The following is a 72,089-nucleotide window of genomic DNA, read 5'->3' as shown; positions in this document are numbered from 1 at the left end:
TCATTACAATATGTGGGTGAGTCATCTCCAGATGCAGTTCGTATGCTCCTCTCTCTTTGTAGTGCATGATCAACACACAAGTTATGGCCAGGGGCTCTCTCGAGTTGCACTGTACTGGGGGTTTCTCTTTAGTTGTGATCTGGTGGCTCCTTCAAGTTGTTGCAGTCATTATTCTAGTTGATCTGTGCAAGGGGAAGATCTCTAGTTGTGGTGGGGTTTCCAATTTAGTTTTATCCAAAAGGTTCCTCTCTAGTTGCAGTGGGGTTCAACTCTTGAGTTGTGGTAGGTAGTCAAATTTCTAACTGTTGTGGGGGTCTCCTCTCTAGGTGCATTGGGTAGGGCTTTTCCTCAATAGCTGAAATGTGCTGTGGAGATCTTCAGATGTGGTGTGTGGGCTCCTCTCTAGTTGTGGCGAGCTGCACTTCACTAATTGTGCCATTGGTTTCTCCTCTCACATAGTGATGTGTGCCTGGGCTCCTCTCTTGTGGTGGCATGGTGCTCCTCTCTAGTTGTCCTGAGGTCTTATCTTGATTTGCCAAGCAAGCTCCCCTTGAGTTGAGGCAGGGGACTCAGAGCTCCTCTTGAGTTCTGGTGGTGCCTCCTCTCAAGTTGCAGCAGGTGTCTTGGGATCCTTTCAAGTTGTGGCGGGGAACTTGGGGTCCCTCTCAAGTTGCAACAGAGGACTCGGGGCTCCTTTCAATTTGTGGCAGGAACTCAGTGTTCCTCTTGAGTATAGCACACAACTCTGAGTTCCTCTCAAGTTGCTGTGGAAGGCTCCTCTACAGTTGAGGCAGTGGACTCAGAGCACCTCTCGAATTGGGGTGATGCCTCCCATGGTGGGTTGTCTTAGTGAGGTGGGGCATCCTCTTTACTTTTGGCACTGGGACCTCCTCACTAGTTTTTTGTGAGATTGCTCCACTCTAATTTTGAGGCACTCCTCTCGAGTTCACCTCATCTTGAGTTGAGGTGGGAAACTCAGGGTTCTTCTCCAATTGTGACTGTTATCTCAGGGTTCCTCTTGAGTTGTGATGGGGATCTCAGGGAACCATTCGGGTTGCCTCAGGGGAGTCAGGCCTCCTTTTGAGTTGAGAGGGGCACCTCGGGATTCCTCTCAAGTCACTGCACGGGAATAGGGCCTCATCTTGAATTGAGGCGGGAAATTCGGGGTTCCTCTCGAGTTTCAAGAGGGAAGGTAAGCCTCATCTTAAGTTGAGGCATGGGACTCCACTTTCCTCTCGAGTGGTAAAAGGGATGTCAGTCCTACTGTTGAGCCAAGGCGAGGAATTCAGGATTTTTCTCAAGTTGCAACAGGGGAGTCAGACTACCTGTTGTGTTGTGAGGGGAAACTCGGGGTTCCATTTGAGTTGTGGCAGAGGAAACAGGCCTTATCTCGAGTTGAAGGGGAACTCGGTGTCCTTTCCACTTATTGTAGGAAACTCAGGGTTCCTCTCGAGTTGTGACGGGGATCTCAGGGAACAGCTCATGTTGCCTCAGGGGAGTCAGGAATCCTTTCGAGTTGTGAGGGGAACCATAGGATTCTTCTCAAGTCAATGCTGGGGAATATGGCCTCATCTTGAGTTGAGACGGGAAACTCGAGGATCCTCTCCAGTTGTGACAGGGATTATGGGTTCCTCTTGAGTTGCAACAGGGGAGTCAGGCGTCGTCTCCTGTTGAGGCATGGAACTCCGCTTTCCTCTCGAGCAGTAAAAGGGGTGTCAGGCCTCCTATGGAGTTGAGGCGGGGAACTCGGGATTTTTCTCGAGTTGCAACAGGGGAGTCAGACCTCACTTTGTACTGTGAGGAGACACTCGGGGTTCCATTTGTATTGCTGCAGGAGAATCAGGCCACATCTCAAATTGAGGTGGAGATCACACGGTTCTTCTCGAGGTGTGGCAGGAAACTCAGAGTCTCTCTCGAGTTGTGATGGGGAACTTGGAGATCCTCTGGAGTTGCAATAGGAGGGAGAAGCCTACTCTTTAGGTGTGTGGGAGAAGTCAGGATCCTCTTGAGTCACAGCAGGGGATTTGGCCCTCATCTCATGATGAGTTAGGGAACATGGTGTACTTCTGCAGTTGTGGTGTGAAACTCGGGGTTCCTCTCATGATGCGATGGATATCTCGGGGAACATCTCAAGTTGCAAAGGGAGTCAAGCCTCCTTTCAAGTTGTGAGGGGGAACTCAGGATTGCTCTTGAGTTGCTGCAGGGGAATCAGGCCTTATCTTGAGTTGAGGTGGAACTCAGTGTCCTTTTGACTTGTGGCAGAAAACTCAGGTTTCCTCTCGAGTTGTAATGGGGATCTGGGGATACCTCTCAAGTGGCAAAAGGGGAGTCAGGACTCCTCTTGAGTTGAGGTTGGGAAGCCGTGTTTCCTCTAGAGTTTCAGCACAGGAGTCAGGCCTCCTCTCTAATTGCAGGAGAAACTCGGGGTTCTTCTCTAGTTGTTCCTGGAAACCTGGGGTTTCCTTGAGAGTTGCCACAGGGGACTGAGAGCTGCTCTCAAAGTGCAGTGAGAAATAAGTGTTCCTCTGAATTTGCAGCATGGGATGTAGGATTGCAGTGGAGTCGTGGTGGGGAAGTTGGTGTTCTCCTCAAGATTCACTGGTACTCAGGGTTCCTGGCAACTTGGGGTGGGGCCACCTGACGAGTTCTCTTGGGGCAACTTGTCTCTAGCAGGGATGTGCAGGGTGGCTCCTGTCTTGTTGCAATGACAGGTGGCTACTCAGTAATTTTGACAAGGGACTACTCTATCATTGTGGTTGGGGTCCACTCTGTAGTTGCAGGGGCTTCGATTCTCTCTAGTGGTGGTGTGAAAGCTCCTCTCTCCTTGTGGTGTGAGGTTCATCTGTATTAGCAGAAGAGGGGCTCCTCTCTGCATGTGATGTCCAGTGGGCTCCTCTCAAGTTGTGGTGGAGGGCTCCTCTCGAGGGGTGAGGCTGTGTCCTCTGCAGGTGGGGTGTGCATGTCTCCACGTGGGAGGTCCTCTCTGGTTTTGGCGATATGGATTCCTCACTTCTATTCATAGGATTGCTGCTCTCTAGTTGTGAGGGCCTCCACTCGACTTCTTTCAGGGAGCTTGTCTCCATTGGAGGCAGAAGGTCTTCTCTGTAGGTGTGATATCCTGGGGGACACCTCTCAAGTTGTGCCTGGGAAATCTGCTTCAGTTTTGGCCAGAGAGCCCCTCCGTCATTTGGTGCAGTGGCCCCTTTTCTTGTACCAGACTAGGGATCCTGTGAAATTGCAGTGGGGAACTCGGGGTGCCTCTTGAGTTGCAGCATGTGCCTCAGCGTTCTTTTAAAGGTGTGGTGGAGACTCCTCTTGAGCTACAGTGGGGCGTATCCTGTCTAGTAGTGATGTGCAAGCTGGTCCCTATCTAAGTGCAATATGCAGGAGGCGACTTTCTATATGTGGCTTGGGGTCCACTCTCTTTGCAGTGGGTGTCCACTCTTTATTTGCTGTAGGTCGGCTTGTCTCTAGTTGTTGTTTGCAGCCACCTCTCACGCTGTGGCTGGGAACTGCTCTTTAGCTGTGCTAGCTGGGATCCTCTGTAGATGCGGTAGAGTGCTCTTCTCAAATTGGGAGTTGGGTGAGTCCTCTACGGTTGTAATGAGAAAGGGCTGTTTTTCTAGTTGCAAAGGGCAGGAAGCTCCCGGCTATTTGTAGCAGGGTGGACCTCCTGCTTAGTTGTAGTATGAGGCTTCCTCTCTGGTTGCGGTAGAGGGCTCTTCTCCAATTGGGGTGGGGTAGGCTTCTCTTGGGAATACTCTGCAGTTTCATCAGGGTCTTGGGGCCCGTGTTGAATTGGGACGGGGAACTCGGGGTTACTCTCGAGTCAGTGCAGGGGAATCGGGCCACATCTCAAGTTGAGGCGGGGAACTCAGGGTTAGTCTTGAGTCCTGGTGGGAAAGTCGGGGTTTCTCTCAAGTTGTGATGGGAAACTCGGGGATCTTCTGGAGTTGCCTTAGGTGAGACAGGCGGCCTCTTGAGGTGCAAGGGGGAAGTCAGGGTTCCTCTTGAGTTGAAGCAGGGGAATCGGCCCTCATGTCGAGATGAGGCAGGGAACACGGGGTTCTTCTCAACTTGTTGCTGGAAACTCGGGCTTTCTCTCAAGTTGCAATAGGAATCTCGGGGAACCTCTCAAGTTGCCAAAAGGAAGTCAAGGGTCCTTTCAAGTTGGGAGGGGGAACTAGTGATTGCTCTCGAGTGACTGCAGGGGAATTGAGGCTCATCTCACATTGAGGGGGAATCTCGTGGGTTTTCTTGAGATACGGTGGGAAGCTTGGGGTTCCTCTCCAGTTTCAACGGGGACATCAGGAACCTCTTGTGTTGCCTCAGGGGAGTCAGGCCTCCTTTCAAGCTGCGAAGGGGAACTCGGGATTCCTCTTGAGTAGCTGCAGACTCGAGAATTGGGCCACATCCTGAATTGAGGTGGGGATCTCGGGATTCTTCTCGAGTTGTGGTGGGAAACTCAGAGCTTTACCTGTGTTGTGATGGGGAACTCAGGGATCCTCTCGAGTTGCCATAGGTGAGACAGGCCTCCTCTTGTGGTGCAACGGAAAGTCATGATTCCTCTCGAGTTGAAGCAGGGTAATCAGCCCTCATCTCGAGATGAAGTGTGGATCACAAGGTTCTTCTAGAGTTGTGGCAGGAAACACAGGGTTCCTCTCGGGTTGTGATAGGAATTTTGGAGAACTTCCTGAGTTGCCAAAAGGGAGTCAAGCCTCCTTTCGAGTAGCGAGGGGAAACTCGCGATCACTCTTGAGTTGCTGCAGGGGAATCTGGCGTCATCTCTCATTGAGGGGGGGATGTCGTGGTTTTTCTCGAGTTGCGGCAGGAAGACGAGGTACCTCTCGAATTGCGACGAGGACCTCAGGGAACCTCTCGTGTTGCCTAAGGGGAGTCAAGCCCCCTTTTGAGTTGTGAGGGGGAACTTGGGATTGATCTCAAATTGCTTCAGGGGAATCCAGACTCAAGTGAGGTGGGAAACTTGGAATTCCTCTCGAATTGCAACAGGTATCTTGGGGTTCCTCTCGAGTTGTAATGGGGATGTCAGTGAACCGCTTGTGTTGCCTCAGGGGAGTCAGGCCTCCTTCGGAGTTTCAAGGGGAACCTCAGGATTCCTCTCTAGTTGTTGCCAGGGAATGCGGCCTCATCTCTAGTTGAGGTGGGAAACTCGGGGTTCCTCTCAAGTTACAACAGTGGGGTCAGGTCTTGTCTCGTATTGAGGCATAGAACTCTGCTTTCCTCTCGAGTTGTGAAAAGCATGTCAGGCCTCCTATCGAGTTGAGGCGGGGAACTTGGGCTTTTTCTAGAGGTGCAAGAGGGGAGTCCGAGCTCCGTTTGTGTTGTGAGGAAAATCTCAGGGTTCCATTCGAGTCACTGCAGGGCAATCAGGCCTTATTATGAGTTGAGTGGGAACTCAGGGTTCTTTCAACTTGTGGCAGGAACCTCAGGGTTTCTATCGCATTGAAATAGCTGAAACAGGCCTCCTTTTGAGGTGCAAGGAGATAGTTGGGATTCATTTCAAGTTGAAGCAGGGGAATCGGCCCTCATCTCGAGATGAGTTGGGGAACACAGGGCTCTTCTCGAGTTGAGGTGGGAAACTCAGGGTTCCTCTCGAGATGCTATGGATATTTTGGGGGAACCTCTGGAGTTGCATAATGGGAGTCAAGCCACCTTTTGAGTTGCAAAGGGTATCATGGTATTGCTCTTGAGTAGGGGAATCAGGCCTCATCTCACGTTGAGGGGGAATCTCGTGGTTTTTCTCAAGTTGAGGTGGGAAGATTGGGGTTTCTCTCAAGTTGTGTCAGGGACCTCAAGGAACCTCTCGTGTTGCAACAGTGGAGTCAGGCCTCCTTTCGAGTTGCAAGGGCACCTTGGGACTCCTCTCGAGTCACTGCAGTGGAATAGGGCCTCATCTCGAGTTGATTGCGAAACTCTTTGTTCCTCTCCAGGTGTGACAGGAATCTCAAGGTTCCTATTGAGTTTCAACAGGGGAGTCAGGCTTCATCTCGTGTTGAGCCATGAAACTCCACTTCCCTCTGGAGTTGTAAAAATGGTGTCAGGCCTCCCGTTGATTTGAGGCATCGAACTGGGTTTTTCTAGAGGTGCAACAGGGGAGGCAGACCTCCCTTTGTGTTGTGAGGGGAAACTCGGGGATCCATTCAAGACGTTTCAGGGGAATCAGGCCTTATCTAGGGTTGAGGGGGAACTCAGTGTCACTTCAACTTGTGACAAGAAACTCGGGAACAGTCCTCCTCTTGAGGTCCAAGGGGAAAGTCGAAATTCCTCTCGAGTTGATGCAGGGGAATTGGCCCTCATCTCGAGATGAGGTGGGGAACACGGGGCTCTTCTAAGTTGAGGCGGGAACTCGGTGTTCCTCTTGAGTTGAGACGAGTATTTCGGGGAACTTCTCGAGTTGCATAAAGGGAGTCATGCCTCCTTTAGAGTTGCAAGGCAGAACGCAGGATTGCGCTCGAGTCACTGTGGGGAAATCGGGCCTCATTTCGAGCTGAGGGGGAACTTGGTGTCATTTCAACCTGTGGCAGGAACCTCGGGGTACCTCTCAAGTTGCAATAGGTGACAGACCTCCTCTTGAGGTGCTAGGGGAAAGTCACGATTCCTCTCCAGTCAAAACAGGGCAATCGTCCCTCATCTTGAGATGAGGTGGGGAACATGGGGCTCTTCAGCATTACAGCGGGGAACTTGGGGTTCCTGCCGAGTTGCAATGGGTATCTCGGGGAACTTCTGGAGTTGCATAAAGGGAGTCAAGCCTCCTTTCAAGTTGTGAGAGGGAATTTGGGAATGCTTTCGTGGTGCTGCAGGGGCAAAGGGTCTCAACTCACGTTGAGGGGGGAATCTCATGGTTTTTCTTGAGTTGTGGCGGGAAACTCAGCATTCCTTTCCAGTTGCAACAAGGATCTCGGGTTTCCTATTGAGTTTCAACAGGGGAGTCACACCTCATCTGGTGTTGATGCATGGAACTCCACTTTCCTCTTGAGTTGTAAAAGGGGTGTCAGGCCTCCTGGAGTTGAGGTGGGGAACTCAGACTTTTTATAGAGGTGCAACAAGGGAGTCAGACCTCCCTTCATGTTGGGAGGGGAATCTCGGTGTTCCATTGAGTCACTGGAGGAGAATCAGGCCTTATCTCGAGTTGAGGGGAATTTGGTGTCCTTTCGACTTGAAGCAGGAACCTCGGGTTCCTCTTGAGTTGCAATAGTTGAGACAGGCCTCGTCTTGAGGTACGAGGGGAAAGTCGGGTTTCGTCTCAAGCTGAAGCAGGGGAATCATCCCTCATCTCAAGATGAGGTGGCGAACACAGGGCTCTTCTCAAGTAGTGGCAGGAAATTTGAGGTTCCTCTCAATTTGCAACAGGTTTCTCTGGGAAACTCTGGAGTTGCCTAAAGGGAGTCAAGCCATCTGTCAAGTTGTGAGGGGGATCATGGTATTGTTCTTGAGTCACTGCAGGGGAATCGGGCCACTTCTAGTGTTTAAGGGGAGTATTGTCATTTTTCTTGAGTTGTGGCAGGAAGCTCGGGGTTCCTCTCAAATTGTGACGGGGACCTCAGGGAAACTCGTGTTGCCTCAGGGGAGTCAGACCTCCTTTCATGTTGTGAGGGTGAACTTGGGATTTCTCTCAAATCACTGCAGTGGAATCCAGCGTCATCTTGAGTTGAGGTCCCAAACTCGGGGTTCCTCTCGAATTGCTATGGGTGTCTCGGGGTTCCCCCCGAGTTGAGACAGGGATGTCAGTGAACCAATCACATTGCCTCAGGCAAGTCAGGCCTCCTTTTGAGTTTCGAGGGGAACCTCAATATTCCTCTTGAGTTGCTGCAGAGGAATAGGGCCTCATCTCGAGTTGAGGTGGGAAACTTGGGGTTCCTCTCCAATTGCAACAGGGAATTCAGGGTTCCTTTCAAGTTGCAACCGGGGAGTTAGGCCTCATCTCATGTTGAGGTACAGAACTCCAATTTCCTTTCGAATTGTGAAAGGTGTGTCAGGCCTCCTGTTGAGTTGAGTTGGGGAATTCATGGTTTTTCTAGAGTAGCAACAGGGGCGTCAGACCTCCCTTCATGTTGTGAGGGGTATGTCAGGGTTCCATTCGAGTCACTGCAGGAGAATCAGGCCATATCATGAGTTGAGAGGGAACTCGGTGTCCTTTCGACTTGTGGAGGGAAACACAGTGTTCCTCTCGAGTTGTGATGGCCATCTGGGGATTTTCTTGAGTGGCAACAGGGGAGTCAGGACTCCTCTTGAGTTGATGTTGGGAAGTCGTGTATCCTCTCGAGTTGTAGAAGGGGAGTTGGGCAGTCTCTCATGTTGCAGCAGGAACCTGGGGTTCTTCTCTAGTTGTTGCTGGAAACTCGGGGTTTCCTTGAGAGTTGCCAAAGGGGACTGAGAGCTCCTCTCGAAGTGCAGTGAGGAATCAGTGTTCCTCTGGATTTGCAGCATGGAATGCAGGATTGTACTGGATTCATGGCAGGGTTGTCAGAGTTCTCCTCTAGCTTGGTTGGTGCTCAGTGTTCCTGGAGACTTGCAGGCGGGCCTCCTGTCGAGTTCTCTTGGGGCGACTCATCTCTAGCAGGGATGTGCAGGGTGGCTCCTGTCTTGTTGTATTGACTGGTGGCTGCTTGCTAGTTCTGGCAAGGGACTATCATTGTGGTTGGGGTCCACTCTGTAGTTGTGGGGGCTTCGATTCTCTCTAGTGGTGGTGTGCAAGCTCCTCTATCCCTGTGGTGTGAGGTTCATGTGTATTAGGAGAAGAGGGGCTCCTCTTCGTGTGTGATGTTCAGCAGGCTCCTCTCAAGTTGTGGTGGGCTCCTCTCGAGGGGTGAGGCTGTGTCCTCTGCTGGTGGGGTGTGCGTGTCTCCACGTGGGAGGTCCTCTCTGCTTTTGTGCAAAGCATTATGGTAAATATTTAATTTTCATGGAATCTCTAAATCATGGAAGGAAATGTAATATTTAATATGTTGAATTAAAACCACAACACATGGTCCCTCCCTACTTTCTGCTTATAAACCTTAATCACGATTTAAGTGAAGTGAAGTGAAGCCACTCAGTCGTGTCTGACTCTTTGCGACCCCATGGACTGTAGCCCACCAGGCTCCACTGTCCATAGAATTCTCCAGGCAAGAGTACTTGAGTGGGTTGCCATTTCTTCCTCCAGGTGATATTCCCGACCCAGGTATTGAACCCTGGTCTCCCGCATTGCAGTCAGACACTTTACCATCTGAGCCACCAGGGAAGCCTGTTCAGTTCAGTTCAGTTCAGTCACTCAGTCGTGTCCAACTCTTTGCAACCCCATGAATTGCAGCATGCCAGGCCTCCCTGTCCAACACCAACTCCTTGAGTTCACTCAAACTCACGTCCATCCAGTCAGTGATGCCATCCAGCCATCTCATCCTCTGTTGTCCCCTTCTCCTCCTGCCCCCAATCCCTCCCAGCATCAGAGTCTTTTCCAATGAGTCGACTCTTCGCATGAGGTGGCCAAAGTACTGGAGTTTCAGCTTTAGCTTAATTTCTTCCAAAGAAATCCCAGGCCTGATCTCCTTTAGAATGGACTGGTTGGATCTCCTTGCAGTCCAAGGGACTCTCAAGAGTCTTCTCCAACACCACAGTTTAAAAGAGTTCAGTTCAGTTCAGTTCAGTTCAGTCACTCAGTCGTGTCCAACTCTTTGCAACCCCATGAATCACAGCATGCCAGGCCTCCCTGTCCATCACCAACTCCCGGAGTTCACCTAGACTCATGTCCATCGAGTCCGTGATGCCATCCAGCCATCTCATCCTCTGTCGTCCCCTTCTCTTCCTGCCCCCAATCCCCCCCACCATCAGAGTCTTTTCCAATGAGTCAACTCTTCGCATGAGGTGCCCAAAGTACTGGAGTTTCAGCTTCAGCATCATTCCTTCCAAAGAAATCCCAGGGCTGATCTCCTTCAGAATGGACTGGTTGGATGTCCTTGCAGTTCAAGGGACTCTAAAGAGTCTTCTCCAACACCATAGTTCAAAAGCATCAATTCTTCGGTGCTCAGTCTTCTTCACAGTCCAACTCTCATATCCATACATGACCACAGGAAAAACCACAGCCTTGACTAGATGAACCTTTGTTGGCAAAGTAATGTCTCTGCTTTTCAATATGCTATCTAGGTTGGTCCTAACTTTCCTTCCAAGAAGTAAGCATCTTTTAATTTCATGGCTGCAGTCACCATCTGCAGTGATTTTGGAGCCCCCAAAATAAAGTCTGACACTGTTTCCACTGTTTCCTCATCTATTTCCCAAGAAGTGTCAGGACCAGATGCCATGATCTTAGTTTTCTGAATGTTGAGCCTTAACCCAACTTTTGCACTCTCCACTTTCACTTTCATCAAGAGGCTTTTTAGTTCCTCTTCACTTTCTTCCATAAGGGTGGTATCATCTGCATATCTGAGGTTATTGATATTTCTCCTGGCAATCTTGATTCCAGCTTGTGTTTCTTCCAGTCCAGAGTTTCTCATGATGTACTCTGCATAGAAGTTATATAAGTAGGGTGAAAATATACAGCCTTGACGTACTCCTTTTCCAATTTGGAACCAGTCTGTTGTTCTATGTCCAGTTCTAAGTGTTGCTTCCTGACCTGCATATAGATTTCTCAAAAGGCAGATCAGGTGGTCTGGTATTCCCATCTGTTTCAGAATTTTCCACAGTTTATTGTTATCCACACAGTCAAAGGCTTTGGCATAGTCAATAAAGCAGAAATAGATGTTTTTCTGGAACTCTCTTGCTTTTTTGATGATCCAGCAGATGTTGGCAATTTGATCTCTGGTTCCTCTGCCTTTTCTAAAACCAGCTAGTAAGACACAAATAGGAAAGGCAAGTTGTTATATTTAGTCTCAGTCATTTGCTTAAAGCAATCCAATGACCCATCAATTATTAAAACCTTTGGTAAAATAAGTCATAGTCATGGATTCTCTGCTATTTGCTATAGAATTACCTGGAATTATCAAGAAAGAATATCTGTGTTGAGGTAAATGTTTTAATTAATCTTTGGTGAATATTGAGCCAGGGCTTTCCAGGTGGCGCTAGTGGTAAAGCATCTGCCTGCTAATAAAGGAGATGCCAGAGACTCCAGTTCAATCTTGAGAGACCTGGATTTGATTCCTGCATTGGAAAGTTCCCCTGGAGGAGGAAATTGTGACTCACTACAGTATTCTTGCCTGGAAAATTCTGTGAACAGAGGAGCGTGAGGGGTTACAGTCTATGGCATCACAATGTCAGACCTGACTGAGAAGGCACGCATCACACATGCACAAATATTGAGTCAACTTCTTCATGTCACCCTATACCCCTGATCTAGAACATAATAGCTTTACAAGAAGCAATACTTTTCAAACCTTGCCTTTGAGTTTAGCCATTTTTTTAAACTTTGACCTGTAAAAAGTTAATATATGAGACCCAAACAGGGACTTGATTGCTTCAACATAAGAATGATCCAAGGAGTATGGTTTACATACAGGTCTGTAGACTGAAGATTAGTTGGTTTGATTAGCTCAGCCTTGAAGCTGGAGTGACCTGCTGCATATCAGCAGAGCTGCCTTAGTAAAGTCACTCTTTCAAAAATAGCCATTGTTGCAACTTACTGGAGTTCATAAATGTTTCTTTTTCATGAATAAATAGCTAATGCTTTACTGAAATCTGTACACTAAATCATAATCATTTGTTGGTTGTTATACTATCATGGGAGAACTGGTTTAAAGATACTGTAACTTAAAATGAATCAAAAATTATCTAAGTAAAATTTCTAGTAAAAGAGATAGATAAATACATTTTAAAATATACAACTGCAATGATGTATATGGAAAAACAAGTGATAGGTATACATTATATCTCCAAAATTTGTATCATTTTCTTGCACTAGCACATAGAAAATATTTTATACCTGGTTATATTATCAATTATATTTAAACTATACCATATTATGAACTATTTAAGTTAGGTATATTTCAAATTTGTCTTTTTTGCCTGGGAATCTTCCAAAGCCAAAGTGTTTCTTATGGAACTAATAAAGTCTTAAGATACTTAGAGTTTTATGCTGAGCAGCTCTTAACGTACTACTTTTACATTAAGACGTAAACTTCCTTATTGTAGGCTATAACTCTTCAGACCATTTTAAGAGTCCTACAGTTCACATGACTTGAATTAAACTGAAATTTAACCAGGAAAAATACAAGATCAGATATTATACACACTAAAAATTACAATTCAATGTTTGTATCAAAGTTTTAGTTTAAGTAGACTTTTATTTTTATTTGAAATTTTATTTTTTTAAGTTACTATAATAAAATAAAATAATGAACAGAAATTGGCCTGTCAATTGCAAGGTTAAAATAGGTTCATGATTCGATTTGCTATTGAGAAACTCTTACTCTCAAAAAATCCTTCTAGCTTTACATTTTATCATAGAACAATTTAATATTGATTAATTTCTTCACTGACTCTTTCACATCTTTGTTCCTGAGGCTGTAGATCACTGGGTTCAGCATGGGGATGACCACTGTGTAAAAGACAGAGGCCACCTTGACCATGAGCCATGAACTTCTGGAGTTAGGAACACAGTAGAGGAAAAGGATGGTCCCATGGAAGATGGTAATGGTGGTCAGGTGGGAGGCACAGGTGGAAAAGACTTTGTGGTGCCCCCCAGTCGAAGGCATCCTTAAGACAGCGATAAAAATGCAAACATAGGAGGTGAAAATAATCATCAGGCTGATTACTTCAATGAATGTGGCAGAGACTAAAATGATCTCCTGGTTAATGTAAGGGTCAGAGCAGGAAATAGCAACAATGGCCGCTTGCTCACAGACAAAGTTATTTATGAACTTAGTCCCACAAAAGGACAACATTGATAAAAAGTATGTGTATATTAAGGAACATGCTATACTCCAAGAGTATAATGCAGACACCAAAAGGAACAAAGCTTCTGGGACATCACAACGGTGTAGAGAAGAGGGTTACAAACGGCCACAAATTGGTCATATGCCATCACTGCCAACAGGAATGTCTCTGTCACCACAAATATGCAGACAAAGAAGAATTGTATGAGGCATCCTGTGAAGGAGATGGTTCTGTCTTCTACAACCAAGTTTTCTAGTAGCTTGGGTGTAACTACTGTCAAGTAACAGAAATCAAGGAAGGATAAGGGGCTGAGAAAGAAGTACATGGGCGTGTGGAGCGTGGAACTGGACTTGATCAGGATCATGCCCAGGTTCCCCAGCACAGTGACTCTGTAGATGGTCAGAAAGACTAGGAACAGGGCAGCTGGAGCTGAGGATATTCTGAGAAGCCCAAGAGAATGAAAGTGACCTCAGCACTCTGGTTTGCTTGGTTCCTGTGGACAAAATATCAATGTTGATCCAGAAGAGTAAAAACTAAACTTTGAAATAGGCTAGAGAATAGAAAATGTGTTGTGAAGCTCACTGGGTCTCTGTTTACAATGTTTCTGTAAATGCTATACTTCTGTTTTATTTCAAATGCTAATGTTCACTTATATGTCAATTATACAGCCAATAATCTTCATTGTGTATGATCTTCAGAAACAAAGAACTAAAACAGATTAGATCCTGCTTTATTTCAAATAATAAAATTCATTATCATCAGCTGCTTTCAAGACACATTGTCTTTGCGTGACTCTGAGCTTTGTGAAAACTCAGATATGATATGACATATGATATGACATATGATATGATATCATCATATCATATGTCATCATATGTCAATCCAATTACATGTATTAGAGAAAAACATCATTAGGTTCCACAGTTTCTTACCTGCCTCACCTCCTGAGCTATGAGACAATTAACTTATATGCTAATTTGTATAATGGTAACATTTCTGCAAAACAGTTTATAATATTTTCTTGGTTCTGTCTCCTTTCAATTCCTTTCATATTCCTAGTTATTCCAAATTCTCAGCTCATTCTGGAGCTATGCTACAAGACATACTAAACTTTTTCACTTATGTTGAATTAATTTTGAAACTATTTAAATGTGTTCTTCATACCCAATTGTATTATTCATCAGAAGTTTCAAAACAAAATATGTGCTATGTTTCCTGTGATAATAGTTGAAACAATATTGAACAGAAAACTCTTATTTTTTTTCCATTGTAGCAGATTTTGGAATTTGGGATGACAAAAATAAGAACTGTGAAAGTACTGGAGAAAGCATATAGGCTTCAGAATGGATCAAATATATACTCTGCCATTTTGAATTAAGTTTTTAGTTCTTCCAAAGAAAAGTGGCTGGAAAATACCTATTTCAAATGGGACACCAGAATATTTCTTGATTACTACTGATCACAATGCATTTCCTCTATAGTAAGATAAGAATATTAATATAAATTTTAAATCACTAGATTGGAACTAGAGACTTTAATAATGAATTCAAATGCTGTAAGACATGGTATAACAGATATTTACCTTTTTATATATTAGAATTATGAATAATTGTTATGATTTCAAACATCTGATATGCTTGTGAAAATCCAGCACAAGCATGGATATCTATCAACTGGTGGACACATTGGGGAAGACAATGCAGAAATCCCTTCTTCTAGAAGCCACACAATGGAAACACTGTAGAATTTCATTAGAACACTTGGTTTAAGATGCATATTTCCTTATTTTCCTCTAGGTTTTCCCACCACACTATAGCGTTCTCTGATTCCCACATGATGAACTTGTAAGAAAGATACCTTCCAAGGACCATGTCCACAACAGACCCTCTGTAACAATAGTTTGTAAGGTCTCAGCACTGCAAAGATTGATTATGACTATATTATTCCAGCCACATTCCTTCAATTTAAAATGCTCTGTGCAAGATTATGAGAATAATTTTCCATGATTGTTTAATATAACAGTGACTTTAAGATTCCAAATAAATGTTAATAGCAAATGCATAACATTAACATTATTCAGTATGACTTTTCCAAAAACTGCTTGGATCTATAAATTCAACCTCATTATCACTTAATACATCCTTCTTTAGTGAAGGTGGATTTATCAACCTCTGCTATATAGTACATGCCTATTTCTCTATAGTTTATTTCCCCATTTTATTCTTTCTTATGATGTTTGCTTTATTTTACCACCTACTTTTATAGACATGACTCATTGTTTCATCCCTTCTGTATACAAAGTTTCATATTTATCACTCACAATTACTGTAGGTTATATTCCTATTATTTATAAATATGGTTATTACTGTCACTTTATTTCTAGAAAATTACAGGAAAATCTTGAAGACAAGGCCCATTTTGTTATAATTCTCCCTTTTGCCCAAAGGAGAATTCTCCATTTACAACTTTATGGTGAATACCAATAAGAAAACTAGGATAAAAATTATTTGAAAGAAAGAATTGGAATATAACTCCATAAACCTTCTCAGCAAAAGTGGTTCTTTGTGGACACTTTGTTCTACACATGTGTCTGTCTCCTACAAAGATTACTGGATCTTTGTATTTTCTTTTTTAAGCAAAACGAAAGAGACATGAGTCAACTCACCTAAATACAGAAGAACTTGAATGAGTAATTTAGTGAAGAACTCTTTGCTAAGATTAATGAACTCCAGCAATGCTGCTGCTTAGTACTTAATAGAAACACATCTGAAAAGGATAGTAAAAGTGCCCAGTATTTCTCATTAATTATTTCATATATTATGATTTTCCAACCTGTTAAGAAAACTCAGAGATACCAAAGATAAGATTAAGCCTGAAAAGTAAATCCTGGCACCAAACTTGATCACAAATATATGCCATCATGACTGAAAACTAGAGAACCTAACTAAAGTACTGCCTTGATGACTGCAATTCAACTAATTACATTTTAACTCTGAAATCTGTCCCAGGTGGTATATTGATTGTATATTATTTCCCTAAAGACTTAGGGCATTTGTATTATCAACTTTACTCATTTAATCTTAAGAAATAAACAACACCATTAAAAAAAATTTTATGTGTATATAAAATACATAAATCCACAAGAGGAAATTATACAGCAATAGATTTATCTTTTATTAATCCATATTTAGTTTTTAAAATTTTCTTATGATGGTGTGTATATATATATATATATATATATATATATTCCTATGTTTCTAAACATATGGCTGCTAAACTATAATTATACTGTTTATTTTGTACTTTACAATATTTGTACTATAAACTTTATTTTATATTTACACTATTGATTCTATTGATAGAAAACAGCTTCCATTGGCTTTTCAAACATAGAATGTTCTCAGATGTTTATATTTATTACTGAATCTAAAAAGAAATTTTGGATGATATGTTTTCTAAAAATATCTGTTTATTAAAAGGATGATATTTTCACTAATTTCAGTAACCACCCATCTTGGCCTTAAGGACACAGGTTAAAAATAATAACTTGATGCAGAAGGAGCTGAAGTGGAAGCAGTGAAAGATTTTACTTTCTTGGGCTCCAAAATCATTGCTTTATGGTGACTGCACACGTGAAATTAAAATGCACTTGGTCCATGGGACGAAAGTTATGGCAAAACTAGGCAGCATATTCAAAACCAAAGACATCACTTTGCCAACAAAAGTCCATATAGTCAAAGCCATGGTTTTTCCAGTAGCCAGGTATGGATGAGAGACTTGGACCATAAAGAAGACAAAGTGCTGAAGAACTGTCCTTTCAAATTGTGGTGCTGGGGAAGACTTGAAAGTTCTTTGGGCAGCAAGACCAAAACAGTTCATCCTAAAGGAAATCAGCCCTGCATATTCGTTGGAAGGACTGATGCTGAAACTGAAACTCCAGTGCTGGCCACCTGAGATGAAGAGCTGACTCACTGGAAAAGACCCTGATGCTGGGAAAGTTTGAAGGCTAGTGGAGAAGAGGGCAGCAGAGGATGAGATGGTTGGATGGCATCACTGACTCAGTGGACATGAGTTTGAGCAAACTCCAGGAGACAGTGAAGGGCAGGGAAGCCTGGCGTGCTGCAGTCCATGGGGTGGCAAAGACTTGGACATGACTTAGTGACTGAACAACAATAACAACAAGCTTATTTCTCACTAGTGGAAGATTCAAAATACATTTTGACTGGGTAGCTGTGCCCTATACGGGCTCTGATTTCTCCCAAATGTACCTCACCATCATCATGGTGCTTCTGAGGTTATGATTCTCTTAATATTCGTTTGAGAAAGAATAGATTCTTCTTCAAATAAATGATGCCAGGAAAACTGGGTGTTCACAGGTACAATTATGGGATTGGACACTTACCTCATATTATACACAACAATTAACTCAGAAAGTGAACAAGGACCTGAATGAAAGAGCATAAACTATGAAACTCTTACAGGAAAAATACAGGCCTTAAATGTCATGGCCTTGAATTTGGCAGTAGATTTTTAGATAGGGAAACAAAAACGTAAGTGACAATAACTAAATAAATTGCTAAATTGAGCTTCCTCAAAATTTAAAATATTTGTATATGAAAAACATTATCAATAAAGTGAAAAGAAAAGGTACAGAAAAGAAAGAATAAAGACAAAAAGTCAAATCAGATTCAAAATTTACAAATGTCCAACAAGCATGTGAAAATATTCTCAGCATATTTAATTATTGAAGTCGTGAAGTCCCTCAGTCATGTCTGGCTCTTTGTGACCCCATGGACTGTAGCCCACCAGACTCCTCCATCCATGGAATTTTCTAGGCAAGAGTACTGGAGTGGGTTGCCATTTTCTTCTCCAGGGGATCTTCCTAACCCAGGGATCAAAGCTGGGTCTCTCGCATTGTAGACAGATGCTTTACCATCTGAGCCACCAGGGAATCACTACAGACACTGTAGAATAAGTTTGGTGGTTCCTCTCACATGGATGAACATAGAATTACTATTAGACAAAATGCTTAGCAGGGTGAAAAATAGTCTTTCACAAAGAGGTATTAGGCTTTCCCCCCAATTTCTGGCAGATAATATATATCTTATGTGATAGTGGAGTCTAGGGAGGAGGGGCTGGGTATACCTGATACCAAGGTGTGTGCATGCTAAGTCGCTTCAGTGGTGTTTGATTCCTTGCCACTCTATGGACTGTAGCCCACCAGACTTCACTGCCTATGGAATTCTCCAGGCAAGAATACTGGAATGGGTTGCCATGTTCTCCTCCAGAGGATCCTCCCAACCCAGGGACTGAACCCATGTCTCCTACGTCTCCTGCATTGGTAGGCAGGTTCTTTACCACTAGTGCCACATGGGAAGCACCACAGCATATGTCAAATAGAATTCACTCTATAGACTGGATGTGAGTTTACTGTGAAGTGTGTTAGTTGCTTAGTTGTGTTTGAATCTTTGTAACTCCATGGACTAAAGCCCGCCAGCCTCCTCTGTCATGGGATTCTCCAGGCAAGGATACTGGAGTGGGTTGCCCTCCCTTTCTCTAGGGGATCTCCCCCCCCACCCAAGCCTCCTCCCCCCCCCTCCCAGGGATAGAACCAAGGTCTCCTGCATTGCAAGCGGATTCTTTATCATCTGAACCACCAGGGAAGTCCATGATTTTGATAGTTGGGCAAAATTAAATCAGGTTAACCAAGATGCTTTAATTGATACTAGCAGGGCCCCAATTCAATCTACCATTAATGTTACTTACCAATGAAGTTCTCTGTTATGTTATTATAGTACATCAATAGCTATTTTATATGTAATTTGACTGACATGAAAGACTATTTTAGATTTAGCTGGAACTATTTCTGAAGTGTGGATTTCTTAATTTTATTTTTGATGATTTATGTACCAAGAACAAATAAATTTTATATTAAGTAGAATTTTACCAAATTATATTCAGGACTTTGTGGGGGCAAAGACATGACTTCTTTGCACTTACAATGTACCAATTCTTTCTATGTGGTGTTAAATAAATATATCCTTTAAATTTAGGCTTCTCTGGTACCTTAGATGGCAAAGAATCTGCTTGCAATGCAGGAGACATAGGTTTGATTACTGGTCATGCAGATGCCCTGGAGAAGAGAATGACTACCCACTCCAGTATTCTTGCCATGGACACAGGAGCCTGGCAGACTAAAGCCCATAGAATTGTAAAGAGTCAGACATGACTGAGCAACTAAGCACAGGCATGTCTTTTAACTTTAGTGTCTTAGTGTTGAACAACTCTTAGTTACTATAATTCAACTGATGTAACTCTCTCATGGTTAACTATAAACTTTCATGACAACTCAAATCCATTCTTCGATGACTTATAATGACTTAAAGAAAAGAAAAAAAGAAGACTCACCTAAACAGCCAAATGGTAATGTGTCTTTACTCAGAAATCTTTACATGACAAACACTTTATCTAGAGACTTAAATAGTCTAGGCTTTAATTAGGTGTTATTTATCATTTTATTGCTAATTCTCTACAGTTTACTAAAGTTGTCGAATGATGTATCAACAAGGGAATTACGTTAAATGTGTGCACTGTTTTCCTTCCTAAAAATTGGAATTTGAAATGCTATTAAAAATTCTAGAAAACTTGGACAGTTATCCACAGTGCTCTTGGAAATGAAAAAGCAATCCTAAGCCGTTTTACATTCATTGACATAATAATTTGGTATTGAATAGCCTCCTAGCTGTCTATGGGGTTGCACAGAGTCAGACACGACTGAAGTGACTTAGCAGCAGCAGCAGCAGCTTCCTAGCAGTCTCTTTCACATCTTTGTTCCTGAGGCTGTAGATCACTGGGTTCAGCATGGGGATGACCACTGTGTAAAAGACAGAGGCCACCTTGACCATGAGCCATGAACTTCTGGAGTTAGGAACACAGTAGAGGAAAAGGATGGTACTGTGGAAGATGGTAATGGCAGTCAAGTGGGAGGCACAGGTGGAGAAGGCTTTGTGGCACCCCCCCCCCCCAGTTGAAGGCATCTTCAGGACAGTGATAAAAATGAAAACATAGGAGGTGAGAATAATCATCAGGTTGCTCATTTCATTAGATGTGGCAGAGACTAAAATGATCTCCTGGCTAATGTAGGGGTCAGAGCAGGAAACAGCAACAATGGTCGCATGCTCACAGACAAAGTTATTTATGATATTATTTCCTCTAAAGGACAATTCAGATAAAAAGTGGGCAAGAGTCAGGGAACAGACTGTACCCCAAGAGTATGATGCACCCACCAATAAGGAACAAAGCTTCCGGGACATGACAACTGGGTAGAGAAGAGGGTTGCATGCAAACGGCCATAAATTGGTCATATGCCATCATGGCCAACAGGAATGTCTCTGTCACCACAAATATGCAGGCAAAGAATTGCATGATGCATCCTATGAAGGAGATGGTTCTGTCTTCCACAATCAAGTTTTCTAATAGCTTGGGTGTAACTACTGTTGAGTAACAGAGATCAACAAAGGACAAATATCTGAGGAAGTAGTACATAGGGGTGTGGAGTTTGGGATTTATCTTGATAATTAGGATCATGGGCCAGGTTCCCCAGCACAGTGACAGAGTAGATGGTTAAGAATAACAGGACAAGGGGTATCTGGAGTTTGGGATATTCTGAGAAGTCCAAGAGAATGAAAGTAACTTCTGCACTCTGGTTTTCTTGGTTCCTGTGGACAAAATATAAAAGTTGATTCAGAGAAATCTGAAGCAAAATTTGAATGAAATGTAATGTTATTCCCTCAGTATTGTCGGATGTTTTTGCAACTCCATGGACTGTAGCCTGCCAGGTTCCTCTGTCCATGAGATTCTCTGGGCAAGAACACTGGATGGGTTCTCGTGCCCTCCTCCAGGGGGTCTTCCTGACCTAGGCATAGCATGAGAGTACTTATGGGGAAAAAGAGTGCATTGAATTACTATTATTTTTTTAATTAGCCTCTTTTCCTCCAAAATGCCTCTACTGTCTTTTTCTGACATTAAAATTCATTCTTTTCAAAGCTACTTCCTAAATTCTTACCAAAACCTGAAATGGCACACAGTATAAAGTTCATTCCACATAGAATTCTCTAAAAATTATATATCTCATTCAGTTCAGTTCAGTTCAGTGGCTCAGTCGTGTCTGACTCTTTGCGACCCCATGAATCGCAGCACGCCAGGCCTCCCTGTCCATCACCAACTCCCGGAGTTCACTCAGACTCATATCCATTGAGTCAGTGATGCCATCCAGCCATCTCATCCTCTGTCGTCCCCTTCTCCTCCTGTCCCCAACCCCTCCCAGCATCAGAGTCTTTTCCAATGAGTCAACTCTTCGCATGAGGTGGCCAAAGTACTGGAGTTTCAGCTTTAGCATAATTCCTTCCAAAGAAATCCCAAATTCTGTAGTTACCTCTATTTTACATCCTAAATTGCACATTATATGTCACCCTACTTAACACTAATAAGATTCTCTCTCTTTTTTTAAATTCTTGACAAATTTAATTCCTTGCTTCCTCACAAAATAATTTAAATTATATAAAAACTGGAACTTTGTCTAATTTATCACTGTATTCTTAGCTCTTAGAAGAATATTAGTACTAGATATTCAAAAGAGTCATATTAAATGAAAATGATTTCAGTGGGTCTCAAAATAACTTGTCTTTAAAAGGCATTGGTGCCATTTTAAGTAGATATTAGGTTTCCATTTTCTCATCAGTGATTAGTTTCATTGCTTTTGTCATTTCAGATAACTTTTTTGAACATCAGATCTTGGAAGATAGAAATAATGTTACTGAATTTATTATCTTGGGACTTTCTATGGACAAGAAAGTCCGGATTTTTCTTTTTCTGTTATCTGGCTATTTGGTTGTGGAATTTGATTGTTGTGATTTCTATTACATGCAGTCAGCTAATCACCCAGCCCATGTACTTCTTCCTTAACTACCTTGCACTCTCAGATCTCTTCTACACCTCCACTGTGACACCCAAACTCATGACTGACTTACTGATGGAGAAAAAGGCCATTTCCTATAAAAACTGCATGATACAGCTTTTCACCACACACTTCTTTGGGGGTATTGAAGTCTTCATCCTCACAGGGATGGCCTATGACCACTTTGTGGTCATCTGCAAACCTCTCCACTACGCCATCATCATGAACAGGCAAAGATGTCACTCAATTCTCATAGTATCATGCGCAGGGATCCTTCCTCATTCTCTTGGTCTCTTTCTTCTTGAGATTGTTTTACCTTTCTGTGGCCCCAATGAAATAGATCACTATTTCTGTGATGTATATCCTTTGTTGAAACTAGCCTGCACTGATACACACAAAATTGGCTTTTTTGTCATTGGCAATTCTGCTTGATGGGACTGGTGATCTTTGTGGTTTTGATGACCTCCTACATTTTGATTTTGTATAATATGCATGCATATTCTGCAGAAAGTTGCCATAAAGCACTTTCCACCTGTAGTTCCCACATCACAGTTGTGATCCTCTTTGTCACACCTGTCATCTTTGTTTACAATAGACCTGCCACAACACTACCAGAAGATAAGGTGTTTAGACTCTTCTACACAATTATTGTCCCCATGCTCAACCTGCTTATCTACACACTTAGAAACATGGAGATGAAAAATTCCATAAGAAGAGTTTGGTGCAATAAAAGGTTCTGAGAAGGGAGGTTAATGACTTGAAGGTCATTCATCTTTGACGCCAATGACTGTCTTCTCATCACTCCCTCTGTTGCTGATTCTCTCCTGCTAATGGGAAAATCAGTCAGAATGTGTAAAAGACAAGCCTTCAACAACAGCTTGCCTTAAATGGTTCCTTCTTTATTTTCCTCTCAATGCATTTTCCTTGATTTCACTTTTCACTAATAATCCCCTTTGTTAAAAAAAAGAAAAAGAAAGAAAAGAAAAGAAAACTTTTTACAGAGTAAAAACACACTGAAAAATCTGGAGGGAGAGTGATCCTGCCCATATTGAAGGCTAAACCTGGGGGATACCTAGCTCTCAAAGCACTTGGCCTCAAGTTTTAAAAGGTAATAATATGTTAAAAGGTAAAAGACAGTTAAAGAATCTGCCTGCTAATCCAGGAGACACAGGTTCGATCCTTGGGCCCAGAAAATCCTCTGGAGAAGGAAATGGCTACCCACTCCAGTGTTTTTGCCTGGGAAACCCCATGGAGAGAGGAATCTGGTGGGCTACAGCCCATGGGGATGCAAAACAGCTGGACATGACTCAGCGACTAAACAAAAACAAAAAGGCAGTTATAGGAAAATAGGAACAATTGCATACTGCAAACTCCTTTCAGAACTATATACCTAGCCTTGTATCCTACAACTCTAGATTTCTTTTAGTCAAATACCTAGAATTTTTTGTGTGTATTTGTGAACTGCTATTATTTTACTTAAGTGAAAAGAATATATAGATATAAGTAGAACATAGTGTAAAGTCCAGTCTTATAGTCTACATGGCAAGTCTTATAGTCTGAAAAGCAAGTCACTGTGTTATCTGTTTGTGAAGTGACATTGTAAGTATTGGGGAAAATATATGTGTTTATATATATATATATATATATATATATATATATATATATATATACACACACACATACATACACAAACTCATGCTATTTTAACTGGGTTTGACATTAAGTATATATGATCAAGAAATAAATAAACCACAACTGACTTTGCTACAAAAAAGAAGAAAATATAAATCCCTTAGTTCCTCAAAATAGATGATTTATCTCAAAGTAAAAGATTTTCACTTACTATCTAAATTCAAGTGTATAAGAATTCTAAAATAATATTTGACAAAATATAGATCAGATCACTTCATGGGAAATAGATGGGGAAACAGTGGAAACAATGTCAGACTTTATTTTTTGGGGCTCCAAAATCACTGCAGATGGTGACTGCAACCATGAAATTAAAAGACGCTTACTCCTTGGAAGGAAAGTTATGACCAACCTAGATAGCATATTGAAAAGCAGAGACATTACTTTGCCAACAAAGGTCCGTCTAGTCAAGGCTATGGTTTTTCCTGTGGTTATGTATGGATGTGAGAGTTGGACTGTGAAGAAGGCTGAGTGCCGAAGAATTGATGCTTTTGAACTGTGGTGTTGAAGAAGACTCTTGAGAGTCCCTTGGACTGCAAGGAGATCCAACCAGTCCATTCTGAAGGAGATCAGCCCTGGGATTTCTTTGGAAGGAATGATGCTAAAGCTGAAACTCCAGTACTTTGGGCACCTCATGTGAAGAGTTGACTCATTGGAAAAGACCCTGCTGCTGGGAGAGATTGGGGGCAGGAGGAGAAGGGGACGACAGAGGATGAGATGGCTGGATGGCATCACTGACTCGATGGATGTGAGTCTGAGTGAACTCTGGAAGTTGGTGATGGATAGGGAGGCCTGGCATGCTGCGATTCATGGGGTCGCAAAGAGTCAGACACGACTGAGCGACTGAACTGAACTGATATATATATATTCTGCTGCTGTGCTTAGGTGTATCTGACTCTGACCACATGTACTGTAGCCCACCAGGCTTCTCTGTCCATGGGGATTCTCTAGGCACAAATATCACAGTGGGTTGCCATGTTCTCCTCCAGGGGATCTTCCCAACCCAGGGACTGAAGCCAGGTCTCCCACATTGCAGGCAGACTCTTTACCAACTGAGCCATCAGGGAAGCCCAAGTATACTGGAGTGGATAGCCTATCCCTTCTCCAGGGGATCTTCCTGACCCAGGAATCAACCAGGGGTCTCCTGCATTGCAGGTGGATTATTTACCAGCTGAGCTACCAGGGAAGTCTGATGTGTGTGTATATATATACACACACATATTTCTGTATATATACATATATATATAGGGTAGAGAGAGAAAAATGGAATTTTTGAACAATTATCTGATGGAATTTAATGGGGTTAAGACTATCTTTGAAGAAGTAAGATTCATTTACCCAACTATCTGTTTTGCTTAAAAACTAAACCAGGTGTTCCTCAGTTTTATCTAGTCTGATAATCCTATTCCACTCTTTTCTTCTTTTTCTACTACAAATACATGCCACAGTCCATGGGGTCACAAAGAGTTGGACATGACTGAGTAACTTTTGATCTCTGCCTTTATGATGACTTCCTCCTTGCTGAAAAGCTTTAAATAAAACTTTGAGTGTTGCCATGAATTTTATGGTTTTTGCTTTCCCTTACCTGACTACTTAGGGGGCTTCCCAGGTGGTGATAGTGGTAAAGAACCCATCTGCCAATGCAGGAGACATAAAAGGAATGAGTTCAATTCCTGAGTCTGGACGATCCCCTGGAGGAGGTTATAGCAACCCCCTCCACTATTCTTGCCTGGATAATCTCATGGACAGAGGAGCCTGGCAGGCTATAGTCCATAGGGTCACAAAAAGACACTACTGAAGCAATTTAGCACGCACACACACACACACACAAACCTGATTACTTAACTGTCTTAACTGTACTTTGACATTCGATGCTTAGAAAGAATTTTATCTGCTGATTTTCAATTTACACCTCTGTAAAATAATATAGATAATTAGATCAATATTTCAGAACTAGAGTTTATAGAGCTTTATAAGAAAAATGATCACATATATCTTGTGAAGATTGAAATCATATTTTATTATAATGTTATTTAAACATGCATGAAAATACACTACAGAAATCTGCTTCAGTTCAGTTCGGTAGCTCAGTCATGTCCGACTCTTTGTGACCCCGTGAATTGCAGCACGCCAGGCCTCCCTGTCCATCACCAACTCCCAGAGTTCACCCAAACTCATGTCCATCGAGTTGGAGATGCCATCCAGCCATCTCATCCTCTGTCGTCCCCTTCTCCTCCTGCCCCCAATCCCTCCCAGCATCAGAGTCTTTTCCAGTGAGTCAACTCTTCACATCAGGTGGCCAAAGTATTGGAGCTTCAACCTCAGCATCAGCCCTTCCAATGAACACCCAGGACTGATCTCCTTTAGGATGGATTGATTGGATCTCCTTGCAGTCCAAGGGACTCTCAAGAGTCTTCTCCAGCACCACAGTTCAAAAGCATCAATTCTTCAGCGTTCAGCTTTCTTCACAGTCCAACTCTCATATCCATACATGACAACTGGAAAAACTATAGCCTTGACTAGATGGACCTTTGTTGGCAAAGTAATGTCTCTGCTTTTCAATATGCTATCTTGGTTGGTCATAACTTTCCTTCCAAGGAGTAAGCATCTTTTAATTTCATGGCTGCAGTCACCATCTGCAGTGATTTTGGAGCCCCCCAAAATAAAGTCTGACACTGTTTCCACTGTTTCCCCATCTATTTCCCATGAAGTGATGGGACCAGACGCCATGATCTTCGTTTTCTGAATGTTGAGCTTTAAGCTCAACTTTTTCACTCTCCCCTTTCACTTTCATCAAGAGGCTTTTTAGTTCCTATTCACTTTCTGCCATAAGAGTGGTGTCATCGATACTCTTCAGGATCTCTGCCTCGATGGCAGCCTGCAGACGCCCTGGCCTGAATTCTCCCCCTGGAGATAAGGGCTCACCAGCATGACGTGTGCTCTTTCAATGCACCCTACAGGTCACGGGTGCTGAGCACTCTAAAGTAAGCTCCTGAAGCCCCCTCACCAGTTGCTTAGGGACATGCTAATCCCATAAAGTAATTTTTTTTTTTTTTAAAGAAAAAAAAAAAAAAAAGAGTGGTGTCATCTGCATATCTGAGGTTATTGATATTTCTCCCGGCACTCTTGATTCCAGCTTGTGCTTCTTCCAGCCCAGCGTTTCTCATGATGTACTCTGCATAGAAGTTAAATAAGCAGGGTGACAATATACAGCCTTGACATACTCCTTTTCCTATTTGGAACCAGTCTGTTGTTCCATGTGCAGTTCTAACTATTGCTTCCTGACCTGCATATATGTTTCTCAAGAGGCAGGTCAGGTGGTCTGGTATTCCCATCTCTTTCAGAATTTTCTTTTTTTTTTTTTTAATTTAATTTTATTTTTTTAAATTTTATTTTATTTTTAAACTTTACATAATTGTATTAGTTTTGCCAAATATCAAAATGAATCCGCCACAGGTATACATGTGTTCCCCATCCTGATCCCTCCTCCCTCCTCCCTCCCTACAGTTGACTATGCCAAAGTCAAATGCTTTGGCATAGTCAATAAAGCAGAAATAGATGTTTTTCTAGAACTCTCTTGCTTTTTCAATGATCTAGCGAATGTTGGCAGTTTGATCTCTGGTTCCTCTGCCTTTCCTAAAACCAGCTGGAACAACTGGAAATTCATGGTTCAAGTATTGCTGAAGCCTGGCTTGGAGAATTTTGAACATTAGTTTGCTAGCATGTGAGATGAGTGCAATTGTGTGGTAGTTTGAGCATTCTTTGGCCTTTCCTTTCTTTGGGATTGGAATGAACACTGACCTTTTCCAGTCCTATGGCCACTGCTAAGTTTTCCAAAGTTGCTGGCATATTGAGTGCAGCACTTTCACAGCATCATCTTTCAGGATTTGAAGTAGCTCAACTGGAATTCCATCACCTCCCATAACTTTGTTCATAGTCATGCTTCCTAAGGCCCATTTGACCTCACATTCCAAGATGTCTGGCTCTGGGTGAGTGATCACACCATTGTGATTAGCTCGGTCATGCAGATCTTTTTTGTACAGTTCTTCTGTGTATTCTTGCCACCTCTTCTTAATATCTTCTGCTTCTGTTAGGTCCATACCATTTCTGTCCTTTATCAAACCCATCTTTGCATGAAATATTCCCTTGGTATCTCTAATTTTCTTGAAGAGATCTCTAGTCTTTCCCATTCTGTTGTTTTCCTCTATTTCTTCTACTTATGTTTCTAATATAATGAAAAGAGTAAAAATAAAATATTTCACAGAAATTAATTTATAAAAACTATTAGAATTGTATTCTAATAGTATTGTTATAAATAAGGTATACATTTCTAATATAACATTAGAAATAAGAACAATAGCAAAACAATTTTGAGCAGTTTCTATTCTAAGAATGATATTACACACTTCCTTTCAGCATCACAATTAGCTTATGAACTAGTTACTAATATCTCTAAACAACAGAGAAAAAAAAATAAGGTCTTTTCAGGGCCCCTCACTTAGTAAGATATTTATCTGCATGCTTCCTGTTCACTTGTTACTAAATTCATATTTTAATAAATCACTTGAATCATAACTGCCATCTACTGCCATAACTACCATCTACTGCCATAACTGCCAACTATTATTAGTACAATTTTAGAGTAACTCAACATTTTATAATAATAATTTTATTGGAAAACAAACTCTTTAAACCTAAGGTAAACTATTAAAAACTAAAACACTTGTTTATAATTTTCTATTGCTTCAAGATACCTTTAATGAACTAATGCAAACTAGCATACACCATGATGTATATTTCATAATAATTCACAGAATTAGCTAGGTTATCAATTGCTCTAATAACAATTTTCAAAAAATGTTTAGTATTTAGTAATTAAAAAAATTATAATTCATATTCTATATGAATGTTCCCCTTACTTCCACATTTGAACTCCTCTGAAATTTTTCATTATACACTGTGCTATGATATTATTTTGTCTTTCCCTATATGGATTCATTTACATATTCAGTCTATCTATAATTTTTTTCCTTTCACACGTGCTGCTGCTGCTGCTAAGTTGCTTCAGTCTTGTCTGACTCTTTGCGACCCTATGAACCATAGCCTGGCAGGCTCCTCTGTCCACGGGATTCTCCAGGCAGGAATACTGGAGTGGGGATGCCATGCCCTCCTCTAGGAAATATTCCCCACCCAGGGATTGAGCCCACATCTCTTCCTTTTCCTGCATTGGCAGGTGGATTCTTTACTACTAGCTCCACCTAGGAAGCCCCTATACATGCGCAATATAATACATTATTCATCCCCTTCGAGTTATTTTCATGATGTCAAGTGAATCTTATTTTGTTAAAGAATTAAAAATAAAATTCAATTATTTAAGACTCAATTCAGTTATTAAGAGATACTTCTTAATTCTATATATATCTAGGGATATCAAAGTGTATAGAAATTCTATGGAAATTGAAGATGTGTACCCTTTGTTTTGGGCTTCCCAGATGGCACTAGTAAAGAATGTTCCTGCAATATAGGAGATGCAGGAGGCCTGGGTTGGATCCCTGGGTGGGTAAGATCCCCTGGAGGAGGGCACAGCAATGCAACGGTAATGGAAAACCAAAAGTATACACTAGATTGAATAGTTTCAGTACTATCATTTACTTTTGTTTTTACAATCCCATTGTCTTCAACTAAGATAACATGCAGATTCTGCAGTGTTCTGCCACTAACATTTTTACTAGTAGAGTATCCATACATCTCAGACATTGAAAAGTGGGCAGCCATCCTATGTGCTTGATATAATCTGATTTTATGTCCATTATTTCAGCATAATTATTAGCAGACCTCTTCTTTTTACATTCAAATTATCTCAATTTGAGCAATAAATCATATAGCTACTCTTTTTATTTCCAAACTAATTTTTCAGTATATATGAAGATATTGTTATGGTAAAAGGTTATATAATTATTAATTTTTGTCATTTTCAAGATGATTTCATTAAAATCCCTTTTTTAATTTATTTATTTTAATTGGAGGCTAATTACTTTACAATATTGTATTGGTTTTGCCATACATCAATATGAATCTGCCACGGGTGTACACGTGTTCCCAATCCTGAACCCCTCTCCCACCTCCCTCCCCATATTATCCCTCTGGGTCATCCCAGTGCACCAGCCCCAAGCATCCTGTATCCTGCATCAAACCTGGACTGGTGATTCATTTCTTATATGATATTATGCATGTTTCAATGCCATTCTCCCAAATCATCCTACCCTCTCCCTCTCCCACAGAGTCCAAAAGACGAAACATGCTCCAATTTTTATATAGTGATTCTCACATAAATCACATTTTTGTTGTTCATTTCCTACATTTTTGCTTTTCAAAGAGTTGCAATGAATATGGGAAGTCCTCAGGTGAGTAGAAAATAAGACTTTAAATTTCAGATACTCCTTTTTTATGAGACTGCAGGGAGTATAGCAAGGTTCTATGGACTTTCTGTCTGAGATGATCAACATGAGTATAGCTTATGTACATTTGGAGATTCGTTTCATGGAACTAAAATAGGGGAGATTAGAATGGTAACCTCCATTTAGCAACTTAAGGAAAGAGGGGGGAAAAAAAAGCAAAGTGTAACTTCAACAAGGAAATGATGACTCCTATTACTAGGGGAAGATGTTAATAAGAAACATGGATTGATAGAAGAAAGGATTTCAACTAATGCTAGTGTTTATGCTTAGTTTTCCTAGTGTAAATTCCATTGTTTATTAAACTAAAGTAAGCAAATATCACTTGAATAGGATGTGTAATGAGGAGGCAAAGTGACTTCAGATGATTTACCTTGCAATCAAAAATGGTTTCTGGCACCACATCTTCCTCAGGGCATTCTTCATCTCTGCATTTCTGAGAGTGTAAATCAGAGGGTTGAACATGCGAGTAATGAGGGTGTAGAAGAGAGCAAATACCTTGTCTTCTGGAGACGTTGTGGCTGGTCTAATGTAAATGAAGAGAATAGGCACAAAAAACAGAACTGCAACTGTGATGTGGAAAGAGCTTTGTACCAGGTTTCTGTAGGGTAAGACTTGATGGTGTATAATATCAAAATGTAGGACAGCATCACGACTACAAGATCACCAACCCCATCATGCCTGCACTGGCCACCACTAGGATCCCAACTCCGTAGGTATCCATGCAGGCCAGTTTCAGCAAAGGATAAATGTCACAGAAATAGTGATCTATTTCACTGGGGCCACAGAATGGTAAGTTAATGGTGAGGAGACCCTGGACAAAGGAGTGCAGAAATGCCCCAGCACAATAAGCACTGATGATGGCACAGCATCTGTGCCTGCTTAGGATGACGGTGCAGTGCAGGGGCCTGCAGATGGCCTCATAGCAGTCAGAGGCTGTCACAGTGAGGATATAGATTTCAATCCTCCCAAAAAAGTGCATGGCAAAAAGCTGCACCATGCAGTCAGTATATGAAATTGTGCTACTTTCTGCCAGCAAGTCAGTGACTAACTTGGGTGTCACTGTTGAGGTATAACACAGATCTGATCAAATCAGATCAGATCAGATCAGTCGCTCAGTTGTGTCCGACTCTTTGCGACCCCATGGATCGCAGCACGCCAGGCCTCCCTGTCCATCACCAACTCCCAGAGTTCACTCAGACTCACATCCATCGAGTCAGCGATGCCATCCAGCCATCTAATTCTCTGTCATCCCCTTCTCCTCCTGCCCCCAATCTCTCCCAGCATCAGAGTCTTTTCCAATGAGATCTGATAGAGCAAGGTAATTAAGGAAGAAATGCATGGGTTGATCATTTATCTGACTGCATGTGATAGAAATCATGATGAGCAAGTTCCCCATCCAAATAGCTATGTAACAAAATAAGAATAGTAGGAAACACGCATGTTTGATTTTCATGTTCTGGGAAAGTCCCAAGAGAATGAATTCAGTGATATTATTGGTATATTTTGTGGTCTAATACAGTGACGACTCAGTGAGTTTGCCTGAAAGAAAAGGACAGGTTAGCATGAGAAATATTGACTATGCATGATGTCAATCAGAGTGAGTGTTGGAGAAATACATTCATTTAGTAAATTAGCTTCCTATACTAATATTTTTAAACAGTTAATTCTAAACTTTGTATGAAAATCTTGCCATATAATATGGCAGATCTGATTATTTTCTAGAGTGAAAGAGAATAGTGTTTATAAGTACACTTGCTCAAGTATAAACAAATATGCACAGTCGTCTTACGTATGGGATGAAACGTGAGCTTAGGAAAGATACATTTCTTTTCCTGAAGTAGCTTGTTTGCTTAGGAGATTCAAACAAGCATACTTAAAGTGAAGGGGGTAAAGTAAGTTGTGCAATTGCAGGATAGAACTGTATCTTTATTTAAAATGTTGATAATTTTCTTGTGGAATGTGGGTTTTTTTTATTTTTTATTTGTTTTTTATTTTTTTTTATTCAATTTTAATTAAAAAAAATTATACATGTGTTCCCCATCCTGAACCCTCCTCCCTCCTCCCTCCCCATACCATCCCTCTGGGTCGTCCCAGTGCACCAGCCCCAAGCATCCAGCATCGTGCATTGAACCTGGACTGGCATCTCGTTTCATACATGACATTTCACATGTTTCAATGCCATTCTCCCAAATCTTCCCACCCTCTCCCTCTCCCACAGAGTCCATAAGCCTGTTCTATACATCAGTGTCTCTTTTGCTGTCTCGTATACAGGGTTATCGTTACCATCTTTCTAAATTCCATATATATGCGTTAGTATACTGTATTGGTGTTTGTCCTTCTGGCTTACTTCACTCTGTATAATAGGCTCCAGTTTCATCCACCTCATTAGAACTGATTCAAATGTATTCTTTTTAATGGCTGAGTAATACTCCATTGTGTATATGTACCACAGCTTTCTTATCCATTCATCTGCTGATGGACATCCAGGTTGTTTCCATGTCCTGGCTATTATAAACAGTGCTGTGATGAACATTGGGGTACACGTGTCTCTTTCCCTTCTGGTTTCCTCAGTGTGTATGCCCAGCAGTGGGATTGCTGGATCATAAGGCAGTTCTATTTCCAGTTTTTTAAGGAATCTCCACACTGTTCTCCATAGTGGCTGTACTAGTTTGCATTCCCACCAACAGTGTAAGAGGGTTCCCTTTTCTCCACACCCTCTCCAGCATTTATTGCTTGTAGACTTTTGGATCGCAGCCATTCTGACTGGTGTGAAATGGTACCTCATTGTGGTTTTGATTTGCATTTCTCTGATAATGAGTGATGTTGAGCATCTTTTCATGTGTTTGTTAGCCATCTGTATGTCTTCTTTGGAGAAATGTCTATTTAGATCTTTGGCCCATTTTTTGATTGGGTCATTTATTTTTCTAGAGTTGAGCTGTAGAAGTTGCTTATATATTTTTGAGATTAGTAGTTTGTCGGTTGCTTCATTTGCTATTATTTTCTCCCATTCTGAAGGCTGTCTTTTCACCTTGCTAATAGTTTCCTTTGATGTACAGAAACTTTTAAGTTTAATTAGGTCCCATTTGTTTATTTTTGCTTTTATTTCCAATATTCTGGGAGGTGGGTCATAGAGGATCCTGCTGTGATGTATGTCAGAGAGTGTTTTGCCTATGTTCTCCTCTAGGAGTTTTATAGTTTCTGGTCTTACATTGAGATCTTTAATCCATTTTGAGTTTATTTTTGTATATGGTGTTAGAAAGTGTTCTAGTTTCATTCTTTTACAAGTGGTTGACCAGATTTGTTTTTTTTTTTAATATTGCACTAAATCATTATTATCTTTATTAGTGAGTTGCTTGCACACAAGACAAATGACTCATTTGCATCACTGAAGAAAAGCTACGACAAATCTAGACAGCATAAAAGATTTCACTTTATCAGTATGGATCTATATAGTCAAAGCTATGGTTTTTCCAGTAGTCATGTACAGATGTGAGAATTGGACCACAGAGAAGGCTGAACACCAAACAATGGAGGCTTTCGAACTGTGATGTTGCAGAAGACTCTTGAGAGTCTGGAGAGCAAGGAGAACAAACCAGTCAATCCTAAAGGAAATCAACCCTGAATATTCATTGGAAGAACTGATGCTGAAGCAGAAGTTCCAAAATTTTGTTCACCTGATGTGATGAGATGACTCACTGGAAAAGACCCTGATGCTGGGAAAGATTCATGGAGGTAACAGAGAGTGACATGGTTGGATGGCATCATTGACTCAATGGACATGTATTTGAGCAAACTCCAGGAGACAATGAAGGACAGGGAAGCCTGGCTTGGTACAGTCCATGAAGTCATAAAGATTTGTACATGCTTAGCGACTGGACAAGAAGAAGCCCTGATTCTGGAAAAAAGTCTGATATATTTACAAGCATTGTGGAGAACAGTAAAGAAAATACTGTATCAGGTGAAGCAAAAGTAGCTGTGGCATTTTTAAAAAATTTAAATTAGGAAAAATAACAGTAATTATACATAAAATTGAGAAACAAATGTTGCCAAAATGACTAATAACAATAATATAGAGGTGAATGGCACTTGCTTTATAGGGCTCAGGCTTCAATAATCTTTATAATAGAATATTTTATAATTTGATTAATTATAATGTCCCTGCTTTGTTATCTTTTAGGTTACAATGATTTCTTTAAGAAATAATGACAATTTCATAAATGAATATCCCAAGAAAATATTTTTTAGAATATCATGCATATTATTAGTATTTCTATAATCAGAAAAATAAGTAAAAGTTACTTTCTTAAATAGTTTTAGTTTAGGTTGTAGATACTTTCATTTCCAATTAATTTTCCAATATGCTTCTATAGTTTATAAGCATATTTTTAGTCCAAGAATTTAAGATCATTTTGATAATTTGCTCATATGATCCTGGAGGAAAGCATATTCTTACTGAAAAAAAAAAAGAGTAGAAACATTTCATTAATTCATAGGCAGGATAGTTTGAAAATCTGTCTCTCTCATGTTAACTAGATGCTATCTTAACAAAAATGGGAAAATAATTAGAATGCTTAATTAGTTTCCTTTTTTTCCCTTCAATGCCTCTCCTAGACAGCCTCCAACTTAACATCAGAGACTTCATGATCATGCTATTCAAATTATAACTTACATTTATAATACCTCATTATTTCCAATTTCCTTTGTTAATATTAGTTACTGATTTTATATATACAAGATCCTCATTTTCATATTTATGTGATTTAAAGAGAACATTTCATATGATAAACTACAAGGACTAAAATTGCTGCTAAGACAAATTCACTACTTATGACAACAATTTTCTCCTTTTTAATATGAGCATTTCTAGTATAAATATAAATATTTCATGGTAGTGCAAGTAAAATTAGCAGGTACATACTGTGCAATGGACACTGATTATTTTCTCTTTCACTTTGTTTTTCTTCATATCATTGTGTATAGATTGAGTATCTCATATAGCATAATAAAAAATAAACAAAAGTGTGCTGAAATATTAATAGCTAAAAATGAAGCCATTGCAATTCATATCAAATTGATTTTTATTACAGGTCTTTCACAGACATAAAAGATAAGTAATGATAATAATACCTAATATTTCCTGGAAGGAGTTTTAAGCATTTCATATGAATTGAACCATTAATCCAAATAAGCATCCAGTGATCATTTTATTATCTCTTTTTTGTAAAAATGAAAGCCAAATACTTAACAATTTGGGTAAATACTGATAAATACTGAAGACTGTTTTTAGGTTTAATTTTCTTTCACTATCCAGATATTGCTAATTTGGTTGTCAGGTACAAACTAGTCTTATGATTCTAGGGACATGTTATTTTTGTTTGTTTGTTTTTGTTATGTCTTTCAAAATCAAGTTGTCTCACACAAAAAGTCGTGAATAAACTGAAAGTTTCCCAACAGTTTCAAAGTTTTCTCTTAACACCTGTACCAATTCTTGGCTAAACTAATTATATTTGCTCTCTGTGTAACTGTTCATCCTGTTCTCAATCTTCCTGAATGAGTTTGCTCTACCTTTACATTCAGGATCCTCTGATACTAAGGTTTTCTATATTGTAAAGTTTTTGCTTTTTTAATTACTCACTAAATACATATTATGCAGGGTAGCAAAGGAGGCAGAAGAGTGATGAATCTCTATATCAGTACATTCCCTTATTTCATCTATACCCCTTTTTCTCTTTAAGATTTTTTTCTCTTCTGTCTTAAGTATAAGTTTTTTTCTTCTCTTCTTTAATATAACCCCTATGTGGCACAAATGCTATCATTTCGCCATGAATTTCTCAAAATCATACCAAAAATTTGCTTAATTTGATATCTGTGAGGCATATGACAAAGGGAATTAACATATGTAATCAGCATGTTTATAGGTAAAATTTAATTTAAATTGTGTATGCAAAATTTATCTTTTGTATTTGAAAGTAATTATTATTTACTATAGGTTGATTGAAATTTTACTTACCAGTTGATTATCTCATTAGATAAAATCCTTTATCTCTGAATAAATGGTAGCAATGTTCTTAATGCAGTCAGAATTTAACCACACTGCTAAAGTTAATGAAATTTATCTTAAAATCAGCTCACGTGAATCCTGGATCTGGGACTTTTCTGCTGTCCTTACAGAAATAGGAATTGCTCTCCTGATTTTTGAAATTAAAATCATCTAAATTTTTAGATGATCTAAAAATCATTTAGATTTTTAAAACTGTACCATCACTGGCATTTATGTTGAATAGTGCTTTTGTTTTCTACCAAAAGTTACATCTCCTCTGTGGTTCTGGGAATGGAAATGTACACATAAGCCTTCTGTTTGATTTCCAAGAGGTATTTAAATAGATGACCTTGGAGATTATAACCCCCAACCTCCTTCTCACTTTTTGTAAGGATGAGACAGCTCCCCAAAGAAAAGCTGGCCAAGTCCTTAAAAAATAGTTATGTCACAGCTATTAATTCCTTATACTTTGAGGAATGTGAGTACAAACTGAAAGCCTACTTTTGGTCAATACTGAGACTATAAATCATGTCCTTTATGTTGAAACAAAATTTGAGGAAGAACTAAGAGATAATGTCTGAACAGGGGAAATATTAGAAAATACTGAAGAAGCCAAAGGCCAAGAAAATCAGAAATGGGCTTTTTATTTTATTTTTTGATGTGGATCATTTTTAAAGTCTTTATTGAATTTGTTACAATATTATTTCTGTGCTTCTGTTTTATGCTTTGGGTTTTTGGTCATGAGGCATGTGGGATCTTAACTCCCCAATCCAGGGATCAAACCCACACTTCCTGCACTGGAAGGCAAAGTCTACTGAACTGTCAGGGAAACTCCAGACCAAGTTTCGAAGTTTGGTTTACTATGGAATAAACTGTTTGGAAAAAGAAAGAAAAACATTCTGTGTGTTGCTTCAAATTTAAAACACCCTCCCAACCTCACTAGATGCTTTATTGTATAGTTTTACTTTTCAGCTTGTTTAAAATATGTGCTTATTGCAGTAGAAACTTAACTGCATTGTCATCAGATGAGGTGGTCAAAGTAATGTGTATTTGAAGAAAATTAATTTGTAGCACAACATGTGATATTTAAAAAATTAATCTCTGTGTGCTTAAATGGAATGCACATTCTGGAGTCTCTGGTTCAAGTGAACTGTGCTGTCCATGAGATCTCACCAGGTTTATAAGCCTCTATTTCCATAGAATATACAAATTTCTATTTCCATAGAATTTTTGTAGTTTCTTAATGTTATGAAATCTCATTAACACTATCGACATACCTTTTTCTGTTACTTTTGCTCTGACACTAATATGAATACTACTTTTCTTTTCATTAGTACTTACCCAATCTTCTTCCTTTACTTTTAACCACTTGGCATCTTTATTGTTTAGGTTAATCTCTTTAAATTGTATGGTGGTGGTGGCTTAGTTGCTAAGTTGTGTCCAATTCTTGCGACTCTATGAACTGTAACTTGCCAGTCTCCTCTGTCCATGGGATTTTCCAGACAAGAATACTGGAATGGGTTGCCATTTCCTTCTCTAAGGGATCTTCCCAACCCAGGAATTGAACCTGGGTCTCCTGCATTGCAGGTAGATTCTTTATGGACTGAGCTAAGAGGGAAGCCCGTTTAAAATATATGACTATATTTAAAAGTCTAGTCTGATAATTATTATCTTTTAGCTCAATAATTTAAATCAAGCAGTCTGACATATTTTCATGGATTCATTTCTATAGTTCTATATCTGTTTTATATTTTTAATATATTTTTTATTTTTAATCTGTCCTCTTTTCTTGTCTTTTAAAAAGAAATTTGTTTGTTTTCCCCTCCTGAAATTTTGGAAATTTTCATTTCTGTCATTGCTATAGAAATTTGTCACATGTGAATCTTATTTATTATTTAAAATAAGATTTTTTTCTTAGTTTCTGTGGCAGTCCATACAGCTTAAGGGGAATAACCTTCACTGATATTGTCACTAAGGTGAAGATACCAGATAGTGTAACAAGAATTTTATAAAATAGAGTAAAAAGGGTTCTGTGAACAGCAATTTATGATAGATCAGTAAGTCCCAAGAAATATACTTCTTTTTTTCAATAAGAATCATAGGATTTTTGAAGCAGTTGACCTCAAGTGAAAGCACTTCACTGCTAGAGATAAGGTGGTCCCAGGCCATCTTATACTGGTCTCCATGGGAACAAAGGTTCACACTATGTTTGTTTCCACAGTTCCTAAATGAACAGCTAAAATAGACACTCTTGATGACAGAATGATTCTTATTATGCCCAAATGTAAGCCCATGGAATATAATTTCTCTATCATTACCATGTAGCTAAAATAACACCATATCTCTGACAGACATGCATATATTAAGGTCACCAAAATAGCAACAACAAAAACAAAACATAAACAATAGGGAGCATTAATTGCTATTACAAGTGCTTTTCAAATTACTTGTTTAGCTTGTGGATAGATATACTTTGAACACTGACAATGGATGTTCATAAATTACTTAGATGATGACTTCAACTGTACCTCCTGCTTCAGATTCAGTAATTTGAACAAAAACTCATGTTAATGTCTAAGGATTAGGGTCTCTGAGGCAAAAGAGTATAGACCTTCCCAAGTGAAAAACTAATATGCCAGCAAATTTGGAAAACTCAACAGTCGCCACAGTACTGGAAAAGGTCAGTTTTCATTCCAATCCCAAAGAAAGGCAATGCCAAAGAATGTTCAAACTACTGCACAATTGCACTCATCTCGCATGCTAGCAAAGTAATGCTCAAAATTCTCCAAGTCAGGTTTTAACAGTACATGAACCATGAGCTTCCAGATGTTCAAGCTGGATTTACACAAGGCGGAGGAGCCAGAGATCAAATTGCCAACATCTTCTGGAAAAAGCAAGAGAGTTCTCAAAAAACATCTACTTTTGCTTTATTGACTATGCCAAAGCCTTTGACTGTGTGGATCACAACAAACTCTGGAAAATTCTGAAAGAGACGGGAATACCAGACCACCTGACCTGCCTCCTGAGAAAAGTATATGCAGGTCAAGAAGCAACAGTTAGAACCGGACATGAAACAACAGACTGGTTCCACAGAGGGACAGGAGTATGCCAAGGCTGTATATTGTCACCCTGCTTATTTAACTTCCATGCACAGAATATCATGCGAAAAACCAGGCTGGATGAAACACAAGCTGGAATCAAGATTGCTGGGAAGAAATACCAATAACCTCAGATATGCAAATGATACCACTCTTATGGCAGAAAGTGAAGAATAACTAAAAAGCCTCTTGATGAAATTGAAAGAGGAGAGTGAAAAAGTTGGCTTAAAACTCAACATTCAAAAAACTATGATCATGGCACCCGGTCCCATCACTTCATGGCAAATAGATGGGAAAACAATAGAAACAGTGAGAGGCTTTATTTTTTTGAGCTCCAAAATCACTGCAGATGGTGACTACAGCCATGAAATTGAAAGAAAAGCTATGACCAACCCAGACAGTATATTAAAAAGGAGACATTACTTTGTCAACAAAGGTCCATCTAGTCAAAGCTTTGCTTTCCAGTGGTCATGTATGGATGTGAGAGTTGAACCATAAAGAAAGCTGTGTGCCAAAGAATTGATATTTTTGAACTGTGGTGTTGGAGAAGACTCTTGAGAGTCCCTTGGATGACAAGGAGATCAAAGCAGTCAATCTTAAAGGAAATCATTCCTGAATATTCTTTGGAAGGACAGACATTGAAGCTGAAACTCCAATACTTTGGCTACCTGATGTGAAGATCTGACTCATTGGAAAAGACCCTGATGCTGGGAAAGATTGAAGGCAGCAGGATAAGGGGACAACAGAGGATGAGATGGTTGAATGGCATCACCGACTTGATGAGCATGAGTTTGAGCAATCTCTGGGAAATGGTGTTGGACAGGGAAGCCTGGTGTGCTGCACTCCATGGGGTCATAAAGAGTCAGACACAACTGAGCAGCTGAACTGAACTGAACTGAAGTGAAAAACAGAGTGGTAAATTTTCCCCCACGAAGAAGCTCAGTGATTGCCAGCAACACATCATCAAGTGAGAATGATGAATAATCTAAGAGGTTAGGTTTGAACATGTCTCATACACTTAAGAAATGTTCATGAAACCCTTGCCAAATTGTCTCTTTTCCCTCAGTCAACAACTGTGATCTTATGGTGAGTTGGCCAAGGAGGAAACACATGATTGCATCTGTTTGCCTTTAGTTCTACCAGAAAATCTGGCACTGACTCAACATGGAATGTTGTAGCATTACAGCCTCAAACATGAATATTCCCAAAAAGATAACAGTGAAGAAATTCTTCTCAGGAGTCAAAACCTCAGCCAATGGATTTGATTGTCTAGTTTGTATAGACAACGAGATGTCTAGATGTGTAGGACTGTTCCTAAACATGGCATTTGCTAATGGTTTCACTGGACATTTAACTATTTAGAAAGCATAGCATAGAAAGTGTGAAAATTAGTAATAGTTTTTCACAGCTTCTGTACTATACAGAAGCCCAAACCAGTCCATTGAAAACCCACACATACAGGACAGATGTGGAGTTTTATGGCCAGCAGCTCAGGTGAGGTCCCAGCTCACAGACAACCTCAACTTCCAGGAATGCAATTCAAGGTGTTAAGATTTCAGCTTCCAGTTAATGAGCTTTTAAAAAAAATAATTTATTTTTTATTGAAGGATAATTACTTCGCAGAATTTTGCTGTTTTCTGTCAAACTTCAATGTGAATCAGCCATAGGTATACATATACCCCTTCTTCTAGCTCCCTCCCAACTTTTGAATTATCTAAGCTGCAACCCCGGACATCATGGAACTTAGATAAGCTATCTTCAGTATATCTAAATTCCTGATCCCAATCACAGAAACAAAGACTAATTTAGCATTGTATATTTTTCATACATTTAATTACATACTATTTTTTTTCTTTTTAAAGTTTTGAGCATTAATTTTACAATCTCTTCTTATTGTGACAGATTATTCAAGAAAGATTGCAACCTGAACTAGAAGAGAAACTAATGTTGTCCAGAAGGTTTAGGATTTGCATTCCTTTTTGGGAGAGAGAGAGACTGTCTTTGAAGGAGCATCTTGTTTGGCAAAAACATAGAGATGTTATTGTTTTTTATAAGAAGATTCAAATTTAATGTAGAAGAGTGGTAATAAACTCTAAGTAGCCAAAGGAGTTAAATGTTACACTCATTTACCTATTAGCCTCAACTCAAAAATTCTCCTTTAAATGCTCTCCTCTGAGAAGCTGGAAGTAAAATCTCACAATATTTGTCCTCTATTAGATGACTTCCTATTAGTTTATGTTGTTAAGAGCAGCCTAGAATAAGATTGACAATCCAAAGGAGAGAATTGGCTATATGCTACTAGAGAATTTATGTTTCAGTAATTAAGAGTGCTTATTTAATATTGGTCTGATATTTTAAGAGGGTTTGCCTGTTAGCTCAGATGGTAAAGAATCTGCATGCAAAACAGGAGACCCATGTTAGATCTCTGGGTGGAGAGTATCCCCTGGAGAAGAGAATGGTTGCCCACTCCAGTATTCTGGCCTCCAGAATTTCATGGACAGAGGAATATGGCAGGTTACAAAGAGCTGGACATGACTGCAAAGAGCTGGACATGACTGTCACTTTCACTTTAAGAACCGACATAATTATTTTACTCAAATCTAGTAAATTTGAATAATTTCATGGACAGAGGAATATGGCAGGTTACAAAGAGCTGGACATGACTGCAAAGAGCTGGACATGACTGTCACTTTCACTTTAAGAACCGACATAATTATTTTACTCAAATCTAGTAAATTTGAATAAAACTTATCAATACTTCCACTTCCCACTATTCTCCACCTACCATTTCCTAGAAAATTAAGCATTTCAAAAGAAAAAAAAAAACCTTTCATATATATATAGGAAGAAATAAAATATTTTATTGCACAGTCAAAATACAATGTCAAATTAAGGAATTCTTGAGACAGGTATGGGAAGAGAAAAGAGGGAAAATAAACATGAAAAAAAATTAAATTTCCCAACCAGGAGAGACCTGAGAAAATGCTGAAGATTCTATACCCAGCTTTTGCAATCACTGTAAACTCCTTGTATATCATCCCATATTATCCAGGGCTCATGATATTTCTAGCCCTAAAGTGACTTTCTGAAATATTTTTTTCATGCCTGTTACTGCCCTTTCTTAAGCAATTGATGATACCACACTTTCTTCACAGCATTCTTTATCTCCAAGTTTCTCAATGTACAGATCAGAGGGTTGAACACGGGAGCAATGATGGTGTAGAAAAAAGTAAACACTTTGTCTTCTGGAAAAGTTTCAGCTGGTCTAATGTAGATGAAGAGGACAGGCATAAAGAAGAGGATCACAACGGTGATGTGAAAACTGCAAGTGGAAAGAGCTTTGGTGCAGCTCTCTGCAGGGTAATCCCTGATTGTGTGTAGAAAATAAGAAGCCATCAAAATCACAAAAGTCACCAAAGCAATCAGACCTGAATTAACAACTACCAGGAGACCAATCCTGTATATATCCATGCAAGCCAATTTCAGCAAAGGATACACATCACAGAAGTAGTGATCAATCTCACTGGGGCCACAGAATGGTAAAAAGATGAAACTAGCACCACTTTGGAAGCCCTGAAGATGATTGGTAATGCATATCAAAAACAAGAAAAATGGACTCATCACTTATCTCTGAAATTTCACTTTAAAGCTTCTTTCCTATAGAATATGCAGGTGTCTGCAAAAATTATGAGATTATATTTGTTTCAACATTTGTAAAAAAAAAAAACTAAAAATCATCTACATATACAGGAGATTTGTTAAACAAAAGGTTTAATAAATGAGATGAGCAATCAAAAAAAAAAAAAAGATGGTGAGAAGAAACTGACTGGCAGAGGGTATCAGTCCCCCAGTACAACAAGCTATGATGATTGTCTTACACTTTGCTCTGCTCATGACGATGGTGTAGTGCGGGGGCTTGCAGATGGCCACATAGCGGTCATAGGCCATCCCTGTGAGGATAAAAATCTCAATGGCTCCAAGGAAGTGAAGGATAAAAAGCTGTGTCATGAAGTTACTATAGGAAATGGTCTTCCTTTCTGCCAGTAAATCAATCATTAGTTTGGGTGTCACCGTTGATGTGTAGCAAAGGTCAGAGAGTGAGAGGTAATTAAGGAAGAAATACATAAGTTGGTCAATGAGAAGACTGCATATAATAGAAATCATTATGAGAAAATTTCCCATCTAAATAGCAATGTGCTGCTGCTGCTGCTAAGTTGCTTCAATCATGTCCGACTCTGTGCAACCCCATAGGTGGCAGCCCACCAGGCTCCCCCGTCCCTGGGATTCTCCAGGCAAGAACACTGGAGTGGGTTGCCATTTCTTTCTCCAATGCATGAAAGTGAAAAGTGAAAGTGAAGTCACTCAGTTGTGTCCAACTCTTAGCGATCCCATGGACTGCAGCCTACCAGGCTCCTCCATCCGTGGGATTTTCCAGGCAAGAGTACTGAAGTGGGGTGCCATTGCCTTCTCCAAAATAGCAATGTAGGAAAATAAAAAATAAGACAAAGCAGAAGATTTCAAAGTTCTTATGTTGAGATAGTCCCAAGAGAATAAACACAGTGACATTATTTCTATTTTCCATGGTCCAGGGCAGTAAAAAGGCATAACAGTCCCTTGAAAGACATAATGCATAATTTGATACCAGAAATATTCATGGATAAAATCTATGATAACACTAATGTCTGCTATTTTGGTTATTTGCAAAAATGAAAATAGAGTTTTACATGTAGATAAAAAGAACTTTTGGTTACCAAGGGGAAATGAGGGAGACATAAACTGGGAGACTAAAATTGACATAAACAACCTATTATAAATAAAATGGATACTAATAAGGACCTGCTTTGTAACACAGGAAACTCTGCTCAGTACTCTATAATGACCCATTGGGAAAAGAACATAAAAGAAGAACGGATATACCTATGTGTATAACTGATTAACTTTGCTGTATAGCAGAAAGTAAACACAACATTGTAAATCAACTCTAGTCCAATAAAATTAATTAAAGCACAATAATATCATGAAACTATGTTTAATGAAAATAATTCCAGCTTCACAAAATGAAAATTTGATAGTATTTTTTGTTTCTGATTAGTTTCATGATTTTCACAAGTCCATCTTTAAGAAGATTAGGTTCAAAATAAATGTTAATAAATATAAATACATTTGATCAATCAGTCAAATTATTTAAAAATAATGATTAGTTGCCAAATATTTCCCACTTCTAAAAAAATATACAAGTTCTTGAAAAGAAACATTGCTCTGTATGTCTACAAACTCAAATTTGTTAAAGACACAATTAAGCATAAGTATTACAAAGTTTACCTTTAATGATACAGAAGAAAGTATAAAACCTAAAAATATTCACTAGTAGAAAATATCCCGCTTCAAAATAATTTTAAAATGAGGTAGAATATAAAATTAAATATTTATTTATATAATGATGCATGTATATTTACAAAGAGGAGATGGAAACTATGTAAGAAGCCAATGCAATTGGTTTGAAAAAGTTTGATTGCTTAGTTATATTTTTATTACTGTTTTGAGATAGTAAAGTTCTAACATTTTATAACAGAAGTATGTTTATTTCTGGCACATCATTAAAAATCATATACTAAATCGACCACAGAATAGAATGGTAGCTAAAACTAAAAACAGAGAATCAAAAGGAAGTTTTACCTTCACGACTTTGCCCTTAACTCACTGTATCATATTTTAAGAGCAACAATTTTCTCAGTGGTTTGAATTGGAGTATGGCTTTCTCCTCCTTATTTGTCCAATCTAAGACTTTTCTAGAACCCATGTGTAAAAATTTTACACTGTATAGTTCAGAGAAAAAGTGCATGGGAGGTGTGTGGGAAAGGCTTTCTGAAGACAAACATTTGGGGTCTAGAATCCATTATTAATTATACCATGGTGTGTGAAATTGGTACAAAACACTTTATTCCTCTAAACTTAGGCTATCTCTCATTGAAAAAGACCTTGTTGCTGGGAAAGATTGAAGGCAAAAGAAGAGGGTGGGTGGATGAGGATGAGATGGTTAGATAGCATGACCAACTCAATGGACATGAATTTGAGCAAACTCCTGAAGATAGTGAAGGACAGGGGAGCCTGGCGTGGTGCAGCCCATGGGGTCGCAAAGAGTCAGACATGACTTAACAGCTGAACAACAACATTTGTAAAATGGTGAAATATTTTATATTTTGTCACAAAACACTCAAATCAATAAATAGTCATTGTTTTATTAGCCATTGAAGTAATAATCGATATTTTTATTATATGTATTCTTGTGTTACCAGTGAGGCTGTCAATAATAAAGTTAACTAAATATAACTTTCATATAGAAATTGAAGTTTAAAGCCATATAATTATTTTAAACTGGAAGAAAATGTTGAGGTATACTAGACAAATCCTCTAGTTCTAAATAGAAGGGATTTTAATTAAAAGCTTATGGAAAATATTAAAAAATGAATAAACACTTCATAAACAATCTGTTAAATCATATGGATTTAATATGGCTTTGACATATGGAAATACAAACAATTCACTTGGGATTGACCATAGCCTCTGAGAATGTAGCTTGTGTCTCAATACTAATGACAAATATTACATAGAACTGGTAACTACATACTCCAAGTATTCTTGCTATCAATGTGGATCCCAAAATACACTATAAGTAACTAAAACCTTTTTTTAAAGTTTGTTACGTATCTTCTGCCCTAATCTTGTAGCTATATTTTATCAGTTAATTTATAAATTCTCTGCTTATCACACTCTTTTACAGACAAAATTAATTCTGTCACATCCAAAAAGAAAAAGTCCTTAAAGCCTTAAAACAATTAAATTATATCTATGGTAAAATTTTAAGATTTAAAATTAGTTTACAGTGTAGCTATTGAAAAGTAAGGTTTCATGCCTCCAGTGATATTATAGAAATATTTCCTCATCTCTCTCTCTCTCTCCCCTATATAAAGGTTAATCTAAAATGACATTTAAAATACTGATTTGGTCAACTTGAAGCAATCACTTGTTCATTTGAATAGACGTAAACAAAGCCATCGGAGAAGGCAATGGCAACCCACTCCAGTACTCTTGCCTGGAAAATCCCATGGACGGAGGAGCCTGGTAGGCTCCAGTCCATGGGGTCACGAAGAGTCAGACACAACTGAGCGACTTCACTTTCACTTTTCATTTTCATGCATTGGAGAAGGCAATGGCAACCCACTCCAGTATTCTTGCCTGTAGACTCCCAGGGACAGAGGAGTCTAGTGGGCTGCAGTCTATGGGGTTGCACAGAGTTGGACATGACTGAAGTGACTTAGCAGTAGCAAACAAAGCTACTTTGAATTATGGGCATGGGAAAAAACAACAGGTTGAAAAAATTTTCCCACCCTCAAATTAAACAGGAACATTTTAGTTTATACATAAATAAATTAAGCCTATAAAGAAACTAAGGCTTTACAACAATTTACCAAAGCCAACTGTTCTGTCTCCATTTCATACAGTATTAATGTTTCTTCTAATTAAATTTTACTTTCCAACCAAACAGTTTTGTTAAACATGTGTTTGATCTCACGTTTTCTCAATTCTCAAGGCCACAAACATTTCTTTAATTCCTTCTCGGTAGTTTTCTCTTTTTGCTAACTTCCCATACAGATGTATCCCACAATGCTTAAAGTAGTGCTTAGATGTCTAGCTTCTCAATTTTAGTGGGAGAAGATCTCTAGCTTTTATTTTTGACACAGTCATCAGTTTCAAGTGTGAATTCTTAACTACATTTCCTGTAACATTTTTCTGTATCTAAATTGTAGAGAAATAGCTTCTTCCCTAAATAATTCAGAGAATTGTGAGGTTCAAATTTTAAAATAGATGGAAACTTTGAAAAAAGTAAAACAGTAAGCAAATGAAACAGTCTAAATTCAATTTGATATATATACCAAATGATGAATACAGTCTTGACAATTTAATAAGATATTCTTCAGTTAAGATTTTACACAACCCTGGGGTTCTCCACTGTTATTAAAGGTAAAGTTTGGGAAAACATTAAAATCAGGAAGTGAAATTGCATGAGTTTATATTCTGGCTTTGCTAAGAGTGAGTATATGGCCTCTATATGTTATTTAATTACACTAACAGCAGTCTAATAATTATTTTTATTAGTTTACAATTTCACATTTTCATGTGCCTAATATTCTTCTAAACATTGTAAACAAACTTTTCAATCATCTCTATAACTATAATAAATAAATATTAGTAGTAAACTTAGCTTACAAATGGGGAAATTGAGTTTTAGAAAATTAAAAATTAGTGCAAGACGGTCTTAATAAGTGGTAGAGTCAAGATCTAAAACAGCATATATCTTACCTAGCAATACACTTGGTAAAATGTTACACAGTTACCATAGTTCCTGATACTTTATGCATGCTCAGTTAATATATGACGCTGTTAATACTTGGGACAGAGTTTCACTGACTCCAATATTTCAGATTTCAATCCATGCCAAAGTAAACTTATACATCCTAAATCTGCATGAATTTAAATTTCTCAAGGAAAGAAAGACCATCTTACATTCTGCCTAGAATATTAAGAAATGGCTGTATATGCTTAATTTTAAATTCTAGATACTTCTCCAGGATCTGCATCTGTCAAATCTTCTCCAGGATTTGACATCTGCTGATTTTTCTTAGATTATCATATTGCTAGCAGATGAGCACTTTGTTGATGAGCATATCTACCCCCATATCTGTTGTGAGAATTAATTAGATAACAGGTGTGAGTCAGCCAATATGTATTAGAGGCTCAATAGATATTTCAAATGATTTTATCTTTGTTCTATCTCCATAATCATTTTTTTCTATGAATGGCTAATGTATAACGTTGAGAGAAATGTGAATTCAAGCCATGGAATGAAATACCCTGAACAGTAGGTGAATGACCAGAATGAGGAAAGAATGGCAGGACTGAAAGGAAGTGATATGAATGGATTCACAACAATTAAAGTGGAAGAACATGTGTGGGAAATTATACCTCCTCCTTTCCATGATCCTACCCAAATGTGAGGAGCCTAAATGATTACAAGATACCATTTATTTAACCAATAATCAATAACTATTTGTTGAAATAACTTCAGTTGTTTTAAAATAGTATATAAAGTATTCACATCACTGACGTTATCAGCATTATATTTATTACAGGAAACACAGGTGGAGAGCAAGGTACATAGAGATAAAGTAAACAGACTCAAATTTTGAGATATCTCCTTTTGACTTTTTGTGGCCTGCCTAGAGTCTTTGGTTAACTTAATTCTTGAGCAATCTTTTCTTTCTTTTTTTTTTTGTCAGGATGGGGGATCATGGATCACGGCAATGGGTACTGGAAGGATCTTCTTTTTCTTTTGGATTTGTTTTTTCTCACTTTATTGGTAATCTGTGAGTCATTTGTTTTCTTAATGAAGTACTTTGCCCATTTTCTACCAAAAGTCTTAAGACTATTTTCCTCTTGTTCAGCAAAGCATGATTTCCCTATCACTGTCTGATTTCCCTTTGGAATGTCAGAGTACACTCAATGGGCAACTCCTTGAATTTATTGCTACTCTAATCACAAAGCAAATTATAAAAATCAGAGATGATACCTATACTTAACTTTAACTAGCACTCAATCTATTATCTATGCAGTAAAAGGAAAATATATTCAGCTATCACACAGTCAGGCAGGAACATGGAAAGGAGGAGAAATCATTTACCACACATGTCCTTCCACTCTAATTGTCATGAATCCATTCATATCACTTCTTTCAGTCTTGCCATTCTTTCCTCACTGAAATTCTGGTCATTCACCTACTGTTCAAAGTATTTAATTTCCTGTCTTGAGTTCACATATCTCTCAATATTATTCATTAGCCATTCACAGAAAAATAAAAGTGTCATTGTAGAGACACTGTCACTCCACCAGTGTTCACACAATGAGAGGACATACCCTCAGAGGAACAGTTTGAAGAAAGTGCATGAATGTGAATATCCACAAGAGTCTAATCTCCATCTATATTGTCATCTCTAAGGTTATTCCCCAGGATGTTCAAGCTCACATAACTAATAAACAAAAATAAAGTGTACTCTCTAAAACTATATATATCTTATTCCAGAACACTGTTTTTGGCAATTGCTTGGATTTATGTTCCCGAATCGTGAGCTCACCAGGTGGATTTCCTCTAGATCCAAATCATCAGATCCACTGAAGTGAGTATCAAATGTTAATTATAAATAATATGCAAGCCAGCATTAGTTTTTGTGTGTGATTTAGGAAGCTCGGTTATTAGACATTCATTCCTCCTGGGCCTCAGTGACTGAATTCCCTTGCACTTCCCTCAGAGTTTTGTGATATAAACAACACTGTGGGGCTTTTCAGAGAAGGCAATGGCACCCCACTCCAGTACTTTTGCCTGGAAAATCCCATGGATGGAGGAGCCTGGTAGGCTCTAGTCCATGGGGTCGCTAAGAGTTGGGCACAACTGAGCAACTTCACTTTCACTTTTCACTTTCATGCATTGGAGAGGGAAATGGTAACCCACTCCAGTGTTCTTGCCTGGAGAATCCCAGGGATGGAAGAGCCTGGTGGGCTGCCATCTATGGGGTCACACAGAGTTGGACACGACTGAAACGACTTAGCAGCAGCAGCACAGCATTGGGGCTTTTGCCTTGAGGGGCTTATCCTTTCCACGATTTCTGTAATCTGAGCAAGAAACAAAGGACAGCTCTGGTACTAGGGTTCACTCCAAGAGTCAGAAAGATCCCCTGGAGGAGGAAATGGCAGCCCATTCGAGTATTCTTGCCTGGGAAATCCCATGGACAGAGGAGCCTGGTGGGTTGAAATTCATATGATCACAAAGAGTCGGACATGACTAAGCACTGAGCTGAGCTAAAACTTATGGCAATTAATAGTCTTAATCTCTCCTCAAAAATATTGTCTTCCCTGAGAGAGTTAGAATGGGTTTTACTTTATTTCCAAATATTGATTTCCTAGAAAATTATACATTAATAAACCTTGGCATTATTTTTATGAATTTAGAAAACTTCCAAAAAATAATACAAAAATTTTTCAGTTGAACATGTTTTAATTTTTCCCCAAACATATCATTTCCAAATGCCTTTCTTTCCTTATTTTCTCTTTTCCCATGTGTTTCTGAAGATTCAGTTGCCTTCCAATGTGCTATATGAGCAAAATAAATAATAGCAAATGCATAGTGAGGATTTACTGTGTGTCATATACTAAGGGTTCTCTTTCATCTTAACACGGTCCTAGTAAGAAAGGCACTAAGTCTCCTAAATTTACCTATGAGTAAAATCAATAACAGATAAGTTAATTTATAATTTGCCTAATGTTTCTAGGTGTTGGTTGGCAAACTGGCCCCCATATATGGAGGCAGGGAGAGACTGAAAAAAGAGGCAAGACCACTCCAGATTGGAAGGTGTCACTTTTAATAAACAAGGGGACTTACATGGGTGGCTTGTCATGGATGGTATAAGTCAAGCAGATCTTTGCCTCTTTATGTCAGAAAATTTAAGATCATATAGAGGCCTTTCCTGGATTCATTCACATACTCAGTCCAGATGGTCTCAACGACACCTTATTATCTCAAATCTGCATCCTTGAAAATGTCTCCAGCTATGGGGATGATGTTGTTTAGTTGCTCAGTTGTGTCTGACTCTGCAGCCCCATGGACTGCAGCAAGCCAGGTTTCCCTGTCCTTCACCATCTCCCAGAGCTTGCTCAAAATTACTTCTATTGAGTGGGTGATTCCATCCATCCAACCATCTTTTCTTCTGTCATTCCCTTCTCCTTCTGTCTTCTATCTTTCTCAGCATCAGTCTTTTCCAATGAGTCAACTGTTCACATTAGGTGGCCAGATTATTGGAGCCTCTGCTTTAGCATCAGTCCTTCCAATGAATATTCAGGGCTAATTTCCTTTAGGATGGACTAAACAAAGTGATTACATGGATTGCAGTCTTGTCTAACTCAACGAAACTATGAGCCATGCCATGTACGACCACTTAGGATGGACGAGTCATGGAGGAGAGTTCTGACAAAACGTGGTCCACTGGAGAAGAGAATGGCAAACCATTTCAGCATTCTTGCCTTGAGAACCCCATGAACAGTATGAAAAGGCAAAAATTGGGACATTAAATGGAACTTAAATTCAAGAATGGGTGGACAAATGAGGAACTTCTGATGCCCAGGCCCATCTCACTGCTCTAGCAGTGGTCATGTCCTCTCAATGACCGACACCAGGCAGAGAGGATAGTACCTATAAAAGTCAGAAGGGCAGCTAGTTCTAGGGGAAGGAAGCAGTGAGGACAGGAAGGAACAGATGATGGACTTTGGAGATGTTATTGTGCTCTATTTCTTGTTTCAGGTACAGAGTACGGGTTTATTTCCTTCATACTTCGGTCTCTCTCTCTCTCTCTCTTTTTTTTTTCATTTCTTTGCAGATTATATGTCATAATTAATATATGAAAAAATCTGTAAGATGCCTTAAAACCACGCATAAGTCAGTGAAACTACCCAAGGCAGAGTGTAAGGTTAGATATGCCTTTAAAGAATTAACTTGAAAGCAAACTTAGTTATTTCCTATCTAGTTTTCATGTACAAATATCATAAGCAAATTATTTTTTTTAATTCACAGTCAGTCTTAGAATTGCATACTCTATATAACATAGCAACTGTTTCTTTAAGCTAATATATTTTTAATCATATTAAGTCCCTACCAAATCTCAGTGTGACCAGTCATTTTTCTCATAATTTTTCAGCTCTTCATCTTTGATATTTATAAGTAAACAATTTGGGCTCTGTGATTTGAAAGTTAATTGAGTTCTCTGATTCCCAAGTCCACTTTTACTTCCACATAGAGGTTTTAACACATTGAGTAGGGGAAATTAATTATACTTCTCTTCTGAAAACATCTTTTGGTACCAAACCCTTCTTATGACCTTTTTCATCTCTGTGTTTCTCAGAGTGTAGATTAAGGGATTGAACACAGGAGCAGTTATGGTATAAAAAAGAGAAAATAGTTTGTCCTCAGGGAAAGTGGTAGGGTGTCTTAAATAGGCAAAGATTGACTGTCCAAAAAATAAGACAACCACAGTGATGTGAGACCCACAGGTAGAGAGGGCTTTGTGTCTTCCTTCAGCTGAGTGACTTCTTAAGGTGAATAATATAATGACATAGGATCCAAACAAGAGAACAGAGGTTACTAAGGCAACAATTCCTGAATTGGCCACCACAAGGACACCAGTGACATAGGTATCAGTACAGGCAACTTTCAACAAAGGAAAAATGTCACAATCAGTTCAGTTCAGTTGCTCAGTCATGTCCGACTCTTTGCGACCCCATGAATCGCAGCACGCCAGGCCTCCCTGTCTATCACCAACTCCCAGAGTTCACTCAGACTCATATCCATCGAGTCAGTGATGCCATCCAGCCTTCTCATCCTCTGTTGTCCCCTTCTCCTCCTGCCCTCAATCCCTCCCATCATCAGAGTCTTTTCAAATGAGTCAACTCTTTGCTTGAGGTGGCCAAAGTACTGGAGTTTCAGCTTTGGCATCATTCCTTCCAAAGAAATCCCAGGGCTGATCTCCTTCAGAATGGACTGGTTGGACCTTCTTGCAGTCCAATAGTAGTAGTCAATTTCACTGGGGCCACAGAAGGGCAAACTGATTATCATAGAGAACTGAGAAAAGGTATGGACAGCCCCACCAACCCAAGCTGCCAGGATGAGGAGATTTCACCTTGTCCTGTTCATGATAATCATGTAGTGGAGAGGCTTGCAGATGGCAACCCAGTGGTCAAAGGCCATGACTGTAAGGATGCAGATTTCAATTATTCCTAAGAAGTGCAAGGAAAAGACCTGTAACATGCATTACCATAAGAGATGGTTTTCCTTCCCAGGAGCAGGTCACTGATCAGTTTGGCTGTCACACAAGAGGTATACCAGATGTCCATAGAGGATAAGTGGCTGAGGAAATAGTACATTGGTTGGTGAAAAAGGGCTACATCGGATGGAGACAAGGATCAGAAGGTTTCCCACCAAGATGACAACATAACAAAATAAGAAGAACACAAAGCAAAATATTTGTATATTTTGGTTATAGGAAAGTCCCCCCAAAATAAATTCTGAGATGTTCCTCTGACTTTCCACATATTGTATGCTATCTGCAAATAATTGAGTATCTGAAAAAAAAAATGAAAGAAAATATTTACAATATGATCACAATTATATAAAAGCTGCTAACAAGCCATTAAAGCTAATTTTAACAAATTACAAAAGCTTGTTATTAAATTAATGATATTATATTTTCTTAGGAATCATAGCTCATTTCTTCAGTATTGTTTTCAAATATTCTGTTACATAGGTAATAATAAAAATAAATGTTATTTCCATGTCCTGGCTATTATAAACAGTGCTGCAATGAACATTGGGGTACACGTGTCTCTTTCCCTTCTGGTTTCCTCAGTGTGTATGCCCAGCAGTGGAAGCAACCTAGATGCCCATCAGCAGATGAATGGATAAGAAAGCTGTGGTACATATACACAATGGAGTATTACTCAGCCATTAAAAAGAATACATTTGAATCAGTTCTAATGAGATGGATGAAACTGGAACCTATTAAACAGAGTGAAGTAAGCCAGAAAGAAAAACACCAATACAGTATACTAACGCATATATATGGAATTTAGAAAGATGGTAACAAAAACCCTGTGTACGAGACAGCAAAAGAGACACTGATGTATAGATCAGTCTTATGGACTCTGTGGGAGAGGGAGAGGGTGGGGAGATTTGGGAGAATGGCATTGAAACATGTATAATATCATGTATGAAACGAGTTGCCAGTCCAGGTTTAATGCACAATACTGGGTGCTTGGGGCTGGTGCACTGGGACGACCCAGAGGGAGGGTATGGGAAGGGAGGAGGGAGGAGGGTTCAGGATGGGGAACACAGGTATACCTGTGGTGGATTCATTTCGATATTTGGCAAAACTAATACAATATTGTAAAGTTTAAAAATAAAATAAAAAAAAATGTTATTAAATTTTTAAAATATAATTGTTGGAGAAGGCATTGGCAACCCACTCCAGTACTCTTGCCTGGAAAATCCCATGGACAGAGGAGCTTGGTAGGCTGCAGTCCATGGGGTCGCGAAGAGTCAGACACGACTGAGCGACTTCACTTTCACTTTTCATTTTCATGCACTGGAGAAGGAAATGGCAACCTGCTTCAGTGTACTTGCCTGGAGAATCTCAGGGACAGTGGAGCCTGGTGGGCTGCCATCTATGGGGTCGCACAGAGTCGGACATGACTGAAACGACTTAGCAGCAGTAGTAGCAGCAACAGGCTTCCCAGGTGGCTCTAGAGGTAAAGAACCTGTCTGCCAATGCAGAAGACACAAGAGACATGGGTTCAATCCTTGGGTCGATAATATCCCCTTTAGTAGGAAATGGCAACGCAATGCAGACTTCTTGCCTGGAAAATTCCATGGACAAAAAGAACAGGATGGGCTGTGAATCCATGGATCCACAGTGAGTCGACTGAGCACATGGTTTACGGTACAGAACAGGCATTACAGACATTTCTTGACTCATGGTGGTTCATGTTGCAAGTTTACTGACTTTATCATAGTATGAGAATAGTAAGCATAAAGAAGAAACTGTACTTGAATTTTAATCTTTTTCCTGAGCTAGCTATAGGTGATATGATACTCTGTTATAATGCTGGGTCTGAGCAGTGAGTCACAGTAGCCTCCAGTCAGCCTGGTAATCACATAGGTAAAGAACTGATGCACTTAAAACTATTCTGTACCAGACAGCCATTCTGTTTTTCACCTTTAGTGGAGTAATCAATAACTTACATGAGATAGACTTTGTGTTAGAAATAGACTTTGTGTTAGATTGTTTAAAATAGGCTTTGTGTTAGATTGCTGCTGTTGTTCAATCACTAAGTCATGTCCAACTTGTTAGGACCCCATGAACTGCAGCACTCCAGGCTCCCCTGTCCTTCACTATCTCCCTGAGTTTCCTCAAACTCATTTCCATTGAGTCAGTGATGCCATTTGATCATCTCATCCTCTGTTTTCCCCTTCTTCTCTTGCTCTCAATCTTTCCCAGCATCAGAGACTTTTCCAGTGGGTCAGCTCTTTGCATTAGGTAGTCAAAGTATTAGAGATGATTTTGCTCAATTGCAGGCTAATGTAAGTATTCGAGTATGTTTAAGGTAAGCTGGACTACACTATGATGTCCAGTAGGTTAGATGTATTCAATTCTCTTTCAACTTGTATTTTCAGGTTATGATGAATTTATTGGGATGTAATCTCATTTAACCTCATGAAGATCTGAACTATTTCCTAGAGATAATTATACCATTATTACTTTTAACACTTAAACAACAGTGCTATTAATGCAATTTAATAAAGGACTTTTTTTTACTTATAATTTTCAAATGTGTCCTTCAGAAAGGTATTTTTTTTAATTACATGATGCTCCATTCCCCTACCATGATATAGAACACTTTGCTGGATTTGTCTGTAGTCATATGATCATGGAATACAGTGCATGTAATAAAAGTCACCTAAATTTTGAGCTGTGTGATTAGGATTATAAGTATTGTCCCTTGAAATACAAGAGTGAGGGTAAAGTAAGTACTGCATATTGAACTTGGGAAACCAATCTTGCCTTTATCTTGTGCAAATGGATGAAATAATACCATGTACAGGTTACTACCATGCCATACACATAGCAATCAATCACTATTAGCTATGGCTAAGTTATTGGCTTTAGGCAACATGGCTTTTCAGTTCTATTACAGTATCCAGAGTCCCCTGTATTCATTCCTTTCCTATTATGGATGCCCTGTAATACTTAATGTGAATGCTTAATTACTTTGTTACAAACAACACTTTGATCTCCATCTCCTTACTGAACCCCATCCAAGTCCACTTGGTCCAAGTCACACACACACAAAAATCTTTATGAGAGTTATAATGCAAAATTCACTCTTTCTCAAAGTTGCCTCATGCCTATATTCATGTGCTCATATTCTTACACTTATATTCTAATATTTACACTCAAATCTTCATACACTCATAGTTGAAAAATCTTGAAGATATCAGAATATTTTCCATCTTAAAAAATCTTATTAGCATTTAGATATCTGTAGAATCTAGGCAATTGCTAATTATTAGATAAAAAACAATAAATTCTAGGCTGTGTTAAAAAAAAAAGTGTGACTTGTTAAGGCACTGTGATCAACAAGAACATGAAAAACATGGAAAATAGGAACAATGTGACAGAGTTTATTCTACTGGGATTCACGCAAAATCCAAAGACACAAAAAATCCTAATTGTTGTGTTTTTGGTTGTCTACATCATCTCTATGGCAGGAAATGTATTCACTGTGGTCGCCATCACCACCATCTCATTATTGGGGTCCCTGATGTACTTCTTTCTGGCTCATCTCTCTTTTATTGATGCCTGCTATTCCTGTGTTGATACCCCTAAACTGATCATAGATTCACTCTATGAAAAGAAAACCAGTACTTTCAAAGGATGTATGAATCAAATCTTTTGGGAACATTTCCTCTCAGGCATTGATATCATCCTGCTTATTTCAATGGCCTATGACCGCTATGTGGCCATCTGCAAGCACCTGCACTATATGACCATCATGAATCAGCAGTTATGCTGGTTGCTAGTGGGAGTGGCAACCCACTAGCAACTATTGGAGAAGGAAATGACAACCCACTCCAGTGTTCTTGCCTGAAGAATCCCAGGGATGGGGAAGCCTGGTGGGCTGCCGTCTATGGGGTCGCACAGAGTCAGACACAACTGACGTGACTTAGCAGTAGCAGTGGGAGTGGCGTGAATGGGAGGCTTTCTTCATGGAATCATCCAGATCCTCTTCATCTTCAGATTACCCTTCTGTGGCCCTAATGTCATAGATCACTTTATGTGTGACCTGCACCCTTTGCTCGATCTTGCCTGCACTGATACCCACACTCTAGGGCTCTTTGTTGCTGCCAACAATGGTATTCTCTGTCTGTTAAACTTCCTTCTCTTGGTTGGCTCCTATGTGGTCATTCTGCACTCCCTAAGGACCAAAAACTCAGAGGCCAGACACAAAGCCCTCTCTGCTTGTATCTCCCACATCACGGGAGTTGTCATATTCTTTGTGCCCTGCATATTTGTATACATGAGGCCTGCAGTTATTTTGCCTATTGATAAATCAGTTGCTGTATTCTACACTATGATAACCCCCATGTTAAATCCCTTAATCTATACCTTGAGGAATGCCCAGTTGAAAACTACCACTGGGAAAAGGTTTATAAGTAAAGCTATTTCAGGTGAAATATAAATGTGGCCAGAACCCAAAGTCATGCAAACAGAGGTAACTGTCAAAAGGACATTGCTGTTAATCTCTGCAAAGAATACCTATTGAAATAAAGAACAACAACAAAAAATTTACCAAGCTTAGATTCTGTAAGAAGGGGATTAGAAATTGGTGCAAGAAAATGGGAAAAGCCAAAACCAGGACCATTCTTTAAATATGTAGAAAATTCTATCAAATTGGAACTTGATATCACTGAATTCATCAATTTATATGGATTCAAAATGTTTATTCTAGTAAAAATAAAAGCCATAAAATATATTGTTTCTTATTAATAATCTCAATAACAATCAATGGAGATAGGCACTGCTATTTTTCCCATTAACAGGTGAGAGACTAAACAGAAAGGAGTAAATTCCAAAATGAAAATATCAAAGAACTAATAAACAGAATCTAACTGATCACTCAAATCATACTTTTAACTGTCAGAAAACAATAACAGAAGGATAACCTAATTACCATTCAAAGAGATTGGGACTGTTTCAAACTATATATATATGTATATACACACATATGTCTATGTGTGTGTTATATTACATGTCATATATTATTACATAATAATATTAATATAGTATATGCTATTATTATATAGTTATATCACATGCATAGTTATATATATATATATATTACATATACAATTAGTTATATAACATATTATTATGTTAGTGTGTATGTGTGTGTGTTCCCAGTCATGTACAACTCTGTGAGCCCATGGACTGCAACCCACTAGGCTCCTCTGCCCAGGGAATTTTTCCAGGCAAGAATACTGGAGTGGGTTGCCATTCCCTCTCAGGGGATCTTTCTGACTCAGGTATGGAAACTGCATTTTTGTGTCTCCTGTACTTTCAGGAAGATTCTTTACCATTAGCGCCACTTCTGAAGCCCTAGTATATATACTATTAAACAATAGGTTATTTCATATAACTAAATACTAATAATTTTATTAATAATTTTGCCTATTTATCTACATCATAGTAGATTATTAGACACTGACTTATCACTGTGATATGTAATTGCAGTAGCCAGTCCTTTTTACAGGAGATCTTCCAAACCCAGGGATCACATCCAAGTCTCCCACATTACAGGTGGATTCTTTATCTGATAGTTCACTTCAGTTCAGTTCAGTTCAGCCACTCAGTTGTATCTGACTCTTTGTGACACCATGAATTGCAGCATGCCAGGCCTCCCTGTCCATCACCAACTCCTGGAGTTCACCCAAACTCATGTGCATCGAGTCGGTGATGCCATTCAGCCATCTCATCCTCTGTCATCCCTTTTTTCTCCTGCCCTCAATCCCTCCGCAGCATCAGGGTCTTTTCCAATGAGTCAGCTCTTCACATCAGGTGGCCAAAGTATTGGAGTTTAAGCCTCAGCATCAGTCCTTCCAATGAACACCCAGGACTGGTCTCCTTTAGGATGGATTGGTTGGATCTCCTTGCAGTCCAAGGGACTCTTAAGAGTCTTCTCCACCACCACAGTTCAAAAGCATCAACTCTTTGGCGCTCAGCTTTCTTCACAGTCCAACTCTCGCATCCATACAAGACCACTGGAAAAACCATAGCCTTGACTAGATGGACCTTTGTTGGCAAAGTAATATCTCTGCTTTTTAATATGCTATCTATGTTGGTCATAACTTTCCTTCCAAGGAGTAAGCGTCCTTTAATTTCATGGCTGCAGTCACCATCGACAGTGATTTTGGAGCCCCCCAAAATAAAGTCTGACACTGTTTCCACTGTTTCCCCATCTATTTCCCATGAAGTGTGGGACCAGATGCCATGATCTTGGTTTTCTGAATGTCGAGCTTCAAGCCAACTTTTTCACTCTCCTCTTTCACTTTCATCAAGAGGCTTTTTACTTCCTCTTCACTTTCTGCCATAAAGGTGGTGTCATCTGCATATTTGAGGTTATTGGCATATCTGAGGCTATTGATATTTCTTCCAGCAATCTTGATTCCAGCTCGTGCTTCTTCCAGCCCAGCACCTCTCATGATGTACTCTGCATATAAGTTAAATAAGCAGGGTGACAGTATACAGCCTTGACGTACTCCTTTTCCTATTTGGAACCAGTCTGTTGTTCCATGTCCAGTTCTAACTGTTGCTTCCTGACCAGCATACAGGTTTCTCAAGAGGCAGGTCAGGTGATCTGGTATTCCCATCTCTTTCAGAATTTTCCACAGTTTATTGTGATCCACACAGTCAAAGGCTGTGACATAGCCAATAAAGCAGAAATAGATGTTTTTCTGGAACTCTCTTGCTTGTTCCATGATCCAGCGGATGTTGGCAATTTGATCTCTTGTTCCTCTGCCTTTTCTAAAACCAGCTTGAACGTCTGGAAGTTCACGGTTCAAGTATTGCTGAAGCCTGGCTTGGAGAATTTTGAGCATTACTTTACTAGCGTGTGAGATGAGTGCAATTGTGTGGTAGTTTGAGCATTCTTTGGCATTGCCTTTCTTTGGGATTGGAATGAAAACTGACATTTTCCAGTCCTGCAGCCACTGCTGAGTTTTGCAAATTTGCTGGCATACTGAGTGCAGCACTTTAAGAGCATCATCTTTCAGGATTTGAAATAGCTCAACTGGAATTTCATCACCTCCAACAGCTTTATTCATAGTGATGCTCTCAAAGGCCCACTTGACTTCACATTCCAGGATGTCTCACTCTAGGTGAGTGATCACACCATCGTGATTATCTGGGTCATGAAGATCTTTCTTGAAGAGATCTCTAGTCTTTCCCACTCTGCTGTTTTCCTCTATTTCTTTGCATTGATCACTGAGGAAGGCTTTCTTATCTTTCCTTACTATTCTTTGGAACTCTGCATTCAAATGGGAATATCTTCCCATTTTTTCCTTTTCTCCTTTGCTTTTTGCTTCTCTTCATTTCACAGCTATTTGTAAGGCCTCCTCAGACAGCCATTTTGCTTTTTTGCAGTTCTTTTCCATGGGGATGGTCTTGATCCCTGTCTCCTGTACAATGTCACGAACCTCCGTCCATAGTTCATCAGGCACTCTATCAGATCTCGTCCCTTAAATCTATTTCTCACTTCCACTGTATAATCATAAGGGATTTGATTAAGATCATACCTGAATGGTCTAGTGGTTTCCCATACTTTCTTCAATTTAAGTCTGAATTTGGCAATATGGAGTTCATGATCTGAGCCACATTCAGCTCCTGGTCTAATTTTTGCTGACCGTATAGAGCTTCTTTGTCTTTGGCTGATATAATCAATCTGATTTCAGTGTTGACCATCTGGTGATGTCCATGTGTAGAGTCTTGTGTTGTTGGAAGAGGGTGTTTGATATGACCAATGCATTCTCTTGGCAAACTCGATTAGCCTTTGCCCTTCTTCATTCTTTATTCAAGGCCAAATTTGCCTGTCACTACAGGTGTTTCTTGACTTACTACTTTTGCATTCCAGTTCCCTATAATGAAAAGAACATATTTTTGGGTATTAGTTCTAAACCGTCTTGTAAGTCTTCATAGAACTGTTCAACCTCAGCTTCTTTAGTGTTACTGGTTGGTTGGTTTGCCTTGGAAATGAACAGAGATCATTCTGTCATTTTTGAGATTGTATCCAAGTACTGCATTTGAGACTCGTTTGTTGCCCAAGATGGCTACACCATTTCTTCTAAGGGATTCCTACCCACAGTAGTAGATATAATGGTCATATGAGTTAAATTCACCCATACCAGTCCATTTTAGTTCGCTGATTCCTAGAATGTCAACATTCACTCTTGCCATCTCCTGTTTGACCACTTCCAATTTGCCTTGATTCATGGACCTAACATTCCAGGTTCCTATGCAATATTGCTGTTTACAGCATCGAACCTTGCTTCTATCACCAGTCACATCCACAACTGGGTATTGTTCTTGCTTTGGCTTTATGAGATAAGCCACCAGAAAAGCCCTAGAATACTGGGGTGGGTAGCCTATTCCTTCTCAAGTGGATCTTCCCAACCCAGAAATTGAACTGGGGTCTCCTGCATTGCAGGCAAATTCTTTACCAGCTGAACTATTAGGGAAACCCTCATAAAACCAACAGGACATTCAATCTCTAGAGGGCAAGTAATAAATATTACATCATGTGTCCAAATTTCCTTTTAGCATTCAGAATCCTTTTGCATTGTCCATGTGACCTTCTCATGTTTATGATCCATCACAAAAAGTAATGATTTAAATCAAAGAATATTTTGAAGTCAAATAGAAAACTCAATTTATTAAATAAACTGTCATACTCCTTAAAACATTTGCTTACCTGATATAAATGGTTTCTACAAGTAACATGATGTATGGTTTATAATAAATATCAAATGAATAAATATAAGTATTTACAGCAAGCAGAATAACAAACACCAAGAAAATTGAAGGAATAGGTATCTTTACGTGCTTTTTTTAGATATTTTAATATATATATATGTGTGCCATATACCACAATGTAACAATTGGAGTGACACCACTCGCTACCACGTTTAGAAATCTATTATAAAAATCTGTGCTTTCTATTGCCATTAACTTAGGTTTCTAACCTGCTTAGAGGTCTTATTTCCAAAGGGAGAAATGGTTCACCAGGAGACACAACAATTACGTATTGATCTGAGAGTTAAGACTCCTGCCTAATCACTTTGGGCTCCTCATGCTTCTGAATCAACAAGCAAAAATGTAAGGTAGCATGATCCTGACTGCTAAGGAGAATTGGACTACTCCTAAGGAGAGAAGAAAAGTATGTCTGGAATATAGTAGCTCCCAAAGGGCCCCTCCTGTGTTACTATATTGGATGATTAAGATCAACAAAAAAACTGCAACAACCCAATCCATTTATAATTACTAATGGTGAAGAATTTTCAGCAATGAAGGTCTATACCATCCTGCCAGGCAAAGATAATGAACAAATTAGGTTATTATTGAAGACACAATCATTCCTCTCTGCTAAAACAGCTCCACTTAATTTTATCTCCCTTTTTACTGTTTTCTGCTCTTTAATCTTCTTTATACAGTGCCTCCTAATGATAATAACTCTTGCATTTATATATTCTAAAATTCTTCCATTATTTTAACTGCATTTCCTTTTTCATAAAATCCCATTATCCAGTTCTTTCTCTATTATGATATTTTCAGTGATATTTCAGATCATATTAAATGATCTTATTTTTTAAAAACTGTTAAATTTGCACAAAAGATCTTTTCATAAAAGGTGAAAAGTTTGGTTTTTTTCCCCTTAATTTACTAGAAAATCTTTCTGAGAGTCTCTTCTTCACTTAGTTATAATATTTCTTTTAAGCAGTGTACCACAATGTATTTGCTAATCAGTAAAACTTTATTTTTAGAGAGGTTTTAAGTTCATGGCTAGACTGAGATTAAAGTACAGAGATCCCATATACCTCCTGTCCCCAAAATGGGACCCTCTCCCCCTCAGAGGGATACACTTGTTAAAGTCAAAAGAACGTACAATGATGCATTGCTATCACCCCAAATTTATAGTTTACATTAGGGTTCACTCTGAGTACTGTGTATTTTGAGGGTTTTGACATATACATTGATAAGATTCAAAATTATAGAAACAAGCAGAAGAATTTCACTGCCTTAAATATCCCTGGTGCTCCACCTGTTCATCCTTCTCCCTTCCCTAATCCTTTACATTATTTAAAATGAATAATATAATGCCATAAGAAACAAACAAGACAGCAAATGTAACTAAGGCAACCATTCCTGAAAAGGCAATTACAAGCACACCAGTGATGTAGGTGTCAGTACATGCAATTTTTAGCAATGGAAAAATATCACAGAAATAGTGATCACTTTCAATACGACCACAGAAAGGCAAGCCGATTGCCATAAAAAATTGAGGAAAGGAATGGACAGCTCCACCAGTCCAAGTAGCTAAGAGGAGAAGATTGCATCTTGTTCTGTTCATGATAATCATATAGTGGAGGGCCTTGCAGATGGTAACATAGCAATCAAAAGCCATGGCAGTAAGAATAAAGATTTCAGTACCTCCAAAGAAATGCAGGATAAGGACCTGTAGCATGCAATCACCATAGGAAATAGTCTTTCTCTCTACTAGCAGATCTCCAATTAATTTGGGTGTAATGCTGGAGGTATAGCAGATGTCTATGAGGGATAAGTGGCTGAGGAAATAGTACATTGGTTGGTTAAAAAGAGGACTGCATTGAATGGAGAAGAGGATCAGAAGGTTTCCTACAAACAGGACAAGATAACAGAACAAGAAAAACACAAAGCAAAATATTTGTATGTTCTGGTTATATGAAAGTCCTAGAAGAATGAATTCTGATATGTTTTTCTGGTTTTCCATTTGAGTTTAGTGTAGGTTATACACAAGTGACTTATGTTTCTGAAAAAAAAAGAGAAAACATATGCTTGGGTGAATATGAGCACAATAATATAAAATTTACCCAAAATACATTTACATGAATAAACCTTAATATTAATTATTGATTTAGTAAATGTTTTTAATCTCTCTTACTTTGTAAATCTATTGCAAAACAATTTATAATGAAATGATTATATGATTTACTCAATTACTTGTAAAGATTTTAAATATTTAAACATTATTTTGAAAATAAAAAAGTTGATTGTTGTTAGTAAAATATTTTACAAAACAAAGAAGGCTAATTGACTCAAGGCAAGAAGATATTCTTTTGTATATTTTTTAATTCTTGTGGCCATATACATGAAGGCAACTTACCTTCTTTTAAAACTAACCAAATTCCCTGAATTATCTAGGGTGAATCCCAAAGAAACACAAATTTGTTTAAAATCCCAGCTTGAACTGCTGAACATTAATTTAAATAGTGCATCCTAAGGTTTCTGTGATGGCTCAAGTGGTAATGAATCTGCCTCAAAGCAGGAGACACTGGTTTGATCCCTGGGTCAGGAAGATTTCCTAGAAGGGGGAATGGCAGCCACTCCAGTATTCTTGCCTGGAAAATCCCATGGACAGAGGAGCCTGGAGGGCTACAGCCCATAGCGTCTCAAAGAGTTGGACACAAGTCAGCATGTACACATACTCTGGGATCAAACATAGTTAATGAGTCATGGTAAATCAATGTGATTGTTGTTACATAAAAAGGTAAAGAACTTTTGAGAAATATACATTAAGATTTTATTTTATTTATACATTATGATTTAAGTTGCAAAAAATTCTACAAGTTAATGTATTTCTCATATTTATATTTCATGTGTTAAGATAAATAAAAAATACATACTGATATTGAAGTTTGTTTTGGATATTGGTAAAGCACAATAAACATTGTGAAGTTGCTCAAGTGTTTGCTGCTGGAAACTTCATGCAAAAAAAAAAAAAAAAAACTACTGTTAATATAAGAGATGATATAACAACTTTTGGTCCAGGTATCCCTCAGTGGCATGTGTTGCAGTAAGAATTAATGAAATGTATATAGATTTTCATCTTTCATAACTAAGGGATAATCTTCTTTCTTCTTCCCTTTGCTCAGTTGTGTCTGACTCTTTGTGACTCCATGGACAGTAGCCTACAAGGCTACGCCGTCCATGGGATTTTCCAGGCAAGAATACTGGAGTGGGCTGCCATTTCCTTCTCCAGGGGATCTTCTCAACCCAGGGATTAAACCCAGGTCTCCTGCATTGCAGACAGATGCTTTACCATCTGAGCCACCAGGGAAGCCCCAAGGGATAATCTTAAGATGCTTTTAATCAGTGTAAATTAGTGCAAGATAGAACAAGTTCACTTCTAGATGCTATTTTAACCACTGATGAGGAATTATTTGTCCACAGTGGGTTTGCAAAAGTTAGCACACTTCTAGTGTTTGACAGTCATATTCAGGCCCCCAGAGGTCTATTTAAAAGAAAAACAAACAAACAAACAGAGAATGAATGTTTTTATAACAAGTGCATGATTTTCATATTTAAAAACTGTCAAGTCTAGGGCTTCACAAAATTATTATTGTTATATATAGTCTCGATGATGATTTTAGATGGCAAATAGTTAACAGATAGAAATTTTAAATGGCCTGTATGACACCAATTCTATTTTAAACTATTATTCAAAACTGCAATTTAAAAGAGGTCAAATTTTCTCATTATTCTACTTTGTTTTCACTCTCACTGTAAAGCTTTCAGTCTGTTTTGCTGTAACCACCAGAACAAAATATCAGTTACACAGTGTTCAGCAATTAGCATTAGCTCAAAAGTATTTAAAAAATTTTTTTGGGGGGGTTGCAGCACATTGATCTGTCTTCTACATAATTGCAATTGATACATAGATTTTTTTGTTTGTGAGGTGGAATAATATCGATATGTCAAATAAAATCATTTATATAAAATTTATTTAAAGGAATGTAGACAAAAATAAATAAATAAATAAATTAGAGAGAAATAACTTCATTAACCTGAATCTCTGACTTTAGAAGAGACCTAGATAGTCAAAATAATTCCTCAGAGTTGGAAAGTAATACACTAAAATGAGAACAGACAAAAACCCTGATTCTTTTTTAATCTGAGGTTAAACAGGAGTGTTGAGATGAATGGGGAAGAAGTTATCAAAGAGCAGCCATGAAAATAATGAAATCTTAATTCAGAATCCTTATCTGAGCAGAAAGCAACATGCAACTATCGGGTTAATGAACGTCCAGTGTGTCTTTCTGAGTATTTGCCTTGTAAAAAGATACTATGTATTTAAAAGAAACACATTTAATCGATAATGGATTTAAACAGCATCCTATATTCTGAGCTATTATAATGTAATGAATGGTGTTAACAGTGGTAAAAGGAAAGGTGAAAAGTCAGGTGAGGAGAAAATATTGTCATAAAACAACATTTTTAACATGAGATAGTAAGGAAATCTATACAAAAACTGAAGACACAATGGATGAAATAAAGAATACCAGGCAATCACTAAACAGATGGTTCATGTAATACAACAAAGTTATGGGAAAGTTGCGGAGTGCTAAATTAACTAACCAGTGTGATTCTCAGGCTAATGGTTTAACGTGTTTGAAAGTCTCATCGCATTTAGCTTAGAATTAAGATATTACATAATTCAGAAATTTGATGAAGAATATAAAATACCCAGTGATATATATGGTTCATAACATACTTCTCTTTAACACTCATTTTTGTTTGAGTAAGTAGTTTAGCAGTCAAAGAAACTGTCATGCCTACATAAAAGTGTAACAAAAAGAAAAAATCCCACATAATTTTAACAAGTGCAATCACATAAGTATCAACTTAAATAATATGGTGATGAAAAATTTCAATTAGCTTGATGATAGATTGGTTGTTGTAAGGCAATTTTTAACACATATTAATTGTCTGATTTTCCTTGCATCATGAAAAAATACTCCAAAATTACCTTATTTCTTCATTTTGAAACTATCTTTGCTCTTCATTATGCTGACAACATAAAAACAGGCACTCTCATGTTTAACTTACTTTCTCCAAAATATATTTAATTTTTTTCTTGTTTTATTAAAACATGCGTGTTACAAACTTATTTTTATTGATCTAGATGAAACTAGTCTATGTTAAAATGTCAGATGCCTTGAAATGGAGAATTACTCATATTTATGGATATTCAAGCTGAAATTGGATCTTATCTTAAAAGTAATATGGGAAAATGCACACAAGTAGGTGATAAGGCACAATGAAACACATTGCCAACTCGAGAATGCTTTAATTCTGTTATTAAACAGAATTTTCCATTTAAATAATACATAATTAAACTTAAAATATGCTGTGACATTAGTATAGTAATTAAATTATCATGTTACAAGAGAATAGCTTTTAGAAAGAAACTATATCAAACAAACATAAACAGCATATAAACAAGCTAGCACATGGCTGGTGGGACACTACTCAAACCGGACCTGAGTGGCTATCAGGTTAGTTTTAGGATGCATCAAGAAGAATTCCTCCCCTAGATACTTACTCTGTCAATTTTTCCCTTGCATAAAAAAATCTGAAGTTAAATACAGAGAATAAAAACCAGTAATTCAAACATATCTTTCAAATATTTTGGAAAATCAATGCATCTTAAATTTTCCACAGATTTACAAGGGAAGCAGGATTAAAATATTCACTAAAATTATCAGTAATGAATGAAGTGTATATTTATCCCTCAGGAAATCAAATTTAGGTCCTGAGTATCATCTATTTTATACCTATGCCTGAAGAAAATTTGGGAAGGACAGAATATAATCTACAGTAACTAAGCAAAAATTAATGTCTTTGAAAGCTCTAAGTAATTATATTCCCAAAGGTACTTGTAAACATATCCAAAGCAAAGATTGTCAAGCCACTCACTGTCCAAGGTAATGTCCCTGTTCCTCTAGTTGTTTGCTAAGTCGCTTCAGTCGTGTCCGACTCTGTGTGACCCCATAAATGGCAGCCCACCATGCTCCTCCGCCCATGGGATTCTCCAGGCAAGAACGCTGGAGTGGGTTGCCATTTCCTTCTCCAATGCATGAAAGTGAAAAGTGAGAGTGAAGTCGCTCAGTCGTGTCTGACTCTTAGCGATCCCATGGACTACAGCCCACCAGGCTCCTCCGCCCATGGGATTCTCCAGGCAAGAGTACTGGAATGGGGTGCCATTGCCTTCTCTGCTCTAGTTGTTTACTTTCCAAATTTATCTTCTAACCTCAGATATTATTCACCTGAGAGCTCACAAAGGCTATAGAGAAGGCATTTCAGAAAACTCTGCTCTGTGTTCATCTAATTTTCTGAAGGCTGGGAGGGAAAATAAAGTAGCTTTCAGGAAAACCTGAGATGAAATAGGACAAGTAGAACCAGTCATGTGCATTCCAAGAATCAAACATAGGGACAATCAAGGTGCTACTGTGTAGCTGCTGGCTCAGATGGTAAAGAATCCACCTGCAATGTGGGAGACCTGAGTTCAATCCCTGGGTTGGGAAGATCCCCTGGAGGAGGGTGTGCAATCCACTCCAGTATTCTTGCCTGGGGATTCCCCATGGAGAGAGGGCCCTGGTGGGCTACAGTCCATGGGGTTACAAAGAGTTGGACATGACTGAGAGACTGAGCACACACACTGTATAGCAAAGGGAACTATACTCACTATCCTGTGATAAAATACAATGGAAAATATGAATAGAATGCATGTATGTGTATATATATATTCAGCTCAGTTGCTCAGTCGTGTCTGATTCTTTGCAACCCCATGGATCACAGCACACCAGGCCTCCCTATCCATTACCAACTCTCGGAGTTCACTCAAACTCACATCATGGGTCGGTGATGCCATCCAGACATCTCATCATCTGTCATCCCCTTTTCCTCCTGCATATCCTTAACTGTCTCCTGGAGTTTGCTCAATCTCATGTCCATTAGCCATAGTTTATTTAAAATGTGTTAATTTCCACTGCAGAGAAAAGTGATTCAGTTTACATATATGTAGAGAGTTCCAGAAAAACATCTATTTCTGCTTTATTGACTATGTCAAAGCCTTTGGCTGTGTGGATCACAATAAACTGTGGAAAATTCTGAAAGAGATGGGAATACCAGACCACCTGACCTGCCTTTTGAGAAATTTGTATGCAGGTCAGGAAGCAACAGTTAGAACTGGACATGGAACAACAGACTGGTTCCAAATAGGAAAAGGAGTACGTAAAGGCTCTATATTATCACCTTGCTTATTTAACTTCTATGCAGAGTACATTATGAGAAACGCTGGACTGGAAGAAACACAAGCTGGAATCAGGATTGCCGGGAGAAATATCAATAACCTCAGATATGCAGATGACACCACCCTTATGGCAGAAAGTGAAGAGGAAGTAAAAAGCCTCTTGATGAAGGTGAAAGAGGAGAGTGAAAAAGTTGGCTTAAAGCTCAACATTCAGAAAACGAAGACCATGGCATCTGGTCCCACACTTCATGGGAAATAGATGGGGAAACAGTGGAAACACTGTCAGACTATTTTTGGGGGCTCCAAAGTCACTGGAGATGGTGACTGCAGCCATGAAATTAAAAGACGCTTACTCCTTGGAAGGAAAGTTATGACCAACATAGATAGCACATTGAAAAGCTGAAATATTACTTTGCCAAAAAAGGTCCGTCTAGTCAAGGCTATGGTTTTTCCAGTGGTCTTGTATGGATGTGAGAGTTGGACTGTGAAGAAAATTGAGCTCCGAAGAATTGATGCTTTTGAACTGTGCTGTTGGAGAAGACTCTTGAGAGTCCCTTGGACTGCAAGGAGATCCAACCAGTCCATTCTGAAGGAGATAAGCCCTGGGATTTCTTTGGAAGGAATGAGGCTAAAGCTGAAACTCCAGTACTTTGGCCACCTCATACAAAGAGTTGACTCATTGGAAAAGACTCTGATGCTGAGAGGGATTGAGGGCAGGAGGAGAAGGGGACGACAGAGGATGAGATGGCTGGATGGCATCACTAACTCGATGGATGTGAGTCTGAGTGAACTCCGGGAGTTGGTGATGGACAGGGAGGCCTGGCATGCTGTGATTCATGGGGTCGCAAAGAGTCGGACATAACTGAGTGACTGAACTGAACTGATATATGTATATATACACATATATGTAAAGTGATTCAGTTTACATATATGTGATATACACATATATGTGTGTATATATACACACAGATATATATATATATATATAACTGTGTGTATATATATATTTTATATATATATATAACTGTGTGTGTGTGTATATATATATATATTTTTTTTTTTTTTCAGAGAAGGCAATGGCACCCCACTCCAGTACTCTTGCCTGGAAAATCGCACGGATGTAGGAGCCTGGTAGGCTGCAGTCCATGGGATCGCTAAGAATCGGACATGACTGAGTGACTTCACTTTCTCTTTTCACTTTCATGCATTGGAGAAGGAAATGACAACCCACTCCAGTGTTCTTGCCTGGAGAATCCCAGGGATGGGGAAGCCTGGTGGGCTGCCGTCTATGGGGTCACACAGAGTCGAACACGACTGAAGTGACTTAGCGTAGCATAGCATAGCATATACAGTTTACATATATGTGTATATATATATACATATATATATATGTATATATATACACATATATATATGTAAACTGAATCACTTTGCTCTGCAGTGGAAATTAACACATTTTAAATAAACTATGGCTAATGGACATGAGATTGAGCAAACTCCAGGAGACAGTTAAGGATAGGGAAGCCTGGCATGCTACAGTCCATAGGGTCACAAAGAGTCAGACATGACTTAGAAACTGAGCAACGAAAGTAATTTTAAAAGTAATGAAATTAGAAAATATTGCTTGGAAGGTAAATATTTGCAGAAGCATGGAGGAACCTACAGATTATCATATTAAGTGAAGGAAGTCAAACCGAGTAAGACAAATAATTATATCACTTACGTGGCGTCAAAAGGTGATACAAATTCATTTATTTACAAAACATAAATAGATTCACAGAATGGAAAACAGACTTCTGGTTACCAAAAGGGAGAGGAAGGGGGGGCAAATTAGGAGTTCAGTTCCGTTGCTCAGTTGTGTCCAACACTTTCTGACTTACTTCACTCAGTATAATAGGCTCCAGTTTCATCCACCTCATTAGAACTGATTCAAATGTATTCTTTTTAATGGCTGAGGTATACTCCCTTGTGTATATGTACCACAGCTTTCTTAGCCATTCATCTGCTGATGGACATCTAGGTTGCTTCCATGTCCTGGCTTTTATAAACAGTGCTGCAATGAACATTGGGGTACACGTGTCTCTTTCAATTCTGGTTTCCTCGATGTGCATGCCCAGCAGTGGGATTGCTGGGTCATAGGGCAGTTCTATTTTCAGTTTTTTAAGGAATCTCCACACTGTTCTCCATAGTGGCCATACTCGTTTGCATTCCCAACAACAGTGTAAGAGGGTTCCCTTTTTTCCACACCCTCTCCAGCATTTATTGCTTGTAGACTTTTGGATAGCAGCCATTCTGGCTGGCGTGAAATGGTACCTCACTGTGGTTTTGATTTGCATTTTCCTGATAATGAGTGATGTTGAGCATCTTTTCATGTGTTTGTTAGCCATCTGTATGTCTTCTTTGGAGAAATGTCTGTTTAGTTCTTTGGCCCAAATTTTGATTGGGTCATTTATTTTTCTGGAATTGAGCTGTAGGAGTTGCTTGTATATTTTTGAGATGAATTCTTTGTCAGTTGCTTCATTTGCAATTATTTTCTCCCATTCTGAAGGCTATCTTTTCACCTTGCTTATAGTTTCCTTTGTTGTGCAGAAACTTTTAATTTTAATTAGGCCCCATTTGTTTATTTTTGCTTTTATTTCCAATATTCTGGGAGGTGTGTCATAGAGGATCCTGCTGTGATGTATGTTGGAGAGTGTTTTGCCTATGTTCTCCTCTAGGAGTTTTATAGTGTCTGGTCTTACATTTACATATTTAATCCATTTTTAGTTTATTTTTGTGTTTGGTGTTAGAAAGTGTTCTAGTTTCATTCTTTTACAAGTGGTTGACCAGTTTTCCCAGCACCACTTGTTAAAGAGATTGTCTTTTCTCCATTGTATATTCTTGCCTCCTTTGTCAAAGTTAAGGTATCCATAGGTGTGTGGATTTACCTCTGG

General features: G+C 39.0%; 3 protein-coding genes and 4 pseudogenes across 3 annotated transcripts; 1 reads left to right on the top strand and 6 right to left on the bottom strand.

Annotated features, from left to right (window-relative positions):
* Positions 1 to 12,416: 12,416 nt before the first annotated feature.
* On the bottom strand, positions 12,417 to 13,365 carry LOC113888547 (annotated as a pseudogene).
* A 3,922-nt stretch (positions 13,366 to 17,287) lies between these two features.
* LOC113888546 lies at positions 17,288 to 22,038 on the bottom strand (annotated as a pseudogene).
* Positions 22,039 to 30,330: 8,292 nt separating this feature from the next.
* On the bottom strand, positions 30,331 to 31,303 carry LOC113888545 (annotated as a pseudogene).
* Positions 31,304 to 42,210: 10,907 nt separating this feature from the next.
* On the bottom strand, positions 42,211 to 43,684 carry LOC113888544 (olfactory receptor 4P4-like). Its single transcript, XM_027535615.1, is given in 3 exon segments — positions 42,211 to 42,652; positions 42,914 to 43,298; positions 43,579 to 43,684. Coding segments are annotated over 3 exon segments (933 nt in total).
* Positions 43,685 to 52,028: 8,344 nt separating this feature from the next.
* Positions 52,029 to 54,731, bottom strand: LOC113888543 (annotated as a pseudogene).
* Positions 54,732 to 56,409: 1,678 nt separating this feature from the next.
* On the top strand, positions 56,410 to 57,495 carry LOC113888542 (olfactory receptor 4C46-like). Its single transcript, XM_027535614.1, has 2 exons — positions 56,410 to 56,849; positions 57,006 to 57,495. Exons 1-2 carry the CDS (start codon positions 56,410 to 56,412, stop codon positions 57,493 to 57,495), a joined length of 930 nt encoding a protein of 309 aa, XP_027391415.1.
* Positions 57,496 to 63,147: 5,652 nt separating this feature from the next.
* LOC113888541 (olfactory receptor 4P4-like) lies at positions 63,148 to 63,834 on the bottom strand. Its single transcript, XM_027535613.1, has one exon. It carries the CDS (start codon positions 63,832 to 63,834, stop codon positions 63,148 to 63,150), a length of 687 nt encoding a protein of 228 aa, XP_027391414.1.
* Between the last annotated feature and the right edge of the window lie 8,255 nt (positions 63,835 to 72,089).

This window comes from Bos indicus x Bos taurus, unplaced genomic scaffold, assembly GCF_003369695.1.
Source record: "Bos indicus x Bos taurus breed Angus x Brahman F1 hybrid unplaced genomic scaffold, Bos_hybrid_MaternalHap_v2.0 SuperScaffold_100431, whole genome shotgun sequence".
Lineage (NCBI taxonomy): Eukaryota > Metazoa > Chordata > Mammalia > Artiodactyla > Bovidae > Bos > Bos indicus x Bos taurus.
This window is presented reverse-complemented; position numbering and strand designations above follow the sequence as displayed.

Excerpts from the sequence above, each read along its gene's own strand:
- LOC113888542 (XM_027535614.1), top strand. The coding sequence starts at position 56,410 with ATGGAAAATAGGAACAATGTGACAGAGTTTATTCTACTGGGATTCACG. Across the intron at positions 56,850-57,005 it reads TTGCTAGTGGGAGTGGCAAC|AATGGGAGGCTTTCTTCATG; the intron begins CCACTAGCAACT and ends GGGAGTGGCGTG.
- LOC113888541 (XM_027535613.1), bottom strand. The coding sequence starts at position 63,834 with ATGGAAAACCAGAAAAACATATCAGAATTCATTCTTCTAGGACTTTCA.